Source organism: Aquarana catesbeiana, linkage group LG01 (genome assembly GCF_042186555.1).
Source record: "Aquarana catesbeiana isolate 2022-GZ linkage group LG01, ASM4218655v1, whole genome shotgun sequence".
NCBI classification, from domain to species: domain Eukaryota; kingdom Metazoa; phylum Chordata; class Amphibia; order Anura; family Ranidae; genus Aquarana; species Aquarana catesbeiana.
The window spans coordinates 315,603,683-315,675,771 of NC_133324.1; positions in this window are offsets into that span (position 1 = coordinate 315,603,683).

Genomic DNA, 72,089 nt, shown 5'->3' on the forward strand with positions numbered 1-72,089 from the left:
ATCGGGGCTGCTCTGTGCAAAACCATTGCACAGAGCAGGTAAGTATACCATGTTTGTTATTTTAATAATAATAAAAATATAAACGAGGGTTTAATGTTACTTTAAAGGGAATCTGTGTTTTAGGTTCACATACCTGCTGCTCTGTTTTGCCACATTTGCTGATGGAAATGGAGAGAGAAAGCCCTCTGTAAGCATATAACTTGGAGCTTACACAGGGCTGAGTGTGTACTCTATCCCCATCCTCATGTGCTCCTCATGTGCTACCTCTGGCTGCCTGAGCAGCAATACCACCATGTGGGGAGTAGGAGAATGAGTCATGTGATTCTACTGGTCAAACACAGTTGCGGGGGCACAAGAAGAAGGTAAATATGTGTAGCTGGGGAAATTGGCAGTTAAAGCGGTGTTCCACCCAAAAGTGGACCTTCCGCTTATTGTACTCCTTCCCCCCTCAGGTGCCACATTTAGCACCTTTCGGGTGGGGAGGGGATACAGGATACCTGTCTTTTACAGGTGTCCTGTTCCCACTCCTGGGAGCCTTAGCCGCGGGTATTGACGTCACCGCCCGGGCTCCCTCCTCCTCCCTCCTCCTTCCCTGGCCGCTGAGCCAGTAGGAGAAAGGAGCAGAGCCTCACGCATGCGCAGTAGGGTTAAGGGCGTGAAGCCGTAAGGCTTCACTGCCAGGTTCCCTTACTCGCAATGGAGGCAGCATGCACCTGACAGCTGCAGTGTAAAAATCAGCTGCGGTGCCGATATCGCTGGACTCCAGGACAGGTGTGTATCTGATTATTAAAAGTCAGCAGCTGCAATATGTGCAGCTGCTGGCTTTTAATTTTTTCAGCGGTGGGCGGACCTCCGCTTTAAGTGAACCTGTTGCGTTGCCTTGAATGTTCAAAGCACAGATCATTTGTATATTGAACAGTTGTTCCCCACACTAATTCAGTGCATTTCAAGACTGTGAGCAGATAGAATGTAATGAATTTGTTGACTCAATATGCACTTGTTCTGATTATAAAACCAATGTCTGTGTGAAAATGAACATGGCCTGCACAGTTTTTTTTTTGCTATTTAGGTATTGCTGAGCTTCTTCTGAAAATACTAGTAGCCTGGCTGCCTCTGGCTGCCATACAAGACACTGAACTTGAACATGTATGCAGATTAGATTTCACATAAGAGTTCAGATGTCCATGTCAGTGATTCAAAAAGTAGTAAAGCCAATAGATCATCATGACAGGCAGGGAACTAGCATTTTTATATGGATGTCACCAGTGGCAGACTGCAGCTACTGACAGGCAGTAGAAAAAATGCCACCATTTAAATCACTGTTTCTAAAGCCCTAAGTTAGAGTACATTATTATTATTATTATTATTATTATTATTATTATTATACAGGATTTATATAGTGCCAACAGTTTACACAGCACTTTACAATAAAAAAGGGGAGACAATACAGTTATAATACAATAAAATACAAGAGGATTAAGAGGGCCCTGCTCAGAAGAGCACAATCTAATAGGGTGGGGGAGATGGTACAAAAGGTTGTAACAAAAGGTTGTAACTGTTGGAAGTGGTAGGAGATTAGTTGAAGACATGATAGGCTATCCTGAAGAGATAGGTAGTGCGTTCCAGAGGGTGGGAGAGGCTCTGGAGAAATCCTGGAGACAAGTATGGGAGGAGGAGATGAGAGAGCTTGAGAGCAGGAGGTCTAGAGAAGAGCGGAGAGGACGATTTGGGTGATATTTGGAGACAAGATTGGTGATGTAGATCGGGACAGAGTTATGAATCGCTTTGTATGTTGTTGTTAGTATTTTGAATTTAATTCGCTGGGTGATTGGGAGCCAGTGTAGGGATTGGAGGAGAGGGTTGGAAGACACTGAGCGGTTTGTAAGGTGGATAAGTCTGGCAGCAGCATTCATGATAGACTGAAGAGGGGATAGCCTATGGAGAGGCAGGCCAATGAGAAGGGAGTTGCAATAGTCAAGGCGAGAGATAACAAGGGAGTGAATAAGGAACGTGGTGGTTTCATTTGTTAAAAAGGGGCGAATTTTAGAGATGTTACGGAGGTGAATTCTACAAACTTTTGACAACGATTGGATTTGGAGCTAAAAAGACAAGTCAGAGTCTAGGATTACACCTAGTACCCTGGCTTGAGGGGAGGGACTGATGGATGCATTGTTGATTTTGATGAAAAAGTCATGGAGGCAGGGGCGGATCCAGGGAGGGGGGGCAATGGGGCAATTGCCCCCTCCGAGAAATGCGGGTGACTGTGAGAGCAGGCTGTGAGAGAGAGCCCGCCGACGGGCGGCTCCGTTAGTGAGAGAGCCGCCGGGCGGCTCCGTGAGTGAAAGAGCCGCCGGGCAGCTCCGTGAGTGAAGGAGGAGCCGGGCGGCTCCGTGACTGAGAGAGCCGCTGAGCGGCTCCGTGAGTGAAGGAGGAGCCGGGCGGCTCCGTGAGTGAAGGAGGAGCCGGGCGGCTCAGTGACTGAGAGAGCCGCTGAGCGGCTCCGTGAGTGAAGGAGGAGCTGGGCGGCTCCGTGAGTGAAGGGGGAGCCGGGCAGCTCCGTGAGTGAGGGAGCCGCCGGGCGGCACCATAGGTGAGGGAGAGCCGCCGCTGACTGACATGTGCCGCTCAATGTGTTTGTGGGCGGGCTGCTGCTTGCTGGCCAATAAGGGAGCCGGCGGGCGGGGGAGCAGAGAGATGACATCATCTCCCACCGCCCGGCGCCCGCCCTGCATTCCTGCAGTTCAACTTCCCCTCCACCATGCAGGCAGCTGCGGCAGCAGAGAGATTACATCATCTCTCTGCTGCCTGTCTCTGGGACACAAGAGACCACCTTAGCAGGTGGCAAGTGACAGGCGACGTGGCAAGTGACAATCCGCAACATGTGGCAGGCGACGTGGCAAGTGACAATCTTCATCTGGTGACAGGCGACGTGGCAAGTGACAATCTGCATCTGGTGACAGGTGACGTGGCAAGTGACAATCTGCAACATGTGGCAGGCGACGTGGCAAGTGACATGGCAAGTGACAATCCGCAACGTGGCAGGCGACGTGGCAAGTGACAATCTGCATCTGGTGACAGGCGACGTGGCAAGTGACAATCTGCAACATGTGGTAGGCGACGTGGCAAGTGACATGGCAAGTGACAATCCGCAACGTGGCAGGCGACGTGGCAAGTGACATGGCAAGTGACAATCCGCAACGTGGCAGGCGACGTGGCAAGTGACATGGCAAGTGACAATCCGCAACGTGGCAGGCGACGTGGCAAGTGACAATCTGCATCTGGTGACAGGCGACGTGGCAAGTGACAATCCGCAACATGTGGCAGGCGACGTGGCAAGTGACAATCTGCATCTGGTGACAGGTGACATGGCAAGTGACACACTCGGGGCTCCCACTGATTCTGCATTATGGTGAGTTAAACTATTTAATTTTTTATAACAATGTAATTATAGTAATAACGCACTTCAATTATCCTGACACCATAACAACCATGGTGCCGTGATGATTGAAGCACCAACACCAGCCATTTCCCCGATGGATGTACCCCAAAAAATATATTTTCTGGCAGTGCCCCTCCCGAGACTAGACTCTGGATCCACCCCTGCATGGAGGGGGGGCATGGGTGGGGGGGAATATTAATTGCTCAGTTTTAGAGAGATTTAGTTTAAGGAAGTGATGCAACATCCATGCTGATATGTCAGTTAGTAAGTTAGTAATGCAAGAGGAGAAGGAGTGAGATGAGGAGTAGACAGATAGATTTGGGTGTCATCAGCGTATAAGTGGTATTGGAAGCCGTGGACGGTTATCAAGTAACCAAGGGAGGAGGTGTAGATAGAGAAGAGAAGGGGTCCAAGAACAGAGCCTTGGGGGACCCCCACAGAAAGGGGCAATGGAGAGGAGGAGGCAGAGTTGTAAGTGACACTGAAGGAGCGCTGTGATAAATAGGCAGAGAACCAGGATACAGCAGAATCTCGGAGGCCAAGGGAATGTAGTTTATTTAGAAAGGGTCAACAGTATCAAAGGCCGCAGAGAGGTCAAGTAGTAGAAGTATGGAGTACTGGCTGTTGGTTTTAGCAGTTAGTAAATCATTAGTGAGTTTTAGTAAGGCAGTTTCCATGGAGTGCTGAGAGGGAAAGCCAGACTGTAAGGGGTCAAGAAGGTTATTTTCACTGAGGTAGGAGTTAAGACGGTTGTAGACTAAGCATTCTATAAGTTTAGAGGTGAATGGGAGCAATGAGATGGGTCTTAAGTTGTTCATGTTGGTAGGGTCCAGTGAGGGCTTTTTAAGTATGGGAGTGATCTGTGCATGTTTTAGAGGGGAGGGGAAGATGCCACTAGAGAGGGAGAGATTGAAGATGTGAGTGGGGGAGCATAGGATAGAAGAAAAGGGTGACCGTAGTAGTTGTGAGGGAACAGGATCCAAGGGACAATTGGTTAGGTGGGCATCTGAGAAAAGTTTTGTAACCTCTTTAGTTGTAGCCAATTCAAAAGAGGAGAGTGTTAAATGAGCTGCTAGGCAAGGTATGTTGGGTGGGGAAGACGTACACACAGTGGAGGTGTCCTCACATATTGCATCAATCTTGTCTTTGAAGTGATTGGTAATCTCTTGGGCAGTGAGTGAGTTAGTGGGTAGAGTGGGTGGGGGAAAAAGCAGAGAGTTAAAGGTTGAGAAGAGCCAATGGGGACTGGATGACAAGGAATTAATAAGAGAGACAAAGTAGGCTTGTTTGGCAGCATGGAGGCAGGAATTTGGTTTTATGCCACAGTCGCCACAGTCGTTCAAGAGCCTGTCATGTCTCTTGAGATTTCTAGTGTTGTCAGTTTGCCAGGGTTGTAACGGTCGGGGCCTGATTCTGCGTGTGGTAAGAGGAGCAAGTGCATCTAGTGATGATGAGAGTGAAGTGTTGTAGACAGAGGTGGCCAGGTCAGGACAGGACAAGGGAGAGATTATGTCATATAGGTGGTCAGTAGCAGAATAGAGAAGAGAAGGGTTAAAGTGGCAAAGGTTTCTACAAGTAATTGTTTGCTGCTTGGAGGGATGGGTGGTTGGAGGCAAGGTGTCAAGTCTGTAGTGTGAGGCCGGGTTGCTGAGAGGGTGCCCCTTGCGGCTGAGTGCAGCACGTCCCTGGATTTGGGTACAGGGAATGCGATGCACAGAGGTGCACGGGTTGCCAGGAATACTGCAAGCTGGCTGGTTGGCTGTAAGTAGCTAGAGTGCGTTGTGGCAGCCGTGCGGAGAGAAGTCTTGAACGGTAACAGCAGGGTAAACCAGAAACAGGGTCCGCAGCCAGGCCAGGGGTCAGATACCAAAAGACAGTCCGAGAGAGGTACAGGAACAAGCCGGGTCATACACAGAGGGCAGAAGATCGGAGAGTAGTCAGCCAAGCCGGGGTCAGAGCGAGGAGATAAACAGGAACACAGGTCAAGCCGGGCAGAGGTCAAGCAGGGGTCTTCAGAGTATACAAGGCACAGGAACACTGGAGCTGTTTGATAATCCAGCAAACTGCAAGTGTCAGTGGCAGGTTTAAATAGGCCAGAGGGGTGTGCCTACAAGATCAGGGCGTGCTCACTAGACTCGCCTGCCACCATGACGGTTACTGGCGGAATTGCCCACAACACGGCCATTTCCCTGACATTGCCCCCCCCAAGGGGCAATCTCCGGATGCCCAACCGGGCCCATCTTTCGGGGTTACGAACTCGGAATCTCTGCAAAAGTCTAGGAGCATGTATATTGGCTGCAGGTTCCCAAGAACTTTCTTCTGCTGGGTAACCCTTCCACTTTATAAGAAATTGAATGATCCTACCTCTCCGGCGGCAGTCCAGGATGGCCTCAACTTCATACTCTGTTTCATCTCCCACAGAAACTGGAGGCGGAGGATCTTCTTTCCTTCCTGAAAAAGGACTAGAGATAACAGCTTTAAGTAAGGAGACATGAAACACAGGGTGCACTTTATAAGAACTCGGGAGTGACAGTTCAAAGGCTACTGGATTGATCTCCCGTCTAATCTTGAATGGGCCAATAAATCTTGGTCCCAATTTCCGGGAGGGACAAGGAAGTTTAAGATTTGCAGAGGAGAGCCAAACCTCATCTCCAACCTTAAAGCTAGGGCTCTCCCCCCTCTTTTTGTCATATTGTTCCTTGTAGTCCTCTTGGGCCTTTTGCATGGTTAACCGGAGAGTTTGAAAGTTAGTCTGAATGGATTTTATCCTGTCTTGAACTGCTGGAACTGAGGTCTCTGGAATGACATTAGGTAGAAATGAAGGATGGAACCCATAGTTGGCCCAAAACGGTGATTGATCGGTGGTTGAGTGTACTGAGTTATTGTATGCGAACTCCGCACAGGGGAGTATCAAGTACCAGTCATCCTGGGAAGTGGAGCAAAAACAGCGTAAATATTGTTCTAAGGTCTGATTAGTCCTTTCAGTCTGACCGTTGCTCTGGGGATGATAGGCAGAGGATAGGCAAACTTCAATAGACAAAACTTTGCAGAGCTCTTTCCAAAATCGGGAAGTAAATTGGACCCCTCTATCAGACACAATGCTGTCAGGAAGGCCGTGAAGTCTGACTATCTCTCTTATGAATGCCTTTGCTGTGTCTGCAGCGGAAGGAGTACCTATCATAGGCACGAAGTGTGACATCTTGGACAGACGGTCTACAACAACTAGAATCGTTGTGAATCTTTCAGAGGGTGGCAGCTCTACTATGAAGTCCATAGATATATTCCTCCATGGTTGTTCTGGTACCGGCAAAGGACGTAGCAGACCCCAAGACTTAATGTTGGACCCCTTGTTTCGCTGGCAGGTAGTGCAGGAGCTTACATACTTTTTGCAATCAGTTTTCAAGGTAGGCCACCAAAAGGATCGCTGAATAAGATCTATAGTTTTCCGTACACCGAAGTGGCCAGCAAGTTGATGATCATGTAAAGTTTGTAAGACCTGGATTCTGGCTTGTGGGACAAAGATCTTGTCCTGATACCAGAGATACCCCCCCTGGCTTCTTAAAGAGGAAGTCTCTGGTTCCTGGCATTGGCGGGAGGCCTGTTCAAGAGAAGACCTTAGATCAGGTTGAATCAAAAGAAAGTTCTGTGGAGACAAGATTGTACTGGATGTTGTTTCTTCTGGGGTATCAGGAAACATTCGGGATAAAGCATCGGCCTTGCCGTTCTTGGAGCCGGGGCGGTAGGTGATGTGAAAGTTGAATCGTGAAAAGAACAGAGCCCAGCGAGCTTGACGGGGTCTCAGGCATTTGGCAGTGCGGAGGTACTCGAGGTTTCTGTGATCGGTAAATATCATTATTGGGTGCGTGGCTCCCTCAAGAAGGTATCTCCACTCTTCTAAGGCTGTCTTAATGGCCAGAAGCTCACGATCACCTACGTCGTAATTCCTCTCGGGCTGGCTCATTTTCCGGGAGGAGAAGGCCACAGGGTGCAGCAGCGACTTGGGTCCGAGGCGCTGTGAAAGTACTGCTCCTGTAGCTACCTCTGAGGCATCGACCTCTAAAATATAGGGCAGGGCAGGATCGGGGTGTCGAAGAATTGGTGCAGAAGTAAACAAAGACTTCAGTTTCTCAAAGGCAGACTGGGCTTCGGAGGACCACAGGAAGCGAACATGTAGGCGGGTTACTTGGGTTATGGGCGAGATGATGGAAGAAAACTTCCTTCTAAACCTTCTATAGAAGTTTGCAAACCCTACAAACCTTTGTACACCCTTCTTGTCTGACGGAGTTGGCCAGTCTAGGATTGCCTGCACTTTCTGTGGATCCATAGCTACACCACCGGTAGAGATGATGAGCCCTAGGAATTGTATGGATTTCTTTTCAAAGTCACACTTTTCTGCTTTCGCGTAAAGTCCGTGTTTTCTTAGTGTGAGTAATACTGTCTTTACGTGAGTCCGATGGAGCTCCAAGGTGGTTGAGAAGATAAGGATGTCATCCAGATAGATGATGACGAAGTAGTCAAGATATTCCCGGAAGATGTTGTTTATGAAGTGCTGGAAAGTAGCCGGGGCATTACAGAGCCCAAACGGCATCACCAAATACTCAAAGTGCTGCCTCATTCCAGGTCGAGTTTGGTGAACACTTGGGCTGAACGAAGTCTCTGGAAGAGTTCGGGGACCAGTGGGAGTGGATATCGGTTCTTTATGGTGATTTTATTTAATTCCCTATAGTCCACACATGGTCTTAGAGTCTTATCTTTTTTTTCGACAAAGAAAATGCCGGCACCGGCAGGAGAAGAAGAAGGACGAATGAAGCCCTTTGCCAAATTTTCATCTATGTACTGTCGTAGTGTCCCCAATTCCACTTCAGAGAGGGGGAATATACGTCCAAATGGAACTTCGGCCCCTGGAAGCAGCTCGATAGGACAATCATATGGCTGATGTGGTGGTAGAACCTCTGCCTTTTTCTTATCAAAAACGTCCAGGAATTCATGGTACGCCTGGGGTACATCCTGGTTGGTGGAGGATACCGACTGGACTGTCAGACAACTGGTGGTATCTCTGGATTCAGGGATGAGGCAATGTTGTTGGCAATAGGGGGAAGTGAACAGGACTTCCTTCTTGATCCAATCGATCTGGGGGTTATGGGCTTGGAGCCAAGGGATACCCAAGATAATTGGAGACATAGGTGAACTCAAAACGTCAAAAAGTATGAATTCCCGATGGCCATCGGGAGAGGTAATAAGGAGAGGAGAAGTCTCTTGAGTAACAAGGCTGGAGTTAGGTAGGGTGCCATCTGCTAAACGGACTTCTAGACCCTGTTTCTTGTGGAGGAGGGGCAACCTAAGGTTCCTTGCCAGGTTCAAGTCCATGAAGCAACTGCATGCTCCAGAGTCGATTATAGCCTGGAGCCGGATCTCTTCTTCCCCCAACTGCAGTGAAGTGGGAAGAACGAGTTGTGAGGGAGAAGTCCCAGAAACCTGGAAATATGCTGGAGAGTAGGTAGGTGGCTTCTTGAACTTCCTGGGACAGTCGCATAGAAAATGTCCATTTCCTCCACAATAGAGGCAAAGATTGGCTAGGATACGACGACGTCTTTCATCAGGAGTTAGTGCGGAACGTAACAGGCCAATCTGCTTGGGAACTGATCCAAAGGTGGGTGTACTGGCGGGTCTGCAGGTTCGTGATCGTTCGGACTGTCTTTCCCGCAAACGTCGATCCAGTTGGATGGATAATTGGATGAGACCCTCGAGTGTAGTGGGAATCTCAATTCTGGCCAACTCGTCCTTGAGGGATTCGGAGAGTCCTAGACGGAACTGGTGTAGTAAAGCTGCCTCATTCCAGGCTGTGTCTGCGGACCACCGCCGGAAGTCCAGGGTATAGTCCTCTACTTGTCGCCTACCCTGCTGCAGAGAGTGCAGAGCGGCTTCAGCTGTGGCATTACGCTGGGGATCCTCGTAAAGCTGTGCCATAGCTGTCAGGAATGCATCCACCGTGCAAATGACTGGACTCTTTTGTTCCCATAAGTTATGGGCCCAGGCCTGAGGTTCATCGGACAGCAAAGAGATGAGGAACCCGACTTTAACAGTCTCTAAAGCAAAAGTCCGGGGTTGCAGGGCTAGGTACAATAGACAGGCAGTCTTGAATGATCTGAACTTTTTCCGGTCTCCGAAGAATCGCTCCGGAATGGGAACTCGGGGTTCTGGAGGCGGGAACATCATCAAGGGAGCCGCAGAGGTTTGTTTGTGAGCAGGTGACTCTGACAGGTGTTGTAACTTATCCGTTAGTTGCAGATAACCTTCCTGTAATTTCTGAACTGCTTGGGTCAGAGTGATGGCTTGTTGGCACAAAGTCTCTAATGGGGACGCACCTCCGCCGGCCTCAGTCATGGCTGGATTATACTGTCAAGTCTGTAGTGTGAGGCCGGGTTGCTGAGAGGGCGCCCCTTGCGGCTGAGTGCAGCACGTCCCTGGATTTGGGTACAGGAAATGCGATGCACAGAGGTGCACGGGTTGCCAGGAATACTGCAAGCTGGCTGGTTGGCTGTAAGTAGCTAGAGTGCGTTGTGGCAGCCGTGCGGAGAGAAGTCTTGAACGGTAACAGCAGGGTAAACCAGGAACAGGGTCCGCAGCCATGCCAGGGGTCAGATACCAAAAGACAGTCCGAGAGAGGTACAGGAACAAGCCGGGTCATACACAGAGGGCAGAAGATCGGAGAGTAGTCAGCCAAGCCGGGGTCAGAGCGAGGAGATAAACAGGAACACAGGTCAAGCTGGGCAGAGGTCAAGCAGGGGTCTTCAGAGTATACAAGGCACAGGAACACAGGAGCTGTTTGATAATCCAGCAAACTGCAAGTGTCAGTGGCAGGTTTAAATAGGCCAGAGGGGTGTGCCTACAAGATCAGGGCGTGCTCACTAGACTCGCCTGCCACCATGACGGTTACTAGCGGAATTGCCCACAACACGGCCATTTCCCTGACACAAGGATACAGTGAAACTAATGAGGTTGTGATCAGAGAGAGGAAAGGGGGTGTTGGTGAGGTTGCCAGGGTTGAAGAGATGGGAGAATACAAGGTCAAGGGTATTACCATTGGAGTGAGTGGAAGTATGTGTCCATTGGGTTAGGTCAAAAGGTGAGGTTAAGTCGAGAAGTTTAGCTGTAGCTGGGCTGTTAACATTGACAGGAATGTTGAGGTCACCAAGAATAATAGTGGGTATTTCAGAGGAGAGAAAGTAGGGTAGCCAGGCAGCAAAGTCATCAAGAAAGCGCGATACCAGTCCAGAAGGCCGATAAATTGCTGCAATCCTCAGAGAAATAGGAGAAAACAGACGAATACAGTGCATCTCGAAAGAAGAGAGGGATAGAGAGGGAGGGACAGGAAGGACTTGGAAGGTGCTTTGTGAGGATAAAAGGAAGCCAACTCCACCTCCTTTCTGTCTGTTGAGTCTGGGGGAGTGAGTCCAATGGAGACCACCATGGGAGAGGGCAGCAGGAGAAGCTGAGTCAAAATTTTGAAGCCAGGTTTCTGTTATGGCGAGTATGTTAAAGCCATGAGAGATGAAGAGGTCATGTACAGATGTTAGCTTGTTACAGATGGAGCGGGCATTCCAAAGGGCGCATGAGTTTGGTGGGCTGCTTTGAGGAAGCAGGGGGATAGAAATTAAACTGAGTGGATTGCGGTGGTTGCCAGAGGGGGAGGGGTATTGGATATGTGGCTTGCAGTTGGAAAATGGTGGACCAGGATTAGGAGAAATGTCACCTGAGACTAGGAGAAGGAGGAGGGCGAGGAAGGCAAGATGGGAGTGGGATGTGCATGAACGCACGTGTCTAGTGGCCCTGGTGTTTATGTCAGCATGTGGGTGCAGCAAATGCATGAGATGATGGGTGCCATAGTAGGGAGAGGGTAAGAGTGAGGGTGATATGTGCATGCTGCAGGGAAGAGAGGAGGGGTAGAGTAAAGATAATTTGAGTATAGAAGACACCAATGTGAGAAGGAAGAGAATAAGGAGCATGTTAGTGGATAGAGAGTGGGAAACTAACTTAATATAAAATAAATGTCAAAAGCTAGTTTGCTTGTTTACATAGTACTGAGCTCTGTATGTTGCTTTGTGTCTGAACACTACAGATAACTATTCAAAATGCCTGAGCCCAGAATACATTTTGCATTACATTGTAGCATTAGTCACCAGACTCAACCAAGCCGTGCACTTTATTTAATTAGTGGGTTACTGCACATCCAAGTACTCTTTTCTGACAGATCCCCTTTAAGTAATGGATGTGTATTTCTTTGGGATCTGCTATTTACAGTATATGAGCAATCACTATGTCTGAGCAGTTCCATTCTTTTTAATAAAACTAAAGCCCTGCAATTGCCAACCCATGGATTTGTTATGCCAACGTGTCCTTACACCATGAGATCCCAGTCTGCAGGCATTTAATTACTTTGCAAGTCTTCTGTATGACCCAGAGCTGATGTGGGGATGACATGTCACAAGACAGCAATCAGTGAATATGTTGTTTGACCCTTTTGGTGACTTGTGCCCCTTAGACTTTAGAACAGCAGGGGATGTTCTCTTTTATAAATGCTTCAAAAGAAACATAAAGTCAACTTGGTGTTCCACATACAGTAATCATAATATTTCTGATCTGTTATGAGCTAAATGTTTCCATGCCATTTTCAGAGAACACATGAGTCAAGTATACAAGATAACTGCCTAAGGCTGGGTTGATAAATATCACAAATTTTCCTACGTTTGAATATTTTTTTTTTTATAGATATTTCCTCTGCATCTAAATGTTGGGAATACATTCCTGTACGAATAATGAGCAGGGCAATATCGTAGTCACTGGAAGGGTCAACAAAATGTAAAGAAGAATTTCAGGTATAGATTTTTTTTACATAGTTACATTAATCCAGCTTGGACCTATATAACTATGCATGTATCATACCTGTGGGATCTTGGACTGCCTTGTTGCATTGTGAACATAGGAGTTCAACTGTATGGTTATGGGCACCATTCAGAGAATGCTTTGCATTTTTCCAATGATTGCAAAGCAATCACTGATTGGATAATGTGGTCAGCATGACATCACTCCACCTGTTCCAAACAGAGAATGCTGTACAATCATTGAGAAAATAAAAAGGAATTCCTGAATGGCACCTGCACCAAACAGTTGACCCGCGCATTCAGAATGCTGTGATGTCTCCCCACTGTGTGTGTGAGCTGTCCTCCACTCGATCCACCACAATGCCGGGCTCCGTTCCCTGCGAGTGTCGCAACGCACAGGGATGGAGACTGGTGCCATATTCAAAAAGTTAAAAACACATTACACATACAGTACACTGTAATCTTACAGATTACATTTACTGTATCACATTATTTCACCTCCTATTTGTCCCCAGTGCTTTGTCCAGTGCCCTGCCTGTAGTTTTATATTATATATATTGTTCTTTACCGCTGGAAACTTGAGAATGTCCATAGCAACCAAAAAGTGTGCCTTTACGTCAAAAGCGGTTTTAGACCAGCTAGAAAACAGCCAGTGCTGGGACAAGGCCATTTGGTGCCCAGGGCAGAGATGGCAAACTGCGCCCCCCCCCCCCCCCCCATTTTTAAGAAAGAATCAATGTCATTTCAAAACAAGGATATACTTAAAACAATACAAATTCAATTAGGTTTAATGCGATAGAAACAGAGTTCACTCACACCTTTTAATTATATGTACGGTCAGGTCCATAAATATTGGGACATTGACACAATTCTGGCTCTTTACACCGCCACAATGGATTCCACCACTGGTCCACAGTGGGAGGATTCCCCCTTCCACCTGGAATGTGTAGATAGGGGAATTGGAACATTCTTTTTTTTCATTCAACCTAATAGTTGAATGAAAAAAGTGATCAATGTATGGGCAGCCCAAGAGCGAAGACTAAGATAGTTTAACCTGTTGACATCCACGCTATAGCTGAATGACGGCCACAGCGCGGACCTGAATTTCCGGGAGTGCACGTGCCCTGTGCGCGCTGTGATCACCGAGGCACTGAGTCCCGGCCCCTTACAATGTGATCAGCTGTCAGCCAATGACAGCTGATCACATGATCAAAACAAAAGCTCTGTGATCGTTTTTTTTTCTCAACACGCTGACAGCGCGAGGAGAAAAAAAAGCTGATCACCGGCTCATCTGCAAGGGACATTGGTCCCGAAGAGGAAGAGGCAATTATGCCTCATCTGTGCCACCTGACATTGCCACCTACCTATGCCCATGAGTGCCACCTATCAATGCCCACAAGTGCCACCTAAAAATTACCTGTTTGAAAATTTTATAACAAAATATAATAACATTTTTTTTTTTTTTTAAATTCGGTCTTTTTACATTTTTTTTAACAATAAATAAAAACCACAGAGGTGATCAAATACCACCAAAAGAAAGCTCTATTTGTGGGGAAAAAATGATAAAAATGTCATTTGGGTACAGTGTTGTATGACCGCGTAATTGTCATTCAAAGTGCGTCAGCGCTGAAAGCTGAGAATTGGTCTGGATAGGAGGGGGGTTTAAGTGCCCGGTAAGCAAGTGGTTACATCTCGGCTGTTTCAGTGAGAACTGGCTGAGATTAGAACCATTAATGGGCAGGCTGAATGTAGCAAGTCGGTCGATCAAATTGGGTACAACCAGCCTGCCGGATTCTCTTATGATTATCACTAGCGGTTGCTATATCTGCTAGTTATAATCACTGTTTGTTGGGGCAATACGATTGCTCAGCAGAAGGGATTCCCCTGTCAGCACTGACTGTGCTGACAGGAGAATTATGTAAATTTCTTTCCTGCAATCAGTGGTTATTGGAAAGAAATGTGTACCATCTATTGTCTAACTGAAAGTGAAAGTGAAAGTTAGTGAATATCTTGAAAGAACATGGGGGGGGGGGGACAGATGGGGGATGGAGATAAGGACAGTTCAGTGATCACTGTGTACTGCAGTGTGCACATGACTCACCCAGGTCCAGGCTGGAAGCTCAGGCATCTTTGGCACACAGGATTCTGCAGCTTTTCATATCTCCCGCCCACACATCCCCTCTCTTCAGATACATCTGCACGTCGGGGATAGCATGGGCGAGGTGGGAAGTCACTGGAGGAGCAGAGGTGGGAGGAGCTGTATTCCTCACTGATCTCCCATCAGTGAGGGGGGAGGTGATGCGTTCGCTGGGCTGTGTAAGTGTCACAGACACTACAGAGCTGCAGCCAGCAGCCTATGGACGGGAGAAATCAGTCTGTTTCTTCACAGTTACCAAAGTAATGGGAGGCTTGTCCACCCCTCCCCCTGCTGGTTCAACCCCTCCTGAAGTCGCTCTCCTCCCTGCCAATGAGGGGGAGGGAGCAGATCAGTCGGAGCAGCTCTCATATTATGCTCAGTCAGCAAGCAGAGGGAGGGGGAGAAATCCGCCCCCTCTCACACCCCGCCCAGGGCACCCGTCCCTCTCGCCCACCCCTTGTACCGGCCCTGAAAACAGCGATAATAAATTAGAATCACTTGCAGAACTGAGCGATAGTGATTTGTGGGGAAATTTGTCATCAAACCCTAAAAGTAATGACAGCGACATCTCTGCAACTGAGCAAATTTCAGTGTTTTTGATTTGATTAAATGATTAAATAAATGTTATTACTATTATATTATTATTTGGTATAATTATTTATAGTTATTTATTCTATTATAATTTATGATTTCATGTTTCAATCTTTATCATACCCGGGATGTCTACTAGACTCTTGTTTGAACAGATTTAAGTGAGTTATTCCTAAGAATTCCAGGCCTACAATATAAAACGCAAAATTATCATGCAAAACAATGTACCACTTTTAGCATAAAAAATCTGACATAATCATACCACCAGGGAGGTTAAACTGCTTTTTTCAGCCCACGAATATTTGTAAAATATTGTAGCCTTCATACTAAAAATTTTAGAGACCACTGTTCTAGAGGGATCCCACAGGTATGGTATGTGCATAGTTACATTGGCCAAGCTGGAACAATGTAATTATGTAAATGATGCCATACCTGGAATTCTTCTTTAACATGTAAGCTGGATTCACACTAGAAATGAATGCGTTATACATGTTGCATTGATTTCATTAGCTTAAACTAAATGGAAAAGTGCAGATCAGTGCACCCAAAATACAGCATGCAGGCCCTTTCCACAACACACTGCAGAACAGTAATGTGAACAAGTCTTATTAGAAACAATGCATTATGTATTGCCCAATGCCCATGCTTTTGGCATAATTGAAAATGCAGTAAAATGCATAATAACTTGCCCCTGTTAAACTAAGTGCAAAAAAAAAAAAATTAATATTTTACTGATTACCAGTCTTTTGATTAAGTGGCTGCATTCATTTTCTTTTTTCAGGTTTTTTCTCTTGTATTTTCACCTGGCAATCCTATGAACAACAAACTTCCCATCTCTTTGATGTTGATTTACTAAAACTGGAGAGTGCAAAATCTGGTGCAGCTCTGCATAGAAACCAGCTTCCATGTTGTTTTTTTATCAAAGCTTATTTGAATAAGCTGAAGTTAGAAGCTGATTAGCTACCATGGACAGCTACACCAGATTTTACACTCTCCCATTTTAGTAAATCAACCCCATTGCTCTAAAACTTCAAACATGTCAGTCTTTGCTCATCTTCATTACATGGTAGATTATTAGTATGTAGGGACCCTGCTCTATTTTATGTGCTTGCTGATAGGTTACATCTTTGTCATCCAATGTAGGGTTCAACTGAATTTTTGGCCTGCAATTACCCATAGCAGCCAGCAGAAAAGTTTTTCATCTTGGTACTGTGTGGCAAGTGTTTCTGTGGACTATCTTTTTGAGAAAATGTAGGAGGTTACTTTTAGAGAGCTGTATTTGTGCTGGAGAGAGAGGATTGCTGGCATTTATTCCTTTGCACAATGATTTGATGGTTAAGTTTTGCAGAAGGTTGGCCTAAAGACTTTCTGATGAGACGTCTTGATGGCAAAATTGTGAGGCAGAAGGGTGAAGCTATTGGCCTCTAGCCACACATGAGCAGTCTGCAGAGTGAGACAATGCATTACCAATTTTGGGTTATTCAGCCATTTCTGAATCTGCCCAATTGCTGGACAAGATGGCCAATTCCTGGAGAGGCTTCATCAAAACACAGGGGAATGGCACCCAGAGGTGACTTGAAATTCTGCATGTTATGCAGATTCAAACACGTAGGTATTACCTGCAGGAAGCGTAAGAAGCTATCTGCAATGATCTGAGCCTAAAGCATTGTGATGACTGCAGACATTTTTTGCTGGAAATGCTGCCAAATAATCTTCAGAGTGGATTTGAACACCATTTACATTTGTATGGACTGTGGACTCCTGCAGCCACAGTAGAAGGGCCCTGACCAAAAAACTCAGACTAAGTGACATGTCAGCTCTACAGAAACCACATCTCTGCTGGAATATGAGGCCTCTGGGGACATTAGTCGTGGATAAGAGACAGAATTACCCAAGACAGAGCCGGAGAGGGTCACAAACAAAGGATCATACCATGAACATTGAGGAAGAGGAAACAGAGGACTGTGTTATTATGAAGGAGGTCCTAGTAAGCAGAGTGGGAAGGACAATCACTTAGGGATTTTTAGTTTTTATTTCTTACCTTTGCAGGGTGAATCTAACATTCCCTCATGAGAGAAAATAACCTTAGGATCATTCACCCAGAAGGGGGAAAGAACATTTGACCAATATTTAAAACAGTCTAAAACTATAGGCTAAGAACATTTGACCAGAAGAGGAAATAATATGAGGAAGACCTCTGTTAACTAGAAGGTATATTCCTGTGTTCCCCGCCAACACTTGAATGAACCAGCTACCGCAAGGGGAACTGCTATACAGAATAAATACAATGTAGCAGAGACAGACCTCCATTGTTTACCTTAGGTGATCTGTAAAGAGTTTCAGTCCGGTAAACTTGTCAAGCAATGGAGTTTGGTCACTGCAACACTGTATCAAATAAACATCTCAAACAAGAAAGTTTGGCCTCTGCAACATTGTATCAATTCTGAATAGCAGTTCACTCTGCAGTATCTGATCCATTATGCTTAAATACTATTTACTATGTTTATCAGCTCTAGTGCTCATAACACAGTATCTTCTCTTTTACTTTAGTCTAATAAATGAAAACCATTCTACATTGAGCAAAAATAGCCTAATAACATTTGTTTTGCCCGCTTCTGCACACAACAAATGTACATGCAGTTTCACAGGATGAATAACTGTGCCTTTTTTTCTTTTCAAATACATCCCTTAGTTTACGATGCAGAGGTCTCCCTCTTATTATTTCCACCTATGGTTGAATGTTCACGGCCTGTAGTGCTAGGTTATTTTCCCTATTGGTTGAATGTTCTTTAATTCTTCTGGTCAAATGTTCTTAAGGTTATTTTCTCTTAGGATCGAATGTTAGGGAATGCTACATTAACTCTGCGAAAAGCAACATTTGGAACTTTACACTATAATATTTATGACTTTTGCATGAATTGTGAGACATTCACACGACATTTTTTTTCAAATATACCCCTTAGTTATGAATATGTAGCTGACCCAACTAATCCCTGAGGTTTTTGTTCAGAGGTATGGTTTGGGAGCTGATAAATATTTGGGTCACCATTATAGAAGGGTTGATTTACTAAAGGCAAATCCACTTTGCACTACAAGTGCACTGACAGTGCACTTGGAAGTACAGTCGCTGTAGATTACTGTAGATCTGAGGGGAAGCTCTGCCGACTTTATCATCCAATCATGTACAAGCAAAAATGCTGTTTTTTATTTTCCTTGCATGTCCCCCTCAGATCTACAATGACTGCACTTCCAAGTGCACTTGTAGTGCAAAGTGGATTTACCTTTAGTAAATCAACCCCAGAGTGTTCTGTCCCTCCTGGGCTTTTGACTTGAGAGTATGTGTGTCTGGAAGGATCTCTGTTAGGGCCTTGCCTTAGCCATGGGGCATGTGCTGGAGACCCAAGGACTTTAGATGCTTTGCTGGTGGGCGCTATCCAGAGAAACCTAGGCAAAGGGAAGGCAAAGAGAAGGCTGCCGAGAGGGAGCATCTGTAAAGTGTTGCAGAGGAACTGGGTAGAAGCTACTGCTGGAGATTGTAAGAAGGATTCTTAGCCCACAGATCAAGGTATCTTTGTCTGCTAATAAAGGGTCAGTGGCCAGATTTATTAGAGAGAGATCCACTGCAACCTAAGCCACATACATGGGCCATACAGAGCCTTGCTGAATTTGGATCCATGTATGAGCAGGCTGGTTGTACAGAAGTTCATTTACTGATCGACTTCTGTACAACCACCTTATTGAGTTTTTCCCGATCAATCATAGCTGGATGCACTGATCACTGTATTCTGACAGCAGAATACAGTTGTCAGAATACAATAAGTCAGCGGGAAGGATTCCCCCATATACATAAAGTGTGTGGATAGGGGAATTGACTGCCTTAGAGTGTAACTGCTCTTAGGGCCCTTTCACACTGGGGTGGTTTGCAGGCGCTATTGCGCTAATAATAGCGCCTGCAAACCGACCCGAAAGCGCCGCTGCTTTGTCTCCAGTGTGAAAGCCCAGAGGGCTTTCACACTGGAGTGGTGTGCTGGCAGGATGGGAAAAAAGTCCTGCCAGCAGCATCTTTGGAGCGGAGAAGGAGCATACATACATCGCTGCTGCCCATTGAAATCAATGGGACAGCGTGGCTATACCGCCGGCAAAGCGCTTCTGCAGAGGCGCTTTGCGGTGGTTTTTAACCATTTCTCGGCCGCTAGTAGGGGTAAAACCGCCCTGCTAGTGGCCAAATACCGACGGTAAAGCACCGCTTACAACAGAGGGGCTTTACCGCCGACGTGTGAAAGAGGCCTTAGAGAGTCATAGATCTGTCTGGTTGCTTTCACAAGGCCAGCAATTATCAAGAGAAACAAAAAGGGGGGGGGTCTCCGGCGCTCCGCAGCATGTGATGTCTAAGGTAAATAGTACAATGGTAGCTATAATAGCACATTAACATAAGGCAGGTAAATTCTAGAATGAGGAGGCAGCCATCTTCAGAGGGTGTCCATTACCTCTGTTGATAATCAATGTTGAAAAAAGGAGAGGTGTGGAGGCGCCAACTGTGGTAGCTTGTTTATGCAAAAATGAAAGTTAGTGTAACAATTACACTTACTGGTTCGCAGGGTGGAGGTGTTTCTTTGAGATGGGAAGTGTCCTGGGATGTACTGTTATCTTGTTTCCGGCTCGGATTTCATTCCTTCAGGCGTCTGGGTGTGGAGTCTGTAAACAGACTGAACCGCTGCATCCAGTGCATGGAAAGCTCCACGCTGACCACTCTGGAGCACGGAAGCGGAAATGACATCACTGATGCACGGCAAACGTCCAGGCTGGTGTTGGGGATGATACAGGGATAGTACAGGCTACGCGCTCGGGGCTCACAGCTCCTTCTACTGGCCTTTTTGCTCCCTGGATGAGAGCAGCTTGAATATATAGTGGAGGCAATTAGGCAATTAGGTTAAAGTGTATGGCCTGGACGTTTGCCGTGCATCAGTGACGTAATTTCTGCTTCAGCGCTCCAGAGTGGTCAGCATGGAGCTTTCCATGCACTGGATGCAGCGGTTCAGCCTGTTCACAGACTCCTCCCTTCAACACCAGGGTTATAACAAATACACAGTCCAACCCAGTCACCCCCCTTTTTCCTGCTTCATCCTATAGCCCCACAGTGACCAACAACCAAGGATGATGATTTTTTAGGGTCAGCCCCCCCACTCGGCACCTTCAAAAGAAAGTACGCAAGACAGGAGGAAGGGGGGCAGAGGAAAACTCAAAAGGAAAAATACGGAAAGTATAAAGATTTTCAACTTATCCACCCATATATTATCTATGGAAGAGACCTCACTCTTGAGCAAAGGTCTCACCTTTGCACCTACCATCCGCCCAAACCCATTCATGCTATTCAAAGACCTTAATAAATTTATACGAGACTTGACAGTGAAAAGATTCTACAATATCCAATCCTCTCTGAAACCCCCACCCTCGCAAGAACCCATTGAAACCATTAACCATGATGTCCTCCCAATAGATACCGACACAGATTCCTCCATCATCTTGGACCCAGATGAACTCCATACAGAATATCTCTTTGCAGATATGGAATTGTATACTCAACACTACCAAACATCCCCTCCGATTCAACATAAAAAATTCAAACCCAAGTCCATCTTCAACCCAGTGCATAAAAAAGGCCCCTATCTACAGGCATTCTATCAAGTCATGTATACCGACCTTGTCCAAATGTGTAAATCGGTTCCCAAGAAAAGAGCTAACCTCTCTAAAGCAGAACAGAAGGCCCTGGATGAGTTAATCAACAACCACAATATCATCATAAAGGCAGCAGACAAGGGAGGCGGCATTGTAATACAGAACAGTTCAGACTACATGGCGGAAACACTCAGACTATTATCTGACACCAACACTTATTCCAAACTCACTTATGATCCTTTACCAGAATTCACCCAGAAAGCCACAAAATTAGCCCACAGAGCCCTAGAAGATGGTATTATTTCCAAAGCTGAACTGTTATTTCTCATCAAAGGTTTTCGTAAAACTCGATATTTTTACCATTTACCAAAAATCCAAAAAGACCAGTCCAACCCACCAGGCCGTCCCATAGTAGCTGCTATGGAGAGCATCACCAGCGGGTTTTCTATTTACATAGACCATTTCCTTCATCCCCTTGCGCAACACCTCCCATCTTATATTAGAGATAGTACCCACCTATTGGAGATGCTTTCCTTCTACACCTGGGAACCCACCTACCAGTGGGTATCCTTGGACGTTACATCTCTATACACTTCCAACCCCCACGCAGTAGGCCTCAGAGCAATAGAATATTTTCTCTCCGAGGACCCCCTCATCAATCCCAGACAGGCACAGTACATCCTGGAGGCTACACAATTCTGTCTAGAACACAACTACTTTGAGTTTGACCACACCTTCTATCTACAATCTCAAGGCACTGCCATGGGTGCCAATTTTGCCCCAAGCTACACCAACCTGACTACTGGGAACTACAATACGTCTCACATAACAACCCTTTTGCCGCCCATATCATATATTATGGGCGCTACATTGATGATATCATTCTGATCTGGGAGGGCACATCAGAGAGTATAGAGTCCTTTGTCAAGCATTGCAACTGCAACTCCTTAGGGTTATCCTTCACCTATGTCATAGACCCTGAAAAACTAATCTTCTTGGACTTAGAACTTTTTCATAGTGAATCTGAAATACATGCTACAAACTTTGTCAAACCCACCGCTGGGAATTCCTATATTCACTACCAGAGCTGTCACCATCCAACATGGATCAACAACATACCGAAGAGCCAATTCCATAGAATTCGGCGGAATTGCACCAAGGACGAAGATTACCACATACAGGGTAAACTCCTTTCCAACAAATTTCAGGACAAAGGATACCCACCACATCTGGTACAAAAGGCCTTCCTCCAACAGGCAAAGAAACCTCCAGCCAAACCCAAAACTTCAGATAATCCACAACCAACACGTTTCACTACCCAGTTTCATGATTGTCACAAGAAGATGGAGAACATCTTAGCCAAACATTGGTGCATCTTGCTTGGAGACCCCTTTCTAGGTTCTTCCCTCACCCAACTACCCAAGGTTTCATATCGTAGAGCAAATAATATTAAAAGGAAGATAGCACCCAGTAAAATCCGTAAAGTCCCACCCACTCCAGCCTCACACATCCCCCTAATTCCATTAGTGGGAATGTACCAATGCCAGAAAAAATTATGCCTAATGTGCAAATTTGTTGACCATGGACAAAAAAACTTCACTGTTAAAGACATAACATACACCATAAAAGACTTTTATAATTCCTCCAGTGAATACGTGGTGTACTGCCTGACCTGCCCATGTGGTCTCTTTTATGTGGGCAGGACCATAGGCCCCCTACGCCAACGTTTTGGCGAACACAGGCGTTTCATAGAAAAGGGCTGGGACAAACACAGTGTCCCTCTTCATTTTTTGAAGGAACACCAAAAATCTACCATGGGCCTCAGAGTCTGGGTCATCGAGGCCATGCCCAGAGGTCTTCCTGCTGCGGAACTTTTTAAACGCCTGTGTCAGCAGGAGGCCTACTGGATATATTCATTGGGTACTCTCTCGCCAGGGGGACTCAATGAAGAATTAGAAACACATTCTTTGTTGTAGTTTACTTTTCTCCCCCCCCTTCCCCTTTCCAATCATACATTCGTTCTTCACTTTCTTAGTATATATATATATATATATATATATATATATATATATATATATATATATATACACCTTGCCCATCACTATACAAAACATGTAGAAGTTTTTTACAACATAAAAATACCCCCATGGTCCTTTGCTGTCGTATCATCCAGTCACCTGAGGGACCGCTGTCCCCTCATGGACCCAGATAGCAACTCCACCGTTCTATATAACAACTTCACCCCCCTCTCCCCCCCCCCTTCCCTCATGTCCCCCCTGAGCTCATCCTCATAATGTGTATCCCAGTGCTTTTTAATCTAATTTTTTAATTTTTTTTACCCCATTTTCTATTTCTATTTTTATTTTAAATTTTTATGTTTCATTTTTATTTCTTATTTTTATTTTAATTTTATATTTACTTTTATTTTTATACTTATTTTTATTTTTATTTCTATTTTTCATTGTTTTTATTTTTCATTTTATTTTTTAGTTTATTTTTATTTCATTTTTAATTTTCCACATTTTTTTCATCTTTTAAATAAATGTTTTAACTCTAATTCCACTTACTATTATTATCCTTATATTTATTAAACTTACCCCCAATTCATCATATTTTTAATTCTTCATACTTTACTTTCAACTTTTTTGTGCTTTTTGGAAGATTGTGGGTCCGCTGGCTGTTGTGGTTCCACAGCCACAGACCTCCAGCCCATACACTTTAACCTAATTGCCTAATTGCCTCCACTATATATTTAAGCTGCTCTCTTCCAGGGAGCAAAAAGGCCAGTAGAAGGAGCTGTGAGCCCCGAGCGCGTAGCCTGTACTATCCCTGTATCATCCCCAACACCAGCCTGGACGTTTGCCGTGCATCAGTGACGTCCTTTCCGCTTCCGCGCTCCAGAGTGGTCAGCGTGGAGCTTTCCATGCACTGGATGCAGCGGTTCAGCCTGTTTACAGACTCCACCCCCAGACGCCTGAAGGAATGAAATCCGAGCCGGAAACAAGATAACAGCACATCCCAGGACACTTTCCATCTCAAAGAAACACCTCCACCCTGCGAACCAGTAAGTGTAATTGTTACACTAACTTTCATTTTTGCATAAACAAGCTACCACAGTTGGTGCCTCCACACCCCTTCTTTTTTCAACAATTATCAAGAGGCTGCTCTTTTAGGCCTACTGTTACTATCATTTTATCCTGCACTCCCTAAAAACCCTCTCTACTAGAATTGAGTTCCGCAACAAAAAGGTAAAAAGATAACATGACTTTTTTTTTTCCCGACCATACACCAAGAACCAGACAATACAAATAAAATGTTAGCTGGCACTACACTTCTAAGAGGTCATTCCACATTACCCCAGGAAGAGAAGTGCTACCTACACAAGAATATGTATAACCAAAACTTTTGAAAGTTTTGCATAAAGAATGGGTGTATTAGACCCTCTGTCAGATTTTTTGCTGTCTGTGTCCCCGCTATTCACCATCACTATTGGTCCTTGTGACCATTATTACTGAGACCATAGGTGTGCACAGCCTATTGCATTAGGGTGTGCACCCTTAAGCTGAAACACACATGCGTGTGCGGGTGTCTACATATATATGACCCCGGCACATTGATCTCCCTGCCGGCACAGCGAAAGAGAAGAGCATAAACATTTCTCTTATGGCAGAGCCGGTAAGAGGGAGATCTTTCCCCTGTTTCTGCTGCTACACACACAGCGATAACACTAATGTGCACGGGGTGATTAGGGTGTGCCTGGGCACACCTGGCACACCCTGTGCGCACGCCTATGACTGAGACAGAAATTGGTAGCAAATGCAAAACTTTACAGTTGTCACCAGAGCAAGAAGACACAGTGGAGTTCTATATCAAATACATATGTATCCAATTATATAATAAACAGAAATTGTTGTGGTCTGAAGCACCAAGAGAGAATTGCCTCCATCCCTAAATATACATGCAAGAAAAGAATACATTAGTCATGGGACTTTGTGTGAGGCAAATCACTTATACAATAGATATATTAGGTACACATGATTTCAAATGTATTAAACATAATTGTAATTGGACATTCCATAGTCCTGAAAGTACATGATGAAAATTTTCCAAATATAATATATAGAAACATAAAAATGAGCTGATACACAAGAAATACACTTGATAGCAGTATAAAGTCATAAGATCTTGGTAATTATATATTTTCAAATAGAGATACATGATTGCACAACTTGTAGCAGACAAAATTTCCTGACATCTTAAGACTTGATGCAAGAAAGGAATCTATGAGGGTAGGTAAGTACCAGAATGAAAAATGTCATATAAAAGGGTAGTAAGTTATTCCCCAAAAAGGAGAGGGAAAGGGGGGCAGGAATATTGAAGGCAGATGGCCTTATGACTTACGAGTCAGCTCATCTTGGTGAGCCGGAGGAGCCGAAAAAAAATGTCTGCCTTGGGGGCTGTGGCAAGGTGACCCCCAAAGGCCAGAGGGACCCCCAAAGGCCAGAGGGATACATATTATTTTGCATGTGATTTGATGATTTATATGAATACTGAGGTATTTTTCATTCTATTTTGATTTTTGCATTTTCACACAACTTGCACATGATTTGATGATTTATGTGAGTACTTAGCTTACCTTGCACTTTTACACATATTGGAGAGCTTCACTATTTTTTTACTTTATACCACTGGGGTACTTTCATGTGTGTTTAAAAAGTACATGCTGCATTTTTATGTAAATGTACCAGAATGCACATGAACGCACCACAAACACATGTACAACATAAATGCAAGTCAGTAAAAAGAAAAATATTACCTTAAAAATGCACTGCAAACACACAGGGGTTGATTTACTAAATTCAAATCCACTTTGTACTACAAGTGCACTAGGAAGTGCAATGGCTGTAGATCTGAGGGGTAGATTTGAAATGAGGGGAAGCTCTGCTGACTTTATCATCCAATCATGTGCAACCTAAAATGCTGTTTTTGTATTTTCCTTGCATGCCCCCCTCAGATCTACAGCGACTGCACTTCCAGTGCACTTGTAGTACAAAGTGGATTTGCCTTTAGTAAATAACCCCCTCTGTAAACACTTTACAAATGCATTACAAATCCATGTAAACATGCATGTAGAACTGCATACTGAAAGCAGGGATTGCATTGTAAACAAGCTCTAAGAAGGGAATTTGCCTTAATTTGTAGAGATTTACTCTCACTTCCTGTTGCAATTTCAGGATAGCAAGTAAAGGAAAATTATACTACCAGGACAGAGGAAGAAAGACAGACTGGCAGAATTTTTAACCTATTCATTAAAAAAAAACAAAAAAAAAACGTGGGCTGTAAAGTATATACACTTTAAATTGCACCTCATTGGTTAATTACAATTATTTATTATTTTATTGTTATTTACAATTTGCATTCCATAAAAATGGCAGTAATTAGTGTCAATCCTTCACTGAACATGTTTATTTTGGTAATAAACACTAGAAGCTTGTTTTTCAGAAAATAAAAATATCAATAAATTAATTTGAAAGTGCTGTAAAAATGTAAATTCCTAGTGAGTAAATCAGTTTGAATACCAGAAAAATCTGCAGGATAAGAATATTTTTGTTTATCATGGATTAATGCATGGAGATTTGTTAGATATGCAGAGAGACATACAACTAAGATATGCAGAGAGACATACAACTGGTAAATCATAATTGCATGGATTCTTAAATTGTGTTATTTCTGTAGTTTAGTTTATTCAGGGCAAATCAAATGCTGCTCAATAGGTTCTGCAAAATCAAGTATTGCTAATGCAAATGTCATTTGGGCTTTTTCAATAAACACCAAAGACAAATAAATCTAACCTGCACAAACTATTCCGAAATACATTGTAAGAGCAGTGATCCATGCTCTCACACTCACTTTATTTAGAGGGCCCCATATGAAATTTGTAGTCTGAGACAGCATGTCTCAAAGAAGATAGCTTCTGCTGTGCTCTCTCTGGGAAAACCCAGTGTGTTTTAAGTGTGTGTTCTTTATAATGGGTGTATTCTGTGTTAAATGTCTGTTTGTTAACCACTTGACCTCTGGAAGGTTTAGCCCCCTTCATTTTTTGCGATATGGCACTGTGTTCCTTTAACTGACAATTACGTGGTCGTGTGACACGGTACCCAAATAAAATATATGTACCTTTTTCCCCACAAATAGAGCTTTCTTTTGGTGGTATTTGATCACCTCTGTGTTTTCAATTTTTTTGCACTATACACAAAAAAAGACCGATATAGACCGATAAAAGAACAATATTTTTTACTTTTTGCTATAAAACATTCACAATTAAAAAAAATTGAAAATCAAATTTCTTCCTTTAATTTAGGCTAATATGTATCCTGCTACATATTTTTGGTAAAAAAAATTCCCAATAAGCGTATATTGGTTGGTTTGCACAAAAGTTACAGCGTCTACAAACTATGGGATATTTTAATGTATTTTTTACAACTGATGGCGGCAATCAGCGACTCATATTGGGACTGTGATATTGCGGCGGACAATTTGGACACTTGAACACTGTGGAGCGGTACCTGGTCATGTGATCTCCTCCTACTTCCGGTTCCTTGGTTGTCGCTTTCGTCGGGTGGAATGCACACCGACCACGGAGGTGATCTTTGGCACACATGTTTAGATCTACTACAGACGAGCGAGCAGCCCCAGTGCCGGGTAGGCACCAACTTATGGAAGCCATTTGGCTTCACTTTTTGCTTTTAACCTTTTTAATAAACTGTATCACGCTATGGAAGTATTCATTGTTTTTCCTATGTCCCATGGTTAATCATCCGGGGAAGAAGCCTTTTTGCCTATTGCTATCCAGCCTTCATATGTGAGCAGGCACAATCCTGCACAAGCGCTCTTGACTCTCTTTTTAATTAAAGAAGTCATTTGTATCTAGTAAGCAGATTTTTCACCTATCACTGTTGGGTGCACTGACTTCTTGGTGAAGGAATTTCCACTTTCCACATAGAAGATTTTACCTACATCTAGAAGATCACCTTCTCTGCAATTTAATTGTGGTTGTTCTCTCTGCATTTGGGACTCTAATATTACCACTGTTGTTTAAATGATGTGTGTTACCACCTATGTTATACACAGTATCATTTTCTTATAATAGTCTTTTTATTTTTTGGAGTTTTTTTATATTTTTGTTATCTAGCTAAATGTCTTACTACTGTTTTTATTTTCACTACTGCTATTAGTATAGTCACCAGCGCCCCCTATCTACTACCAATTTGGACACTAGCTGACACTTTTAACACTTTTTAGGGACCAGTAACATTATTACAGTGATCAGTGCTAAAAAAATATGCACTGTCACTGTACTAATGACACTGGCTGGAAAGGGGTTAACATCAGGAGTGATCAAAGGGTTAAATGTGTGCCTAGCCTGTGTTTCTCTAAACTGTGGAAGGTGCTTTTACTAGGGGAAGGCATGGATCCATGCCTTCCTTACTGACAGAACGAAGATCTGTCTTGTTTACATAGGCAGATCACCATCCTGCATGTGATACTAAACAATCAGCGGGTCCTGGTGGACATCGAGTCCGTGGCATCCGCCACTGGGCTCCCGCTGTGTGTGATCACAGCGGGAGCGGGCCGCCAGCAGCGTGCATGTGCGTGCCCTACCTGGAAGAGCTAGATCATGTATATATATATATGTGATCCGGTGCACAGGTGCCGCCCTGTAGCAGTAAAACAAAGATTGTATACTGTAGATACTGTGCATGAATATAAAGTAAAAATATCTAAAACATCAGTTTAAACGCTTATAAACATAAAAAAAAGCTCATAACATTTGATTCCAACCCCCTCTATGGCTCTGTTCACATCTAGGCATTGCTATTTTTACAGGCGTCTTTTTGGCGTTTTTTGCAGCGTTTGTGCAGCATTTTTGCAGCGTTTTTGTGCAGGCGTTGTGAGTTGACAAGTGACCAATGAAAAGCAGTAAAACGCCCGTAATCTGCCAAAAAAGAAGCTCATGTACTTTTTGGAGCGAGAGGCGCTTTGCTTAAGGCGACAGAATGCTCAGATGTAAACAGGGGCCATTGAAATTAATGGGACTTGTCTTGTTGGGTGTTTTTAGAGCTGAGGCTTAGAACAGAAAATCGCCCAAAAATGCCTAGATGTGAACGGAGCCTTATGCCTCATACACACGACCGGACTTTCCATCAGAGCAGACTCTGACGGTCTTTCCGCCGGAGTTCCGCCAGAGTTCCGCTGAAACAGACTTGTCTACACACGATCACACCAAAGTCCGTTCGTTTAGAACGTGATGACGTACGACGGGACTAGAAAAATGAAGTTCAATAGCCAGTATCCAATAGCTGCCCTTGCGTCATTTTTGGTCCATTGATATAGAATACAGACGAATGGTTTTCCTGATAGGAATTGAGTCCGTCGGACAGATTTGAAACATGTTCTATTTCTAGGTCCATCAGAATTTTAGAAATAAAAAGTCAGATGAAGCCCACACACGACTGAAATGTCCGACGGAATGATTCACAGTCCCATATAATTTACTTTATTTATTTTTGGTCGGTATTGCAACCAATGGAAATACTAAAAGCTACAGAAAGCAACGAATCTGAAATTCTAAAATACTCACAATGTAATTCATTTCATACATCTTTTATTCCACCCTGAACCACCCAATGCAGAGATGACATTTCTTTTTGGCATAAAAGTGGTTAATCCATTAAAAACCTTTTAAGTAAGCATATAAGAGATATGTTGAATTCACTATACAGTCAGCCTTCCTCATTAGCTTCCTTACACATTTTTAAAATGGCCAAGAACATGATCAGTCTATAGGAACATCTGTAGTGATGGTTTATCTTGTTTAGTAATGTTTCATTTTAATTCAATTACTTCCCATGTGTCTTGAATAGTAACAGGCAAAAAGATGGAGAAAAAGTCTTTCTGACGTAATATGAGCCTGTAATATCTTTAGTTGAAGTTCGATACAAATTAAGTTTCCATCTCTGATATTTCAGCAGCTCTTTCAAGCATAATCTTATATTGTTGTTGTAGGGTATTATAGCCACAGAGCCTACATGTATGGACTTTTGTTTAGATACAATTTAACTTGTCTTATTTGTAATTTTAATATGCCATGAAATTACTGCATTTCACTAAATTTGTTAACAGTTATCCACGTAAAAAACAAGTTCATCTTCATAAATTGAACCATGTAGTGGTCCCAATACGGGCGAACAAGGAATGTGTTGTTTTCTGACCACATCCAGTGGGCCCAGCGAATCACAAATGGCCCCTAAGGCATGCACAAGGCGGGAGGACGTCATATAATGTCCACTTGGGATAACAGAGCACCTGCCCGGCCGTATTATTACAATAGGCTGGGCAGGAAGTGGTTAAGAATGGAGTCCTGTACTACTGTGTTTGCAAAGCTTGTGATTGTTTAACCTGTTTATTTACATGGCTTTTCCATTTAATAAAGCCCACTAAAACCCAGTGGCGGTGCGTCCATTAAGGGCTCACGGGCGCCGCCCCCTCTCTCACGCCACCCCCCTCTGTGTAGACTGGCTGCTTTGGCCACCCCCTATTCATGCGTCCGGCCCCTTTTTGGATGCCGGGCGCCTGAATTCCAGCGGCAGGGTTTTTTTTTATGCACCTGATTAGAACCATGGGCTCTAATAGGCTTCAAAAAAGGTGGACTGCGAGCGCAAGGCATTGTGCCCGCACGCAGTCCACCCAGGTGTGTTAGCAAAGCAAATGAATACTTGATTTTGTAACACTGAACCACCTCTCAGCCAATCAGAAGGCACGAATCTAATACTTGTCACCTGATTGGCTGAAGGCACAGGCGCCCTGATTGGAGGCCTAATGTAATGAAAGCAGAGACACACGGGAGGACAGAGAACCATGGAGGACAAAGGAGCTCGCCGCCGTCACCCGCTGCCTGACCCGCCACTGGCATGGGGTAAGTGTGTGCTGGTCAGACAGCGAGCAGGTATGATGGGCACAGAGGCTGCATATGACAGGCACAGGCTGCATATGATGGGCACAGAGGCTGCATATGACGGACACAGGCTGCATATGATGGGCACAGAGACTGTATATGATTGACACAGGCTGCATATGATGGGCACAGAGGCTGCATATGATGGGCACAGGCTGCATATGATGAGCACCGGCTGCATATAATAGGCACAGAGGCTGCATATGATGGGCACAGAGGCTGCATATGATGGGCACAGAGGCTGTATATGATGGGCACAAAGACTGTATGATGGGCACAGGCTGCATATGATGGGCACAGGTGCTGCATATGATGGCACAGTGAGGCTACAATTGATTTTTTTCAGAATTTTTCAGTTTGTTTGCACCCCCCCAAAAATTTAGAGCACCAGCCCCCCACTGCTAAAACTGTTTAAGGTGTGTCAGTGTTCTCAGGTTCAGGTAAGAGTGGGTCAGAGCAAGTACAGGGCAGACTGGACTCAAAAAAACATCCAGCAGGTCCTCCAGAGGTGGCACTATAAATAAATGTTAAAGTGTTACTAAACCCAGGACCCTGCATTCACTATATCTGGTCTCCCACAGTACACAGAACATGGAAATGTACTTATTTTAGTAAATACAAACTGCTAAATACCTTTTCTCATTAGCAGTCTTATGACTTCTATCAGTAATATATAAAGTTCATATGCATTGCTGAAGACGTATGTCAAAAGAAAGTGTTTTTCTAACTTTGTCTGAGTACTTTTTCAGCAAATTCATTAAACATTCATACATGCTTCACTATGCGCTTCATTTTTGGGCGTATTTCCTTCATTGGATAATCGAGTGGAGCATTCTGTGATGGTTGGATCCTGTGCAGAAACCTGTCATTGAATCTTAGAGAAGGAGAGCAATTCATGCTGGAGCTTGGAGATATCCTTAGCATCTATGCTTACACGCTTGTTTGATCTACCTTCTGGTAAGAGTGATTTCTGAATGCACTGTAGTGTGGTGTGTTGCTACATACACTGAAGTTGGTGCGAGGGTGTTGTCTCTTCCACTCACCATCTCCCCTGGATTCCACCTTCTTTTGACATACGTCTTCAGCGATGCATATGAACTTTATATGTGTATGTTATATTGCCATCAACATTATTTATGATGCCTGTTGTTGAGTATTTATACACTTTTTATGTATCTACTGTTTATTCTGTTAGTGCGGATATTTTTTCACTTGTTTTATTGACTTGTATCAGTGTCTGGCTGAGCACTGGTTAAAGCTTGTAGGAAGAGTTTTCATTCTCCTCTGACTGTCCTATGAGGCTGCATGACCCCTTACCATCTGGACAGTGCTGATTGGCCCTGTGCTGATCACATGCACCCTTCCAAAGAAAAAAAGAAAAACTCTCTAGCAATACACATCAAACTGAAAATGTGCAGAGTGCCTCCTAGAGCTCTGTACTATCAGCAGATGGATTGGGGACTGTGGAAAAAGGGGAGGATCAGAGAAGACAGGATCAAACAGCATTTTTACACAATGCGGAGGATTAACCCTTTAGGTTCCATGGTGAGTATAACAAGCATGTTTTACTGCATATATACACTGATATTACTGTTGTGGGCTTAGTAACACTTTAAGAGTCAGTTTTCAGTGGTAGGTTAGTGGTCAGAGAGCTTAATTTAGGTGTTAAAGTAGTTGTAAACCCCAGACATGAGATATGAACAAAGCATAAACATCTATAGTGTGTACATGTCTCAATCCAGAGCACTAAGGGTTTGATTTACTATAACTGGAGCACTCAGAATATGGTGCAGCTGTGCATGGTAGCCAATCAGCTTTCAACTTCAGCTTGTTCAATTAAGCTTTGGCAATAAAACCTGGAAGCTGATTGCCTGTGATTGACATCTTCAGATCTGTTTCTAGATGATGTGCTCTGAAGAAAGGGGAGGGGGATCCCTTCCCTCCAATCAGCTCTCGGAGCTCTTCTTACTGAGATCTGCAGAGTGTAACTTCAGCTCCCCGTCCTTGCTTTCTGAAATCTCAGACAAGCTGTGTAATATTCTGCACTTTGAGAAGAGAGGATTCCTCACATCTCTGTGTATCATATAAGGCTAGTCACTTCACTGGGTAAATGCAAGGGTTCACAACCATTTTAAGGTAAATTAATCACTAACATTTATGTTGGCCTAGTTTTAGTGAAAATATAAGGACTTGGGGCTCTATTTTATTTTTACATTTTTAAATGTATCGTTCAATATTCTTTCTCCTATTAATTTAAAAATATTGTGTTACAAATAAACGTTAAATATAGGATGCACCCATGACACAGAAGTCACAGAGCAACGTGGGTTTTAGAAAGTGAGGGCACAACAGCAGAAGGTTGCCTTCAGGATCGCCTCTCTACAACCTTATCTGAACAGTGCAAAGGAAGAAAGGAGACAAAAAATGGAATGGAATGCTTGGACTTTTTAGGCACGACCACATAGGGTATTTGGTATATAAAACATTTTTTTGTTTATTAAACATAGAAAATACATTTAAAACACTATATCAGCAATAAAGAAAGTCAATATAACAAGGTTTAACAGTATATCCTGTACATAGCCATAGGAAATAGTGTAAATGGCTTGGAGGTGAAAAACCACTCATTCCATAGTCAGTTTGTTGGATTCCAGAGGTAGGCTATGTAGCAGATTAAGAAGGTAATAATATCCTGGGCTCTACATGTTACGCACTTTACGCTTCTTCAGGAGCATCAAAAAGACTTACTAGATAAGAAACAAAATATATACAATGAGATCAAACATAATAGAGGTGAAAATTGAAAAATTAGAATATCGTGCAAAAGTTAATTTATTTCACTAATGCAACTTAAAAGGTGAAAGGTGTAATATATGAGATAGACTCATTACATACAAAGCAAAATAGTTCAAGCCGTGATTTGTCATAATTGTGATGATTATGGCTTACTGCTCATGAAAACCCCAAATCCACAATCTCAGAAAATTAGAATATTACATGCAATCAATAAAACAAGGATTGTACATAGAACAATATCGGACCTCTGAAAAGTATAAGCATGCATATGTACTCAGTACTTGGTTTGGGCCCCTTTTGCAGCAATTACTGCCTCAATGCGGCGTGGCATGGAAGCTATCAGCCTGTGGCACTGCTGAGGTGTTATGGAAGATCAGTGTGCTTCAATAGCGGCCTTCAGCTCTTCTGCATTCTTCGGTCTCATGTCTCTCATCTTTCTCTTGGCAATGCCCCATAAATTCTCTATGGGGTACAGGTCAGGCGAGTTTCCTGGCCAATCAAGCATAGTAATCCCACGGTCACTGAACCAGGTTTTGGTGCGTTTGGCAGTGTGGGCAGGTGCCAAGTCATGCTGGAAAATGAAGTCAGCATCCCCATAGAGCTCGTCTGCAGAAGGAAGCATGAAGTGCTCCAAAATCTCCTGGTAGACAGCTGCGTTGACCCTGGACTTAATGAAGCACAGTGGACCAACACCAGCAGATGACATGGCTCCCCAAATCAACACAGGCTGTGGAAACTTCACACTGGACTTCAAGCATCTTGCAGTGTGTGCCTCTCCATTCTTCCTCCATACTCTGGGTCCTTGGTTTCCAAATGAGATGCGAAATTTGCTCTCATCGGAAAAGAGGACTTTGGACCACTGAGCAACAGACCACATCTGTTTTTCTTTAGCCTGGGTAAGTGGCTTCTGACGTTGTTTGTTGTTCAGGAGTGGCTTGACAAGAGGAATATGGCATTTGAAGCCCATGTCCAGGATCCGTCTGTGTGTGGTGGCTCTTGATGCACTGACTCCAGCCTCAGTCCACTCCTTGTGAAAGTCCCCAACACTTTTGAATGGCCTTTTCCTGACAATCCTCTCCAGGTTGTGGTCACCCCTGCTTGCTTTTTTTCTTTTTCTTGCACCTTTTTCTTCCACACTTTTCCCTTCCACATAACTTTCTATTAATGTGCTTTGATACAGCACTCTGGGATAGCCCAACTTCTTTTGCAATTACCTTTTGAGGCTTTCCCTCCTTATGGAGGGTGTCAATGATGATTTTCTGCACAACTGTCAGGTCAGCAGTCTTTCCCATGATTGTGATTCCTCCTCAACCAGACTGAGAGATCATTTAAAGGCTCAGGAACCCTTTGCAGGTGTTATGGCTTAATTCGCTGATTAGAGCGGGACACTTTGAGCCTAGAATATTGCACCTTTTCACAGTATTCTAATTTTCTGAGATTGTGGATTTGGGGTTTTCATGAGCTGTAGCCATAATCATCACAATTATGACAAATCACGGCTTGGACTATCTTGCTTTGCGTGTAATGAGTCTATCTCATATATTAGTTTCACCTTTTAAGTTGCATTAGTGAAATGAATGAACTTTTGCACGATATTCTAATTTTTCGAGTTTCACCTGTACATATAAAACCTAAAAATGTATTAAAAGGTTGATATAACACTGTGTCTGGAGGATGCTCTGGTGGAGGAAGTCTGACTGGTCAGCAAAAAGGACAATTGCACCAAAATTCGTGAACTATGGGGACATGTGTAACATAGCGCAAAAAATGTTTGAAGCCTCATGTTTGGGCATAGATTAATGTAAAAAAGGTGAAAAACCAGGAAGGTGCAGCAGTGCGATAAAGAGAGAGGGGCAACAGGAGAGGGAAAGTAGGGAAGGAAGGAGAAGGAAAAGAAAATGAAAAAGAAAAGGGGGAGGGGGGGGAGGAAGAGGGGGAGAGAATGAAAAAGGGGGAAAAGAAGGGGGAGGGGGGAGGGGAAATAAGAGGGGAAGGGGGAAAGGGAGGAAGAAAAGAGAAAAAAGAACAAAGAACCCATTGGCAAGAGAAAGATTGGGGGAAAAAGGAGGAGAAGAAGAAAAAATAGGGGATGGGAGCAGAGGTTGTGATGGGTAATAAAGCACAACAAAAAACCAGACCATATATAAAAGTGTGACATTCAAAAATTAAATTGTAATAAAATTTATGTGTGAAAATTATAAAAAGCTTGAGTGATCAACACAATGTGGGATAAAATAAATGGGTGTACTTACATCTATTTGACGATAGAAAGAAAGGACGCTCCTCTAAGTCATTTATTTGTGTATGTAAATTGGAGCTTAAGATATTGAGCTCTACAAACAACAAGTTTTTTTTTTTTTTTTTACATAGCAAAGCAGCATAGACATGTAAATGTGTGAAGAAAAGCATAAAGCTGTTGGCAGTTACTATCCAAATAAATTCCTTATGTTTTCTACAGATTATTAGGAGAAGAATCAATTAAATCTGGACTGTCCTGCAGGAGGATAAAGAAGCAGAATGATCATACTAGCTAATGATAAGTAAACCAAACCATGCAAGTCAGCATTCATGGCAACTGAGCCACTTCCCACAGGTTACGTCTTTTAGAAAATGAAGGACTTGTTCCATAATGGCTGACTAGGGTAGTGGTTTCTGCTCAGTAAGAGATTTAGGTACATTTTCAGTGTGGGAGAGTGAAAGACTGCTCCTTTGGTGCTCTAAATGCTGAGAATTTCTGTTTTTAAAACTAGAGTGCAGGAGCCAGGTGTGTTATACTGCATTAGCTTTGAAGATATAGACTAACCACCAGAATTTCTGAGTTTTTGTTTTCACAAGAGACTGACAGTCTGTGTCTGCTGTTTTTGTTACTTGGAAACACTCAGAAAAAAATACTATAATAGTATCTAAGACATACGTTGAGAAGAAAAAAAAAAGTTCTATTTTGTGTACTTGAGGTTTTGTTTTGCCCTTTGTATAGGGTTGCTATATGATGTCCTATTGCTAGAAAAAAAAGTTTTGTCTTTATAAACTGGAGCCTATAAACTGGAGCTCTGAAGTTCATTGGCGCCAGGCACCTGGGCTACATGCCTCTCATGTGCGGGGTGCTCGATGTCACATCTTTTTCTTTAATTCATGTGCTTTGCCAGCTGATGGCTTCAGTCCCTGCCTGCCACCTGTCAGACCTAGAACACAAAGTCCAAGAGGAATTCAGAAGCACTTCCCACAGATACAGGATGTGCTACAGGTCTGTCAGGCGGAAGACAGGCTGGACAGCAGGGACAGAAGCTGGCTACTGCTGGTCTGGTGGGTGGCATATAGACTTGCAGGCAGGAAAAGAAGCCAGCAGCTGCCAAAAGTACACAAATTAAAGGAAAAATTTGCAGGTGGTTACAGCATTGGGACCCACAAACAGATGTAAAGCAATGCCAAGATGAGTACTTTTTTAGAAGTACTTTGCTGGGGGCGGTTTTGTCCTGAGGAAGCATTGTATTGGGAGAAGGAGAGAATTTTTATCAAATGTTTTATTTTAACTAGAAAGGCAATTTTTTTTATATTTAACAATTTTATTAAAACATTTTACATAACAGGAAAAAAGAATAGACTCCGGACATCACATGAGACCAAAACAGCATACAAATGAAACACATAGCTGCAGCAGTTCTAAAGCAGGTCCAAAAAAGCTACAGTTGTCAATATCCATACAGACATATACAAATTAAATAGGAGAACAGTCATGCAAAGTTATCCTCCTTATGCCAATCCATTACAGTGCTCAGGAGTAATACTGGACCCTAAATAAGAGACCTATATCCACTTTAATAATCTCACAGAATATCCAGAAAACAATAAAGAAAGTTGAAGAAAAATAAAAAAGGTTCCTCACACCTGGGAACATAGAGAGCCAAAATCCAAGTCAATAGAGAGCTGTGGGATCCTCTTTCGAGTGCCAGGAGTCCCACACACCGCATTGTGTTGTTCCACCATATCCGATAATCCTGCCGTAAGTGACTCCATGATCTCCACATCTTTTATCCTAGTGTATATATAGCTCAATAGGGGTTGGTGGTGAGTGTCTATTCCAGTGAAGAGCTACCAAGCACCTTGCGGCTGTCGAAATGTGGGATACAATTTTTTTTGCTAGTTTGGTTAACCTGGGGGGGGGGGGGGGGGGGAGTAAAAAGACAGTTTCTATTGCAACAAAACAATGATAGAGATTTAGTGGTACAAGAGTATGCATAATATAAGTATATACAGCAAATACATAAAATCCAGGTATAAGAGGGGATCAGCGAATTCTCAAATGATACAAACCCAATATAAAACTCTCAGTTCCCTCAAGGGAAGTTAGAAATACCATAAAACTGGTCACTGGTATGTTGTTTATAAAAGTGAAGAAAGAGAAAGGAAAATACAAAAAGGAAAGACAAGACACAAAGGGAGATAAGAGAGGGCAGGGGAAGGAAGATAGGGAAGGAATAGGGAAGGGGGAATTGGGTCATAAATAACTGAATAAATAGAAGAAGGGAATCTTTGGGGTTGATTTACTAAACCTGGAGAGTGCACAATCTGGTGCAGCTCTGCATGGTAGCCAATCAGCTTCCAGGTTTTATTGTCAAAGCTTAATTGAAGAAGATGAAGTTAGAAGCTGATTGGCTCCCATGCAGAGCTGCACCAGATTTTGCACTCTCCAGGTTTAGTAAATCATCCCCTCTGTCTAAGAAGGACCCCCATGCTCTGTTTTACATATTTTTACCCCTTTGCTTTCCATGTTATGTACATCTGACCCCTGAGCTTTAGGCATTACTTACTCTTGACCCCTACACTCTGTGCATTACTTACTCTTGAGTCCTGTTGTTGCTTTGTGTGTTACATAACACTTGACCTCTTTGCTTTGTGCATTACTTATTCTTGATCCCTGTGTTCTGTGCTTTACATTCTCCTGATCCCTGTGCTCTGTTCATTATGCACTTCTGACCCCTGCATCTGTGTTACGTACTTCTGATTTATGCATTCTGTGTGCTACATACTCCTGACCCCTGTGCTTTGTGCCTTACATACTTGTGACCCCTGTATTTTGTACTTATGTCCGCTGTGCTTTTTGCAATTTTTACTCCTGTCCCCTGTGCTCTGTGTGTTACCTAATCCTGAGGCCTGTGCTCTATGCATAACATACTGCCGGCTCCTGCCCTTGTCTTTCTTTTCTTTTTTTTTAAAGGTATTGGGATTGTAGTGGGGGGGTTCTTTTTTAAAGGTTCTTTTTTAAAGGTCATTTTACTATGTTTTACAATAAAAAGAAGAATACAAAAAAGATCAATAAAGAAAACATTAGAATAAAAACATGAAAAGTCCTGACCTTTGATGTTGGTGTTCCCGGTGTTATAAATGGCTCACTGTGTTGTAAATAAACAATTTAACATTACATGGCAACCTTAGTTAAAAGGGATATCTTTTAAAACATGAGAAAGAAAAAAATATGCATGTACAAATTACCAGGGTGTGCTGAGGGAAGTGTACGGGGAAAGGAGATTGAGGGTCCCCAGATCTCATCAAACTGTTTCACATTCTGTCTAAGCTCATTTGTTGGTTTACATAGAAGTAGATTGATGTTGATCAAGGAAATCCATTCTGTTAGGGAGAGAGGTGAGGTTTGTTTTACTTAAGGAGAATGAGTTTCTTAGTGTACGTTGTAGAATAGCAGGAATCTTTTATGGGTGTATGGAGTAGAAGATTTTTCATCAGGCCGAGTGAACACATTATGGGTTTACAAATATTTGGTAGGGTAGTGCCAGCTGATGTTCCACGAAGGCAAAAACCTCAGACTAAATAGCGTGAATGTAGTCAAAGAATTACAGTTTGGCTTCAGTCTGCCATAGTTCCACAACTCCTAGGCATAGGGCAGCAGATTTAAGTATTAGCTTAAGGAGTTCAATCAGCAAAGTCATATATGTCTCCTCAAATTCAGACCAGTCACACTGATAGTCTTGTGGGAAAATGGTTCTCCATCTTTTCTTGGCCTTATGGTATTAAAGGAGGTTTGATCAAAAGTAATAGTTGGAAATTCATTTTGACATTGCCAGGTTGAGAAAGAAAGAACAGCAGGAGGAAGAGGAGAACTTCCTTATCTCTCAAGGCCCCCTTTATCTAGATAGCATTCCTGCATGCCCGCCAAACACACAGGAAGAAGAGGAGGATTGTGTCAGCATGGATGTAGAGGATAACACTCAGCAGCAGTCTTCAAGGGATGGTTTTCAGTCCCCAGAAATCCAAGGAGTTGTACGTGGCTGGGAGGAGGTAGCTACGGATCATGTGATCCTTAGCGATCCAGAGGTCTCAGAATCGAATGCCTCTGCAAACTTACGCTGCATGGCCTCCCTGATTCTGCAAAGCCTGTGAAAGGACCCTAGGGTTCGTGGTATCAAGGACAGGGATCATTACTGGCTGGCAACCCTTCTTGATCCATGTCACAAGGGTAAGGTTGCAGAACTCATTCTGTCTTTGGAGAGGGAGCAGAGGATTAAACAGCTTCAGGAGGCCTTGAAGAAAGGTTTGTGCAACGCATTTCCAGACCCTGGGAGGTTACCATTTCCTGGTGCTGAACCACGTGTTGCTGAGGCTTCGTTCACTCAAAGGAAGAGTATTGGAAAAGGTGGACGGCTGACTGATGCCTTTAAACAATTTTTCAGTCCTCAGTGCCAAGGTCTGATCGGTTCAAGCAACCATCGCCAGCTTCTGCATTACATGGTGCAGGAATATCTAGGGGCAAGAACAGACTTGGAGACCGTTCCAACAGAGCATCCACTGGGTTGCTGGGTCTTGAGGATGGCCCACTGGCCAGAACTTGCTCAATATGCAATTGAGCTACTGGCCTGTCCTGCACGCAGCGTGCTTTCTGAATGCACATTTAGTGGTGCTGGAGGGTTTGTAACTGATCAAAGAGTGTGCCTGTGCACAGACTCCGTTGATAGGCTCACATTCATAAAAATGAATCAGTCTTGGATCAGCAGCTATCAAGCATCTGATGCTGAAGTAACGGATTAAATTTGCTATGGATGTGGGATCTCTTGAAGACTGCCTATGCTGACTATCCTATTCCTCCTCAATCTTGATGATGCTAGCTTCCAACAATATTTTTGGCTTAGGGTACCACTACCACCACACAAGGCCCAATTTTGCTGCCCCTGTTTAACAGGGGCATGCAATTACAATTTTTTATATAATATTTCAACGCAGGGCCAATTCCTGCACCCAACAAGAGTAACTGTGAGGGCTTACAGTGTTGTGGCACCACCACCACCACCACCACCCAAGGCCCAATTTTTCTTCCGCTGTTTAACAGGGGCATGTAATTACAATTTGTGATATAATAATTCACAGCAGGGCCCGTTCCTGCTTTCAACAAGAGTATCTGTGAGGGGGTTACAGTGTTGTGGCACCACCCCCACCGCCCAAGGCCCAACTTTTCTGCCCCTGTTTAACAGGGGTATGTAATTACAATTCTTTAATAAATATTTCACAGCAAGGCCCGTTCCTGCGGCAAATGACATATAATGACAGGCTTGGGCAAAGCTCAGGGCTCCTGTTTGGATACAGGTGTGCTCTGCTCTGGAGACAGTACTCCATGCTGGAGTCAGGCGGTTCCTTATCTAGAGGGCTGAGAGAGTCAAGAGGGCTAAGTGAGTCTGGAGGACTGAGAGAGCTAAGACAACTAGGCAAGTCTAGGGGACTGAGGAAAAGTAGATGTCTCTGAGGATTGAGAGAGCCTAGGGTGTCAGGAGTAGGGATGAGCCGAACACCCCCCGGTTCGGTTCGCACCAGAACCTGCGAACGGACCGAAAGTTCGCACGAACGTTAGAACCCCATTGACGTCTATGGGACTCGAACGTTCGAAATCAAAAGTGCTCATTTTAAAGGCTAATTTGCATGGTATTGTCCTAAAAAGGGTTTGGGGACCCGGGTCCTACCCCAGGGGACATGTATCAATGCAAAAAAAACTTTTAAAAACGGCCGTTTTTTCGGGAGCAGTGATTTTAATGATGCTTAAAGTAAAAAAAAAAAAGTGAAATATTCCTTTAAATATCGTACCTGAGGGGTGTCTATAGTATGCCTGTAAAGTGACGCGTGTTTCCCGTGTTTAGAACAGTCCCTGCACCAAATGTCATTTTTAAAGGAAAAAATCTCATTTAAAACTGCTTGCGGGTTTAATGTAATGTCGGGTCCTGGCAATATGGATGAAAATCAGTGAGACAAACGGCATGGGTACCCCCCAGTCCATTACCAGGCCCTTTGGGTCTTGTATGGATATTAAGGGGAACCCCGCACCCAAATTAAAATAAGGAAAGGTGTGGGGCCACCAGGCCCTATATACTCTGAACAGCAGTATACAGGCTGTAGGTTTGTTGTTAAGTAGAATCTCTTTGTAATTTTGAACGGGTACATTTTTAACGTGTTTAGCTCCAGCCAAAAAATCTTTTTTAAGCTTTTTGGAAAACATAGGGAAGGGTTATCACCCCTGTGACATTTGTTTTGCTGTCTTTCCTCCTCTTCAGAAGATTTCACCTCACTTTTTGTCCCAATGGATTGGAAAGCATCAGTGGAAAGGAGAAATGTTTTTCCCATATTAACTCTTACAGGAGAGAATTTCCCTTCCTAGGGGTAGATTTATTCTCACTTCCTGTTGTCTCCTTCCGTTTGCAAGTAGGAGTCGTTTGTAAGTTAGTTGTTTGAAAGTAGGGTCCTGCCCTATATACTCAGCAGAAATTTGGGCCTTAGGTGTTGCTGTGGCCACAACACTGTAAGCCCTCACAGGGCTCTGCTGCGAAATATTAGATCAAGAATTGTAATTACATGCCCCTGTTGAACAGGAGCTGAAAAATTAGGCCTTAGGCACTGGTGCTGGTGCCACAACACTGCAACCCCTCACAGACACTCTAGTTGGAATGCAGGAACGAGCCCTGCTGCAAAGTATTGCATCAAAAATTGTAATTACACGCCCCTGTTAAACAAGGGCTGAAAAATTGGGCCTTAGGCACTGGTGCTGGTGCCACAACACTGCAACCCCTCACAGACACTCTAGTTGGAATGCAGGAACGAGCCCTGCTGCAAAGTATTACATCAAAAATCGTAATTACATGCCCCTGTTAAACAGGGGCTGAAAAATTGTGCCTTAGGCACTGGTGGTGGCGCCCAGAACCAAAAATGCTCTTACAAGCTATCAGCGTGATGATTGAGGAGGAAGAGGATAATTACTCAGGAATAGTCACTCAGCATCAGCATAGGCAGTCTTTGAAGGGATCTGAGATTTCAAAAAAAATTATTCGGTTACATCAGCATCAGGTGCTTGGTAGCTGGTGGTGATCCAAGACTCATTCATTTTTATGAAGGTCAGTCGATCGACCGAGTCAGTGGACAGACGCACCCTGTGATCGGTTACCACGCCTCCAGCAGCACTGAATGTGCGTTCCGAAAGAACGCTGGATGCAGGACAGGCCAATAGCTCAATTGCATACTGTGCAAGCTCTGGCCAGTGATCCATCCTCAAGACCCAGTAACCCAGAGGATTTTCGGTGGGAAAGGTGTCCAAGTCTGATCTTGCCCCTAGGTATTCCTGCACCATGTAAAACAGACGCTGGCGATGGTTGCTGGAACCGATCATACCTTGGGGCTGCGGACCAAAAAATTGTCTGAACGCATCGGTCAGACGGCCACCTTCTCCACCGCTCCTTCTTTGACTGACCGAAGCCTCAGCAACACGTTGTCCAGAAACAGGAGTTTGTAACCTCCCAGTCTCTGGGAACGCGTTGCACAGACCTTTCTGCAAGGCCTCCCGAAGATGTTTCATCCTCTGCTCCCTCTGCGATGGCAAGATAAGGTCCGCAACCTTACCCTTGTAACGTGGATCAAGGAGGGTTGCCAGCCAGTATTGGTCCTTCTCCTTGATACCACGAATACGAGGATCCTTACGCAGGCTTTGCAGGATCAGGGAGGCCATGCAGCGTAGGTTTGCTGAGGCATTCGGTCCGGAGTCCTCTGGGTCACTAAGGACGACATGGTCCGCAGCCACCTCCTCCCAGCCACGTACAAGTCCATGTGTTTCTTGGGACTGATCCCTTAAAGACTGCTGCTGATGCTGAGTGCCAGGCTCCACCTCCATACTGACACAATCTTCCTCCTCCTCCTCCTCCTCTTCCTCCTCGTCCTCTTCCTGTGTGATCGGCGGGCACGCAGGAACACTGTCTGGATAAAGGGGGCCTTGAGAGCTAAGGAAGTCCTCCTCTTCCTGCCTCTGTTCTGCCTCAAGTGCCCTGTCCATTATTCCACGCAGCGTGTGCTCCAACAGGTGGACAAGGGGGACAGTGTCACTGATGCATGCACTGTCACTGCTCACCATCCTCGTGGCCTCCTCAAATGGTGACAGGACAGTGCATGCATCCCTGATCATGGCCCACTGGCGTGGGGAAAAAAACCAAGCTCCCCTGACCCTGTCCTGGTGCCATAGTCGCACAGGTACTCATTGATGGCCCTCTGCTGCGTGTGCAGCCGCTGCAGCATGGCCAACGTTGAGTTCCACCTGGTGGGCATGTCACAGATTAGGCGGTTCTTGGGCAGGTTAAACTCCTTTTGGAGGTCCGTCAGCCGAGCACTGGCATTATATGACCGGCGGAAATGCACACAGACTTTCCTGGCCTGCCTCAGGACATCCTGTAAGCCCGGGTACCTGCCCAAGAACCGCTGCACCACCAAGTTAAGGACGTGAGCCAAACAGGGCACATGGGTCATTTGTCCCTGTCGGAGGGCAGAGAGGAGGTTGGTGCCATTGTCGCAAACCACCATTCCTGCCTTAAGTTGGCGTGGCGTCAACCACCTCTGAACCTGCCCCTGCAGAGCTGACAGAACCTCTGCCCCAGTGTGGCTCCTGTCCCCCAAGCACACCAGCTCAAACACAGCATGGCATCTTTTGGCCTGCGTACTTGCGTAGCCCCTTGAACGACTACGGAGCACCGCTGGTTCCGAGGAAGAGGCCATGGAGGAAGAAGAAGAGGAGGGGGTGGAGGAGAGAGGTGTGTCACAATCATTAGCATTTTGGAGGCGTGGTGGCGGAACAACCTCCAACACTACTGCACCTTGTCCTGCATCCTTCCCAGCTGCCAGCAGAGTCACCCAATGCGCCGTGAAACTTAGGTAACGTCCCTGTCCATGCCTGCTGGACCATGAGTCAGCGGTAATATGCACCTTACCGCTGACCGCCCTGTCCAGCGAGGCATGGACATTGCCTTCCACATGCTGGTAGAGAGCCGGAATCGCCTTCCGTGAGAAAAAGTGGCGTTTGGGTACCTGCCACTGAGGAACTGCACATTCCACAAACTCACGGAAGGGGGCAGAGTCTACCAACTGAAAAGGCAGCAGTTGAAGTGCTAGCAATTTTGCCAAGCTAGCATTCAACCGCTGGGCATGTGGATGGCTGGGAGCAAACTTCTTTCGGCGGTGCAGCAGCTGGGGCAGGGAAATTTGCCTGGTACAATCTGACGTCGGTGTACCAAAATCAGATTGCCCACAAGTACGTGGCTGTGACACACCTAATTCTACACCTTCATTCCTCTCAGTGCAGGTCTCAGAGAGGACTGAAGGTCTAGTGGGGTTGGAAATCTCAGCTGATGAGGAGCAAGCAGAGGTCCTCTTTGTTCTTTGGTGTGGGTCTTTTAGATACGCTTGCCAACGAACTGCATGGCAGGTCAACATATGTCTGGTCAAGCATGTGGTACCCAAGCGGGAGATGTTTTGGCCACGCGAGATACGCTTGAGACATATGTTGCAAATAGCAGCGGTGCGATCTGATGCACTCGTCTCAAAAAAGGCCCACACCAAAGAACTTTTTGAATAACGCGCAGAGACTGCAGCGCCCTGCACATGTGGAGCTTTGGGGTGTGATGCAGTCAATGTGCTGCCCTTAGGCTGGCCCCTGGAGGGCATTCTGCCTCGTTGGTGATGTGCCGCCTCCTCCTCCTCCTCCTCCTCTCTCCTATCAGGCACCCACGTTGAGTCAGTGACCTCATCATCCCCTCCCTCCTCATCACTGGAGCAAACCTGGCAGTATGCTGCAGCAGGGGGAGCATGACTGCCAGATTGCTGTCCTTCTTGGGCACCCCCTCTGTCCGTGCTCGTGTTACTGCCTTCATCGAGCTCAGTATCATCATCAGAGCCTTCCAAACGCTGGGCATCCTCCTGGAGCATGTACCCAACACTGTGGTCAAACAGTTCGAGGGACTCCTCAGGAGGACATGGTGGGGCTAGGGAAGGAGTCACTGATGACATTGAGCCGAGGGAAGAGGCCGCTGCTTTGCCAGACAAAGTACCCTGGGCATGGGTGAGAGAGGATGAGGAGGATGAGGACGGCTTGGTCATCCACTCGACCAAGTCTTCCGCATGTTGCGGCTCAACATGGCCAGCTGCCGAAAAAAAGGCCAGGCGTGTCCCATGGCCACGTGCTGATGAGGATGCACCGTCTCCACGACCAGCACTAGACACAGAGCCTGCTTGCCCTCTCTTATTGGCTTGTGACTGTCTGCCTCTCCTTCTTGGCCTTCCAGACATACTAATGGCCTGTAGCTGCACTAAGCTGGGATATATATATATATATATATATATATATGTACTGATACTGCAGCTAGCAAAATCAACTGCCTGCCTGTAGTATGAGAACACCACCAACCTTCTACAGGTAGCTTTAGCTGAACACTGTGAGGTGGACGCACCCCACTAACTTGTAGGTTTAGCAGAACACTGTGAGCAAGACGCACTGCACTAACTGTAAATAGTCTAGCTGCCTGACTGTGGTACTAATAGGATCAAAAGAACACCAGCAATTTTCTTTAAAATACTGTAACAAGACAAGCCTGCCTGTCAGTAAGAAGATAACAGGAACGGATCTAGCTGAACACTGTGAGCAGGACGCACCCCACTAGCTTGTAGGTTTAGCTGAACACTGTGAGGTGGACGCACCCCACTAACTTGTAGGTTTAGCTGAACACTGTGAGCAGGACGCACCCCACTAACTTGTAGGTTTAGCAGAACACTGTGAGCAGGACGCACTGCACTAACTGTAAATAGTCTAGCTGCCTGACTGTGGTACTAATAGGATCAAAAGAACACCAGCAATTTTCTTTAAAATACTGTAACAAGACAAGCCTGCCTGTCAGTAAGAAGATAACAGGAACGGATCTAGCTGAACACTGTGAGCAGGACGCACCCCACTAGCTTGTAGGTTTAGCTGAACACTGTGAGGTGGACGCACCCCACTAACTTGTAGGTTTTGCTGAACACTGTGAGCAGCACGCACCCCACTAACTTGTAGGTTTAGCAGAACACTGTGAGCAGGACGCACTGCACTAACTGTAAATAGTCTAGCTGCCTGACTGTGGTACTAATAGGATCAAAAGAACACCAGCAATTTTCTTCAGGTAGCTGTATTTACTGTAACAAGACAAGCCTGCCTGTCAGTAAGAAGATAACAGAAACGGATCTAGCTGAACACTGTGAGCAGGACGCACCACACTAGCTTGTAGGTTTAGCTGAACACTGTGAGGTGGACGCACCCCACTAACTTGTAGGTTTAGCTGAACACTGTGAGCAGGACGCACCCCACTAACTTGTAGGTTTAGCAGAACACTGTGAGCAGGACGCACTGCACTAACTGTAAATAGTCTAGCTGCCTGACTGTGGTACTAATAGGATCAAAAGAACACCAGCAATTTTCTTCAGGTAGCTGTATTTACTGTAACAAGACAAGCCTGCCTGTCAGTAAGAAGATAACAGAAATGGATCTAGCTGAACACTGTGAGCAGGACGCACCCCACTAGCTTGTAGGTTTAGCTGAACACTGTGAGGTGGACGCACCCCACTAACTTGTAGGTTTAGCAGAACACTGTGGGCAGGACGCACTGCACTAACTGTAAATAGTCTAGCTGCCTGACTGTGGTACTAATAGGATCAAAAGAACACCAGTAATTTTCTTTAAAATACTGTAACAAGACAAGCCTGCCTGTCAGTAAGAAGATAACAGGAACGGATCTAGCTGAACACTGTGAGCAGGACGCACTGCACTAAATGTAAATAGTCTAGCTGCCTGACTGTGGCACTAATAGGATCAAAAGAACACCAGTAATTTTCTTCAAAATACTGTAACAAGACAAGCCTGCCTGTCAGTAGGAAAATAACAGGAACGGATCTAGCTGAACACTGTGAGCAGGACGCACTGCACTAAATGTAAATAGTCTAGAAGATAACAGGAACGGATCTAGCTAAACTGAATACAGTGTATATATATATATATATATGCAACACCTGGGATGCATATATATACACAATACACTTTAAGTGCAGCTAACTGACTGACTGTCCTGCCTAATCTAGCTAACTCAAATGAAATGACACTGTCTCTCTCTCTCTCTAAGCACACCGGAACACACTGCACAGGGCCGCCGTGCAGGCGGCCTTATATAGTGTGGGGCGTGTACTAAATCCCCTGAGCCATAATTGGCCAAAGCCTCCTTGGCTTTGGCCAATTATGGCTCTCTGTTAAGGCGGCGCTGTGATTGGCCAAGCATGCGGGTCATAGTGCATGCTTGGCCAATCATCAGCAAGCAATGCACTGCGATGCCGCAGTGAATTATGGGCCGTGACGCGCCACACGAATTTGGCGCGAACGGCCCATATCGTTGCAATTCGACGAACGATCGAACAGCCGATGTTCGAGTCGAACATGGGTTCGACTCGAACACGAAGCTCATCCCTAGTCAGGAGATGCCCTAACAAAAGGCCAAGGTGTGGGCCCATGAAGCAGCGTGCTGCAACTGAAAAGGCTGGAAGAGCCAGAAGAGCTGAGAGAGCTGGGTGAGCTGGGAGAGGGACACAGAAACATAAAAACACTGTGTTAGATGGTCTGAATGACCATTAAAAGCCCAAAGGCCAAGGTCCAGGGCCTATGTAGTGGTGCTGCTGAAGAGAGGAACCCAATTGGCTTGATATTATTTTTACTATGCCTGTTTTGATGCTGAAAAAACGCTGTGTGGGCAACTGCTCTTCTATTGAATTTTTGATTTTGTTTAAAACAAGTGGTCTGTCAAGCCCCAAAACACAGTTCAGACTGGTATGGACTCTCTAGAACTAATTGTTAAATTCCCTATACTGTATATTACACTGTATTAAAGTAGTTGTAAAGTCACATGTATCAATTACTTTGTAAGTGTTTTCCGAAAATTACAATGCTAAATACCTTGTTTGCAGAATCCTGCTTTGCTATCACGTGACATCTCTCTGCTTTGCTTCCAGATCAAAGAGAGCACATTAAAAGGGCTGAGATTCCCCTATGATGAAGGCAAACTGGCAGAGGGAGGTCACATGTCTGCACAGCAGGGCTCTGCAAAGAAGGTATTTAACATTATGATTTCAGGAAAACACACACACTGTACTGAACAGGGATCTAAAACAGAGAGTATATCATTATTACATGTTTCTTTGCTTTTCAAGCACTGGAGCGGCTGCAGGGAATATAATTACATGGAGAGGAGAGCAGAGAAGAGAAGAGGGGAAGGGCAGGGAGGCGATTGGCTCTCACACAGACTACGAAAGAGACAGGGAGAGAGAGAGAGAGGAAGGGGGAGATGCAGAGATGCTGAAGAGATAGCTGAATGACGAAGGCATGTAAACTGACCACACTATCAGAGATCAGCAGCCATGATAAATGTGGTCAGTTTACAGAGGGGAAGACAGGAACAGGCAGGATCAGCCAGGTACCGTACAACATAGAAAGGGACAATTGACCAGGCAAAAGCACTGTGCTATATGTCATGCCTTAAAGGGACAGGAGCATGTTTTTTTTAAGGGTTGAAAACACTTTAAGCTGCTTTTTGGAAGTCCTGAACACAGCTCTTACACAGAATAAAGTAGTATGGGTTTCCCATACTCCTACATGGCCCTTTCAGAGTGCTCCAATCAACAATGCTCATGATTCCTATGCAGCACTTATGAGTAGAGCACTGCTGCGAGAGCAGCAATCCATCTCTCTAGCGTACTGCTAACACAGTGCTGCTTAGTACACTTAAATACACACAAAGTAGTAAAAAATGCCATATCCTTACTTGTCATGCAGCCTGACTATCTGCGGTCATTAAAGTTATATGAAACTGAGGTGAACTGTTAACCACTTTCTAGATCGCGATGTGGAGTGAGGCAGAGGTATGAGAGATTAAATATACCCTACATTTCCACTGGCATCTAGGAAGATCTGTAACTTCAAACACATATTCTCATTATATATCTCTATGAGGAATCAGACATCAGTAATCATTTATAACAACATATGCCTTCAGGCAGTCAGGAAGATTATTCCCACTTTCAATGTCTTATAGCACTTGCTGTTTAATAACATACATTTCTTTCATGAAAACATTGCAGGAAGACATTAAGGACAGACCTTTTAGTTGCTGAGCAGACAGGCAATACATTTAATGAAGAAAAGTCGCAATGGGAAAAAAAATGGTTGTGCACACTATTTCTGTATTCTTGCACGTGGTCACATGTCAAATATGCCCACAATGTTCCTAGTTTTGTTTCTTTGCATTACCAGCTTACAGGCAGCTCTTGAGCTAAAAGTAGAGTGGAGTGATCTGCCATTCATGTAATGCTTATATTGATTCTCTGTTGGGTCAAATACAGATCTGTGACTAGTTCAAATGGGTAAAGCTTTGATATCACTAGAGGCTTAAAAATCAGAAGATCAGCTCAAATTTACAAGGTAGAAATTTTCTCACGTTTAACCACCTCAAGACACTTTCATCCCTTTCCTGCCCAGGCCATTTTTCAGCTCAGTGTTGACAAACTTTGAATGACAGTTGCCCAGTCATACAACACTGTACCCCAATTAAATTTTGTATTATTTTTTGAGACAGGCAGAGCTTTCTTTTGGTGGTATTTAATCACCACTACTTTTTTTTTTTCTTTGCTATATAAGCAAAACAATTCAGAAAATTTGGGGAAAACATGTTTTTCTTAGTTTTTGTTCTTTCTTCTTAAATTTAGGCTGAATTGTATTGTGCTGCATTTATTTGGTAAAAATAATCCAAATCGGCTTGAAAGTTTACAAAATATAGCATACATTTTTGAAAGGTGATCAATCGTGATGTAATGAATGTCTATCTCTTTTCTTGAGGACCTATAATACCAAGACAGTACCAATATCCCCCAAATGACCCTTTTTTTTGGAAAGTAAAAAGTCTAAGGTATTTAGTAAGAGGCATGGTGAGTTTTTTTAGGTTAGAATTTTTTTGTCATAATTTTTTGGAAAATGAAGAAATTTAATTTTTTTTCCCACAAAGATGTAATTTTAATGCATTATTTCTCACACACATAGGCATATGTATAATTACATCCCAAAAGACATTCTGCTATGCCTCCCAAGTATGGAGATACCACATGTGTGAGACTTTTTCACAGTGCATATCAGGGCCAACAATCCAAGGAGCAATCTTAAGGAGCATAAATTATGCATGCATTTTACATCTAATTTTCTGACTACCTATCACATTTTCGGAGGCCCTGGAGCACCAGGACAGTGGAAACACCCACAAAATGACCCCATTTTGGAAATAAAACACTGCAAGGTATTTTCTGAAAGGCATAGTGAGTCCTTTGAAAATGAATTTTTTTGCCACAAGTGTTTGGAAAATGTAGGAAAAAATAATTTTTTTACACAGTTGTCAATTAATAAGATATTTCTAACACATATCATAGGCATACTTAGAATTATACCCCAAAACACATTCTGCTACTCCTCCCAAGTATGGCAACACTACATATGTGAGACTTTTTTTACAGCTTAGATATACAGGGGAGCCCAAAATCCAAGGAGCGCCTTCAGGCATTCTAGGGGCATAAATTACACATCTAATTTCATGACTACCTATCACATTTGTTGAGGCACTTGAGCACCAGCACAGTAGCAATATTCCTCTAATTAATACAGCTTCTTGGTAACATACATTATTGTATTTCTTTTTTTATTGTAAATATAGTGAAGAATAACAGTTAATTTGAACATAACCTGCAAAACAGTCCACTGTAAAAAACAATGTCCAAAGTCCAACATTTCTGTTCAATATGATACAGATAAATACACCCAAGTGTCTTCAAGATAAATTCATACTATGGTGCTCATCCTCCACCAGGATGAATAACATGCTCGCCTAAAAAACAAATTAAGACAGCTTATGGTATATGATACTCCAGGCTGGAGTGCACAGAGACCACATCCTATAGTCAGATGCTGGCTCAGCTCCCAGGCAAGAGAAGCCTGATGACAAGGGCGTAACGCGTAAAGGGAGGAGCCGAGCCCGTGACGTCACACCATTCTCTCAGTGTCTGGCTATAGGATTAAAACGCTTTTAAATATCTGATTTTTAGTAAGTGTATGTCTTTTTAGAAATAAACATGTTTTAGCAAATGTACACTATGGGGGTTATTTACAAAAGGCAAATCCACTTTGCACTGAAAGTGCTCTTGGAAGTGCAGGTGCTGTAGATCTGAGAGGAAGATCTAAAATAAGGGGAATCATTGCTGATTTTATGATCCAATCATGTGCAAGCTAACATGCTGTTTTTTATTTTCCTTGCATGTCCCCCTCAGATCTACAGCGACTGCACTTAAAAGTTCACTTTCAGTGCACTTTCAAGTGCACTTGTAGTGCAAAGTAGATTTGCCTTTGGTAAATAACCCCCTATGTCTGTACCTTTGTATCTTCCATAAACCTGGTGGAGTTGGAGGAAACAGCTATGCAAAGTGCAGGAAGAAGGATTGAGGAGCGGGTCTCTGTACACTTGAGCCTAGAGTATTATATACCATATGCTGTCTTAATTTGTGTTTAAAGTTAGCAGGTTATTCACTTGGTGGAGGATGAGCACCAAAGCATGAATTCATCTTGAAGACTCTTGGGTGTATTTATCTGTATCGTATTGAACAGAAATAGGACCTTGAAAATTGTTTTTTACAGTGGACTGTTTTGCACTTTATATTCATGTGAACTGTTTGATAGATTTGTATTGCGCTGCACTATATTGCACTTTTACACTTTTATGCTGATTGCACTTTTTGATAGATTTAAGTTGTGCTTCTCTATATTTACTAATATTGTCTGATGCAGAGGCAGGGTTGCCAACCCACCCCAGCATTTTTTTACTGACAAAACATGGCAAATTTACTGATACAGCACATTTTTTACTGACAACCTGAAAAATTACAGAACTCCTATGGAAAACGAAGACAATCAATATATAAACAGTATAAACACAATATGAAAACACTGACAATACCCATAAAACGTTTGTTGAGAAAAAAACATCCCCCTTTGGGTGATCTATGGATATTGCAAGGATTATAACAAACTTTGTTGCAGGTTCCTCTGTTTTGAGTGGGTCTAATGGGAGGGGTTTCATAATTATCAGTCAGCTCTGGCAGCTGCAGGGCACTAATGAGGAAAGCTGCTGGGCCTGCATCCCTTTATTTGTGTTCCTATTGGGAGTATCTCATCAAAAATGACATTTTTGTTGCAGGGGATGCCTGAAATCTGACTTGTATCTTAGGCAGACTTCTGGGAAAATTGGTGAGCCAATTACACAAGTAGAAAAATATGTTTCTGTGGTGTGTCCAGTACACATTCTTTGTACAGAACAACTCCATGTAGCCATATTACATTGCATTTTTAGAAAATTACAGCGGCTGCAGTTTAAAAAGGAAAGGTAATTTTTAATATCATTCAATTACAATATGACTTGTGTCGCAATTGTATATTATTTTTTCTTTGTTTGCTATTTTTTTTTCCCCACGAAAGTGGAGTTACCCTTTAAAAAGTCAACAAAGTATGACAAATTATCAGCCCTTAAAATTTACTAACAGTTGTAAAAATCACTGATTTTTACAAACTGTCTGTAAATTTAGTGACAGTTGGCAACCCTGAAGTGAATCACTGAAGAGTGTTATAGCGAGCAACTTTTGTATATAATTTTAATATTTTCAGTGTTTTATTTATATAATTGTTTATGAGTTTGACCGTGCTGATTAATTTATCACTATTATTTATTTCTTTATTGGCTGCATGGCAGGATACAGCAGTAACATGCTAATGCATTTTGTCCAAAGCCTTACTAGCCTAACATTAAAATGTTACTGCTGTATCCTGCCATGTAGCCAATAAAGAAGGAAAACAATGTATGTTACCAAGAAGATGGCTTCATTATATTAGAGGATTATTGCTACATTCCAAAAGCATTTGGACCAGAACACAGTTTCCCAGTCATCCAAGTAATTTGCGGAATTGTGGTAGAGCAGTTTTCTTTGTTGGACAGCACCAGGACAGTGGAAACATCCACAAAATTACCACATTTTAGAAAGTAAACACTGCAAGGTTTAATACTGTGTGTGTACTTGCGTGCTACTATACTGTGCTAATAAGTGCTGTAGGATACAAAATATCGCTAAACGGATTGCACACACCTATACACACTCTCAAAAAGTGTATCAATGTACAAAATTATATTCAGAAAGTGGTGCCATGTTCTTATGTAATATTATGTTAGTATCCCTTTAAATCTACCTACATAACAATTTTCGCACCGCTCTGGAATTCATTTGAACACTGAATTCTGGTCTGGATGTGACACACAGAAAACTATTGTTTTCTGTGTTCAATGCAACTACCTGTGTTTTTCCATGAGGAAAAAGGCAGGTAACTGCACATAGTGTGAATAGGCCCTTATGCAGAGGGTATTGGGGCAGTGAACATGAGTATGTCTACAGAAAGTTCCACAACAATGCAAAGAGCAACTAACAATCAGAAATAAACTGTTACAGATGGCAAACCAGTTTCAAAACAAAAGCCTTTATTACAAAAATCAAAGCAGAATGAAAACTCCTCCTACAAGCTTTAACCAGACACTGATAAAAGTCACAAGACTGTTATTTACTGCTGATGAGAAAAGCTATTTAGCAGTTTATATTTACTAAAACTATTGAATTTCCATCTTCTGTGCACTGTGGGAGACCAGATATAGTGAATGCAGGGTCCTGGGATTAGTAACACTTTAAAAAACATGTAATTATATAATCCTTCTTGAATCAAATTAAAACCCAAAAGGATTTAACGCCCCCTACCTCAAAACAAACCCAGTTAGTACATGCCACCTCAATAAGCAAAAGAAAAATCTGCTTGAGGTTGATTGATTCTGTAGGCTAAGATTTAAAATGATCTAAAACATTTTTTTCCATTTTATATAGAATAGGGAAGGATTAGAACCTCTGTCAAGTTTTTATTGCTGTGTGCCCACTGGGGCTTTTCATATTTGTTATTTGTCCCGGTGACTATTTTTTAGACCAATCTAAAATCTGACTTGTTACCAGAAAAGGAATAGAGAGGAAACCTTCCAATGGGAACAGTTTTTTTTTCTAGTGAAAACTAGCAGCACATGATAGGTGAATATAAGTGCCAAAACATTATTGCGTTGATTCGTTTTGGTGCACAGCATTGATCAACAGTGAAAGTGTACATTTTACCTGAAGTTTAATTTCACTATAAAACAGTGGCAGCAGGTACTACATTTTTTGGCCACTCACCCCCCAGATCAGCAGATCGTTCCGCACTACTTACCCCATACAGGTTGCGGGTGGCTTTGGCAGCTTCCCCACTGCTTCTCCTTCTGGGCAGCTTTCCGGGTGGCTTCCCAGCTGCTTCTCCTCCTCGGGGGCCTTCGGTGGCTTCCCAGCTGCTTCTCCTCCTTGGCGGCTTCCCGGGTGGCTTTGGCGGTTTCCCCACTGCTTCTTCTTCGCCAATCCGGTTGCTTCTCCTCCTGGCCAATTGGCCCGCTTCCTGATTGGCTGGGAGGAGAAGCAGAAAGACAATAGCGAATATTAATTTGCTAATGTCACACAAGTGGGTGGGCTCAGGGCCCAGCCCACCCATTTTGAAGCCAATTAGAGCCTCAGGCTCTAATCACGTGCTTCTAAAAAAAAAAAAAAACAAACCCCATAGAAATCCATGCGTCCGGCACCCTGCATGGAGATTAGGGACGGACACATGGAGATTAGGGGGGCGGTGCCCCCGCTCCCCGTATGAGCGGCCGCCACTGCTAGAAAGTTAGACATAAAAAGCAAAATATCTCTAGACTCTGCACTGTCGGGTATTGTATTCAAGCAGTTACAGGCAGTGCAGTTTCCTACAATACCCAAACAGTGACTGAATCTGATTGATGCAGGTCTTGTTTGGCCTCCAAGTGGAACTTTCTAACACACTCTATGCAAGGTCACCATTAGGAACCCCTTCCCCATACAGCTATTTCTGAAATGTATGTAAACAGGACGTGGCTGCAAAGAGACTAGAGGTGATCCGCAGCACTGACATACAACTGTTAGCACTACTTACCTTCCACATTCCAGCTCTGCTTCTGCCTCTCTGGTGCATGGCTGTGTGCATTTCGGTTGTTACTCAGAGTGTCATGGCCACATCCAATCAGAGTTTGCCCTGACGACTGGCTTATATCCTGACCTTTAGTGCCCACAATCATCCCTGACCTCTGGATTACCGCTGGTGTCCTCCAATTGGTGGTCTTTGGTGCTTAGAGCTGGGTGGAACCAGGGGTGGCGATTTGGGGTCAGCATGCATGTAAGTCCAAACCCCCAGCAGGAGGTCCATGATAAATACCAGCAGGCTCTCAGTCTCTGCACCCTGTGGGATCCTGCATCACCTCTTACTCCTGCGAGTCCTGGTTCAACTTCCAAGGCTTCTCCATTCCAGTGTGATCCTGATCCAGTTCTAGGATGTCCCTCTCCCAGTGTGCTCCAGTGTTGTTCCTACTCCACAGTTCCAGTTTCTTGGGTCTAACCTGTTCTGTGGTGCTCTGCCCTTAAACTGACTGTTGGGCTACACTTGTCAGCTAAAGATGGGTATACACAAATAGATTATTTTCATTCAACCTGTGACCTGAACAAAAATAATCGAACAGGTTCCTCCATCTACGCTATACAGCGCAGGTGGAGGAACCTGCTGTGGCCTGTCAGAGTACCCAAACAACATTTGCATCTGATTGAATGCAGTTGCTCTATGGCTAAATATTTTCCACCTGACTTCTTTGATCTTTAATCGAAAGATGTTGGGTGAGAGGCAGCCAACAGGGCCACCCACATATCGAGAAAGAATGCTTTTGGTTGACTATTTATGTATAAGTAAGTATTTAAACACATACATAAATAAGGACTGCTGACAGTGAAATATTCATTTTTTCCATGAAACTGTAATTGTAAAAGTTGTATTTTCATACTTTTCATATTATTATTAAAAAAACACATTTTACGTTTTGTTTGTGTTTTAGGTTAAATGTTCCTTTGGTGCAGGGGTCTCTAAACTTTTTTTTAACAAAGGGACAATTTACTGTCCTTCAGACTTTAGGAGGGCCGGACTGTGGCCACTGGAAAAGATCCTGACATCAGTGGGAAAAAACAATGCCACATCGTTGGTGTCAGTGGGAAGAATTGTGCTCCATCATTGCTGTCAGTGGCAGGAATCGTGCTCCATCATTGGTGTTAGTGGGAGGAATTGCTCCTCTTCGTTGTGTCATTGGGAGCAATTGCGCCTCTTCATTTATGTCAATGGGAGGAATTGTGTCCCAGCATTGGTGTCATTGGGAGGAATTGTGCCCGTTCATTAATGTCAGTGGGAGGATTTGTGCCCATTCATTGTTGTCAATGGGGGGAATTATGCCCCACTATTGGTATCAGTAGATGAAATAGTGCCTCAAGGACTGGAGAAAAGCAAACAACGGGCTGCAGTTTGGAGACCACTGCTTTAGTGGAAGGATTTTTTTTTGTGGATTTAAAAAGACACAAAAAGAAAAACTATTCATACTTTTCTGTTGTAGCATGTCCCTCAAATCGGTCATCTCTTGGAGAAAAAAGGTACCAGCAGAATTTTCTGCATCACAAAATTGGGTGTTTCAGATAGTGGTATCTACTGCCTCGTGCTGTAGTTCAATCTGATGGCCTCTATGTCAGTAGTTCAATTTGATGGCCCCTATGTGAGTAGTTCAATCTGATGGCCCCTATGTCAGTAGTTCAATCTGATGGCCCCTATGTCAGTAGTTCAATCTGATGGCCCCTATGTCAGTAGTTCAATCTGATGGCCTCTATGTCAATAGTTCAATCAGATGGCCTCTATGTCAGTAGTTCAATCAGATATCCTCTATGTTAGTAGTTCAATCAGATGGCCTCTATGTCAGTAGTTCAATCTGATGGCCCTTATGTCAGTACTGATTTTACCGATGGCTTTACATTGCAAGGGAGCAAAGATCTGAAGAAATGGTGGTGGGACCTGAAAGTATAAACAGTCTTTATTTTTCTAGGTATTTTTTTTAATAGACAAAAGATTCCCTTTAAAGAAATTGTTAAACGTGTTCATGTTGACCAAGGCTTCTCTGAGTACCATTTGCTCTGATTACAAACTTTATTAGCACTCACTTCTGCGTCTTTGCTTCCCCTTGGGACATAATAGAACAAAGTGCAGTGGACATGCTGGCTAAATTACACTTTAGAGAGCATTTCTTTTTTTTTCTTTAACTAACAAGTAACATTTCATCTTCAGAAGGAGGGGTTACTTCTAGTTTTAAGGGGGAATGGGAACGGAACTTTTTGACAGACTCATTATCATCATCCAATATTGCACAAGATGAACCGTTTCCATGGAGATCCCAAAGTGCTCAGGCTGAGGAGCTTTTCTCTACACAGTAACCAGTAATGAAGATTCATGCTGGGTGTAAGTGCTTGTGTCTCTCTTATGATGTATGTTCACCTTCTGCCATAAATCCACAGATGTCCCACACACTATCCAGAACCCACAGGGAGCCGCTGGCGCTCAAATACCTGACTGCATACATGACTACATGCTCGGTGCAATTAATAAAAACAATCTATTGGCAGTGGAAGAGTTCAGTACAGTGCTAGAATTTCCCTTGCTATGAAATGGACAGTACAATGATCCAGGATTTATAAAAAATCAATGGGCAATATTTATTTGAGCTGCCATTTTTTATTTGGGGAAGTAAAAATAAAAATAGCTTACAGACCGTACAATACAGTGACTGATTTACAGTTTTAATAGAAAAGCCCATTTTTTTTTTAAACAATAGTTATACAATATGCACCCTTCAGTTTTGGAAGTACAGTTATTTTACCTGCTTTGGTAAACTTTGGTCATGATTTTATACTTTTTTGCTGGGAAATAAAGCTCCCAGTACTTTATGAAGGTTTATACGTACAGTATATTATTAAGTATACCACTGTAGAATTTGGATATACATTCCATCAGAAACCGCACATATGTTTAAAATTAAAAATTAACAATTTGGACATTTTGGGACTTATACTGTATACCTTACACTGTAAATAAATACACTGTATAGAAAAATCCATATTTTTAAGAATAGGTTTTGAGAATAGAAAAAAAAATACATTGAACAAACAAGGATTAAAAAGTAAAAATTTAAAGTCTTAAATTGAACTTCCAGAAAAAGGAACGTGTACCTTTCATAGAGCATCAGAAATCTTTTGAAATTCATTTTATTTGTAATGTTTTACCATTTAACAATGCAGCAATGCAGCAAAATTGTCCTTGCATATCCTTCACATGCACAATAATCTTCTCCTTCCATACCAATTATTTTCGGATCACCTGTAGAGGGTATTAACAATTAAATGTACATACAATCAGTTTCAGTCATTCCAAGCTATAATGAGCTATGTTTGCTAGACTTTTTCATTTTTTTGGGCATGTTTGCAGGGGGTTGCTAGGTTTGTGTGGGGCTTACTTGGGCACTCGGAAAAGAGTATGTGTGATTGTGCCAACAGTGAGAGATTTGTACCTACAAATTAAAAAATAAATAAGGCTCACAGACACAAATAAACTTCAGATCATCATTTTTAAAAATAAAATGTTTCCATTATATATGCTTTTCTGCTCACATAATATAAAGCTAACAGTTTGATTGAGCCTGGCTTAAAGAAGAGCTTCATCAAAATAGTCATTGACTACTTTGTAACCAGCAATTATTGAAACAATTAACTCTTTGGTCAGGAGTATGTCATGTACACTATAGCATATAGAGTGCAGGGATAAGGAAATATATATGTGTAATTTACAATATAGCGCAGAGGTCAGGAATATGTTATGAACAGAGTGCAGGGGTTGGAGTATGTAATGTAGAGAGTAAAGGGTTCAGTAGCATGTCATATACAACAGTGTATACAGTGCAGGGGTTAGGAGTATGGCACATGAGAATGGTGATTCCCTGTTATAGGGGCCTATACGTGTTGCCATCAGCTATGTCACATGATCACAAAAAATTTAAATGCACTTTTTCAGGGAACATATGTAATGGTTGGTGCATTGGGCCTATGAAAAGCTGTATGCGACATCCATTTTGTTTATGTCCCAGCTCATCTCAGCCATTTTATCATGAGAAGGAAATAGCCACAGTGACCTTTTCCTATCTCCCCTCCCTCCTCCTTTCAGTTCGTACAATCCACATCATCTTAGCTGCTGCCAATTAACCCTTATCAGTCTGTTAATAGGACTAACAGGATTTAACCCCCAATCCACATCACTGGGCCCATAAAAGTGTCTGACTTAGTAACTAGAGAGATAACAGACATTGGGTCATGAATACCTTAGTTGGAATCCATAGAAACGCATATCTGTCTCTCAGTAGAACCCATTATCCCAGTATATTCTATAACTCATAAAATAATAACAGTACAGCCAGGATATAGAAATGTTTACTTCCCTCAGTTAATGTGTAGTTTTTTGAGCCTACTCTAGGTATACTGACAGCAGAACCAGCTCAAAATTCCTCTCCTAGGCTAACCAGGCATCTGAAACCTATCAAATTTATATTCATTTCAAAGCTAAATTCAGGCTTGACAATAATCTGCATGTTAGCAGACTGTATGACTGTACTGTATAAATGAAGAAAAACTACTAGTGTGTATCAGGCTTTAGGGTAGTTGGATCCTTCCTACATGTCTGACTACTCTCTAAAACGTTTAGGCAGCTCTAGTGTTGCAATGGGCCTATACATGCATACAGATCCTAATATACCTAGATTGCCTTGAAACTTAAATTTTTTTTACAACATTAACATTTCTGTGGCTTAGCTCAGTTTACAGTACTGTGCCTTCTAAACTACTTAGGCTGGCCATACATCAAACAATTTAATTAACTTCAACCATGGTTTGAAGGAAAGAAAATCACTTGATTCCTCCATCAACACATTCAATGTTGATGGGGGAATCCCTCTTTCTGCGCTATTGTATTCTGAAAGCAGGAGGTTTCCCCGTCATCAGAATACAATTATTACTGCTGCCGGCTATAGCCAGTGGCAGCAATTGCACGCAAGAAAAAAACAGGCTGTTTGTACTGAAGTCGATTGTTAGATTGACTTCAGTACAACCAGCCTGCCCATAGAGGGATCAAAATGTATCCAGTTCTTGCAGAACTGGCCAAATTTTGATCTATCAATGGCCAGCTTTAATTTCTGGTTACTAACACCTAGCTGTGTATTTATAAACAATCTTGAGACCAAGACCTTACAATAAGATAAGTATTTATAAGATGCATAGTAATTCACCCAGTGAAAGTGCACGTACATTTGTTTTGTGATTACACAGCGCCCGGCTAGGTCCTATGAATATGGCAACTTTTTGGTGAGGGAACCCTCCACAATCAATTAAGTGCAAAAGAAAAAGGGCAATACACAATGGCTGTGGACTCTACCTATCACCATACTCACTAAATTGTTAATTATGACTATTACATGCAACATACCACCTATACCTCTCTAAATATATAACTCAGCTCTCAATCGTTGAAATATAATCAAAATCTTTATTCCATATACTGTAGATTAAAAATTATTCCACAGACAACATATAAACATATACAGTATGGTTAAAAACAACCTGTTGCCCCAACTCCACCCATCCAACCTATAATATTAAGGTATAGATGCATACATAATGTCTTCAAAGGACATATAATAGCAACATTTCTTGAGGGGGCCACCAGAGAAAAAAAAAGGACGAAAAAGGTATAATGAAAAAGAAAACTTTCCAGAGGACAAATAAAGTTGGTTGTGAAAGCCCGCTGTAGCTGTATCCACCTGGCTCTGCTTCAAAGATGCAAATTATGAACACTTTGTCAAATCATGGTGCTGAAAATTCCATAGGTAAGTGGATATAATTCAAATTTTGGAACAGAATGTACATCCTTTCAATATAGTTGACAGGAAACCAATGGATTCACCAAACCGTGGTCTAGAGGAGGTGACACAGGGGAATGGGGGGACACAGTCCTCTGATGCTCAAGAACTGTTCACACTGCTCAACTCCAGTCAACTCCCTCACACCGATTAATTAATTGGTGCTTGGTGTGCAGACAGAAATCTCTAGTGTCGAGGAGGTAAAGGAACTTGTATTAACTTGTATTATATCTGATCCATATTTCCCTTCATAAACGCACAGGTACTTACTATTATTATTATAATACGAGATTAATATAGTGCCAACAGTTTACGCAGCGCTTTACAATGTATAAGGGGGCAACACAATTACAGTACAGTTCAATACAAAAGGTACAGGAGGGTCCTGCTCGTAGAGCTTACATTCTAAAGGGAGGGGGTGGTGGTACAAAAGGCAATAGCTGCAAAGAAAGATTTGATGGGGGTTCTCCCTCACAGGGTATCTGCTGTGCTCCCACATGTGTTATCAGGCTGCAAGTAACGTTCAAAGCATATGACATCCACTCATCAGCAAGATATACCCAGGATTACTCAGCACTGAAAGTTCATAGAAATCCATAAAGTCTCCATTCAAATTGATATATTTCCCATACAGCCAATGCAAAAGGGTTTAAACTTCAGTAGATAGAGTATAAGTCACATTAAAAACGTGCAGTATAAAGAATCCTCATAAAAGAAAGTTGAATACTTTATTACATTTTAAAATTTTGTGCAAGTGGCACAAACAATTACTTTTTTTCCCCTGGGCTGGTTCAATGTTTTTCATTCATTTAAAAATAAAAAATAAATACTGCATTTGGCCACTAGATGGCGCTAAATATCATAGGAAATTCCTATGATGTTTTTCTTATAAATACATATCCAAATGTTAGGTCTTGATCAGCATATTTTCCTGGACATCCTTCTAAGGTAGGTGCATGCAGCTGAGTGTGATAAAGCACTCTGTATCAAAAACATTTGCCCTTTTTTAATAAATAAAATACTTGCTTTACCCTTTTTTATTCTTTGATGTATTTTAGTGCTGTTGATTCTCCTGCAGCCTCTTTGCAGCCACTTCCTGTCCACATACACTTCAGTGATGACTGGATGATATTTCTAAGTGGTGTCAACAGTGGACCACGCTTGCCCAATGTGTGTTGATTGTTGAAATAGCTACTTGTTGTGTGACAGGGTGACAGCAGAGGACCACAACTTAGGGACAGGAACCAAGCATTGTCAACTCCTTAGCAGGAAGTGTGCAAACAAAAAAACTTGGTGACAGGATTAACAGGTATTATGAAATGAAAGTGGATGATTTAAATATATTCATAATAACGTTTAAAACTACTTCGTGTGAGATTTAGGTTTACGTTTAGATTGGGTTTATGTAGAAGTAGTTGCTTGCTCAACATCTGGCATTTATATCACACTGTTGTTACAGTTTACACGCTTGTGACATGTGCTTTTGATAAAACATATTTCAGATGCTTATGTGTAGAATACCTTTGTGTCTCAATGGAGGACTCTATGTTCCTCTCTCAATAGCACTGATAATAGGTCCTAACAGACAGACAATTTTTTATATTTTTCACCTACTTATCTGTGATATATTGAACTGTTTATTATTATAATTATTATTATTACTTTGTTATTGTATTATATACTGTACAATAAAATCATTAAAGTAGAACTAAACTCTATTTTTTATAAATAAATGGGCCCACAGGTGGTTTACACCATAATGTACTAGTCTGGAGCACATATTAGCACATTATGACAGAACTACCTGTGAAACAAAGCCCTCTAGCGCTGAGCTGTTCACAGGCGCTTCCATCATCGCCCAGTCTTCCTTCCAAGTTTGCTCTCTCTGGGCACTTGAATGACTGGGCCGCGACGACATCACTCCTGTGCACGTGTGCTCATCATCACTGCATGGTGCTTCCTGCAATCTCGGCACAGGCAGTGTGCCATGAGTGCACAGTGAACTGTGCACGTGCGAGTGATGTCATTGGACAGAGCAGACATCTATATCTCCTTAACGATGTAGCTTTAGAATTTTTGGGAGGTACTTAAAAGTAATGCATAGAATATGCAATATAAAGAAAAAAGAACTGCTCATTTGTCCAAAATTTAACAAAGTGAAATACTAAAGCTGCAAACACAGCTTTGATGGGAGTATTACTCCCATCAAACTTATATACAAAACAGTGTTGCACTGTAAATGAAGAAAAAAAATGCTATACAGAGAAATATAACACTATAAATATGTTAAATATGAATAAAGTTGTAAACACCATAAAATCCACAAAAAGTCCAATTTAAATCAGTGTATCCGTGTTAAGGTACTCCTTTAAATGAAATTCAACACCAAAACTTTGCCACCAGCAGCCACCGACACCCAAACTATGATAAGGTAACTGCTTACCAAAACTACATGACTTCCTTTCTCAAGAGAAGTCATGTAATGCATATAGAGACAATCCAAAGCCATCACTTTAGGTTCCCAATGATCTTATATCCCCAGGAGGTCAACCGCTGAATCGACCAGCCACAACTCCACATAGGGTTAATCATGTAAAGAGAACAAAAAAACGCCTCTCCATAGTGCAGTAAATAACTAAAACGTATTTATTAAAATAGCGTGTACACTCACAGTGGTTAACATTCAAGCCTCAGTCTGGATGTCTTTATTGCAGTCTCTTTTGCAATGACAAACACTTACCTGCCTGCTCACAATCTTCTATTGAATGTACACTAAGCTGCACATATGTAGCTCATTGTGCATTCCCAGCCCGACTCGCACTCCTGTGTGCATGAGCGGGATGACGTCATTCCACCACCGACCAATCAACAGGCCAAAAACCTGTCACTCGCAAATAGCCTGGAGAAGATGACAGCGGTCACTGCACTGGAATGAGGAGGTGAGTGTTTCTTTAAATTTAGTTCTTTTTTAAAATGTTTAATACCTTGTAAAAAAATCATCATAAATAATTTAAATTTGGAAATTGTAATTAACAACAAAGATGGAATATCTGTCGTCATAAAATACATTAACAGGTCTACAGGATATCAGAGTTAGCCAAGTTTGTATAGTTGTTGTTTTTTTCTTAGCATTGGCATTGTATTTCATTTTTAATCAAAATCATCATTAGCTATAAAAATATGTCACATAAAAAATTCCAACCTAATTGTGTAACAAGCTAATATTATGTTGGAGTAAAGCTTGTTGTTCTCTGGGGCAATGGAACCTTGGAAAAGAATAGATAGGAGGAGGAATCACTAAAGGGACCCTCTAGGAGTTGGACAAATTAGGTCTGGTACCACATCCTATAACAGAAATTGCACAAAAAAACCCCTTTAAACTTGATGAAGGACTTTAATGGTACCACTTAAATAAAATGTCAAAAATATATTTGTACAAAATGTAAAATCATGTAAACAAAGCATATAGATGCAAATTTTTTTACAAACACAGACATATACATTGAATTATGTTGTAATCCGCTATGTAGATTTCCTCATCAACCCTACTATAGCCAGATGATGGGTAGCTCGCTGTGGCTTCAAAGCAGATGCGTTTCACGGCCTGCTTCTTCAGGAAGAAAAGTACAGCCAAGCTCTAAAATGGGAAATATATAATTATCAATTGTAGTCATGTGTCTATTGTATAAAGTATATGTCACCTCGATTGAGTAGTGTACATGCCTCAAATTGTATAAGCAAAAACATAATCAAGATCAAACTTAATAATCATCCTACGACCGGCTGTTGCCATCTTCCTTTTTCACAGACCATCAAAGGGAATTTTTTTTCCAGTATTTGTGGTTTCAATAGATGGATATCTAAAATGGAATAATAGTACAATGATACTTTTTAGGAATAGTGTCCTTTGTAAGCTTCCTCCCCACTAGATATATAGATTTGGTCTGCTCAGGATGTTGGGAGGCCCATTACTAGGGATTCTCAATTTGGGGAGTAGAGGTGTAGTTTGGAATTTAAAGGGCCCTACACTAACATTAGAATATTCTGTCCTATCCCGCCCCAGTGTGTCATTTCTTTCTGCCTGTAGACCATAATACCCCACACATTCCTAAAAAGTATCATTATGCAATTATTATTTTTTAGATATTCATCTATTTAAATCACAAATACTGGCAAAACTTGGTCTTTGATGGTCTGTGAAAAAGCCAGGACTACATATGATAATTATATAAAGTATATAATATATATATATAAAATATATATGTATATATTATATAAAGTATATATTATTAACATATGATAATATATATAATATAATAATTATATATTTCCCATTTTAGAGCTTGGCTGTAGTTTTCTTCCTGGAGAAGTGGGCAAACCTGTGAAATGCATCTGCATCAAAGTCACAATGAGCTACCCATCACCTGGTTATAGTAGGGTTGATGAGGAAATCTACAGATCGGATTACAACATAATTCAATGTATATGTCTGTGTTTGTAAAAAAATGTGCATCTATATGCTTTACTTTAAAACAAATTCAAGTGTAGCACAACCAAAAATAATAATAATGAATCAAGTCATCATAATAAGTAACTTTAGGTGACAGTTCATAATATCCAGTGACTTCAGTGAACACCAACTCTATCTGGAATGCCTACTCACCTCCAAGAGTTGACCCCACTACAGAGTCATGCACGCCTGTTGTTATATCACTCAGGATACCATGGGAAAAACCTCCTCCTGGCCTTCCTGGGCTACACTGACCTCCTCCTCAACCCTCCGAATGTAAACCCCGCTACAGAGTCACACACCTGATGATGTCTTTCTTGGGACAGCCCGGGAACATAAGTCCTCCTCCTGGTATCTCTGGGCAGCGCAGACCTCCCCTTGTGATCTCAATCAGTCATGTGTGGCCATATAATGACAAAGGCAAACTGTAGTGCTCTCTACTATTGTCATTTATTAAATCGTAACATAGCGATTTAAAATACTCACATAAATATGTGACAAAGAAGCATATCATCAACTTTGATGTGAACTGAAAAAAACTTCCCAAATGGCGGCACCTCGCAATCTATATGCTTTGTTTACATGATTTTAAATTTTGTACAAATACATTTTTTGAAATTTTATTTAAGTGGTACCGTTAAAGTCCTTCATCTAGTTTCTAGGGTTTTTTTGTGCAATGGAAGTTTGCTTGGACAGTTCTGAGGGCCAGTTCACACCACATAAAAACACTCCTGATGCGTTTGATGCATTCCCATATGTTTTTTTTTTTCTTTTTTACAGTTTTTTTTTGTTCTTGTGCCTTTTTTATGCATTTTACCGCATTTCAGTACAGTCCAGTGCAGGAAAAATGCAGCATGTTCTACTTTTTATTCTGGAACTAAAATGCCCTAGAATTGACCACACTAGTGTAAGCTATACAATTGGAAACTATATAACCTACTATCCATGCGTTTTTGATGCAGAAAAAAAAAGGCACTGGACTGCATATGGTGTGAACTGGCCCTGAAGGTGTAAGCTGATTTGCTATTCATCTCTGCTGACAATGCAGAATAAAAAGCCTTACTGAAGGTTATCAGTTTGGCTGAGATGCACTGAACTTGATTTATACAACTCCCAAGGTTCTGATTGCTCCTTAAAATGATCTCCTTTAATGTTATTTTTTTTCCCCTAACGAATAAGTCATTTATTTCCTGAAAAAAAGCTCACATTGCACAAATAAGCTGGCAGAAAGAGTTAACCGTGAAGCATGGCTAGGATCCCCAGATTCCCATAAACATTTTATCACTCGTCATTTGAACAGGGGCAGGAGGTGGATGGGAAGTGTACATCTCAAACCTCCTCGATGAGGCCTGTTTACATATAGATCAGCTCATTACTCTGTCGTATTTTGACATTCCTGTGTAAACTCCTTCTGTCTGATAGACGGCTGCCTGCATTGTTTTTTGAGCATGTTTTTTTTTTTTTTTTTTTCCACCCGTATATTTAGATGGGTCTATTTTTGCATATTCCATGTGGGATTCTGTTGATTTACATTTTTAACAGCCAAGCCACAAATAGAAAACAGTACCAGATTTATCCAACTTCACTTCCAATTTTTCAACAATGTGTTCCATACATTAGTCACACAAATGTCTGGAATATATGTGCATTGTGAGGAGACGAGACGGATTCCTGTGAATAGAGAAAGGTTATATCTGCATACAGAGTTACACGGCAAACTGCTTGTCAGGAGACATTCAGAAAGTGAGGGCCTTCTTTAAGGCATATTTACAATAGGTATTATGATCCTAATCCCCGAGACCAACAATGGGAGTCAATTAGCCTACTGCAGTGAATGTCCTGCCACCTGCCACTCTGTCCCCATACACTGTGAGAGATGTTGGCACTTGGAGATCTCTGCTCTACCCCTTGCTGTGCTTATGCCCAAGGCTGGAGTGCAGAGAGTAGCTTAGGCCTGTGTTTGACAGCGTTAAGTGACATGCGGCCACAGCGGAGTCATTAAAAGCTTGAGAGAGATGAAAGTGCTGCGGGAGAGAAGGAGAACAGAGCACTTATTGTGAAATGTTTATTGCAGGTGTTCCTGTGATGTGAAATAACCCACTCGCTACCAAGGGGGACCCTTTGGCTGGAAAAAAACGATGCAGGGAACGTATGAAATGTGTTAGTACATGGCAATCAAGCATGAACATTTTGCATATGAACGGGCACATGGGACTCCAACTACCTGTCCTGTGGCTCTAGTTTTCATACTGGCAATCATTATATAGACCTGGTTGCTAACTAAATGCCCAGGGGATGCTGCTATTATTACTATGTTAGTCTTCAATTTGAGCTTGTCAAAAGCTGGAGACCATGGTTCCAGCACCACCTTATTGCTGAGCCTTTGGCAACCCCCTCTGCCCGATTTTGCCCCCCACACACACCTGAACAATAAAAGACTATATAGCATTAAATATTGAAGCATCTGCATTTTTTTAATCAGTTTTTTTTTCCTGAGGCCTTCTTCATCTTCCTCACCTGGTGGGCAGTTCTGAATGCCGTAAAGAACATCACTTATGTACTGAGCACTGTCCTTTGCAAAATTCTTTTGTGAACCCAGTGTGGCTTATATTACTCCATATTCCCATCGCACGTGTTCCTGGATAAAGCTCTAGAAGATTTGGGTGCTGCAGCAACCACCTGCTGGAAACTGGATCAGAAAGCCACAATGAGGATATTTGCCAGCACACCACGGATTGACAAGTAGCATCCAAATGTTTTTTTACTGAAGCACATCACAGAACAGGTAGTGCAATGTTTCGGAGTCACGCAGGACCCCTTCGTCAGGCACGTGAGGGTGTCACTTAGACATGTGCAATTCATTTCTGTCCAAATATAAATTTGGACAAATTTTTGGTTATTTTCACATTCGGATGCATCCAAATCTCTGAATAATATAGTAACAAATTTTGTTGAAATTAATTTAATTTCATATATTCCTTTTCCAACTAATTCCAAATTTTTGAAACGATTCAAATTCGGATCGGTTGAAAAATGATCGATTGATTTGTATTCTGTGTGAATTCTGGTTGTTAAGGAGCAGGCCGGGTAGCCGGTCTCTGTGTCTTTAACAACCGACATACTTTTGTTTACATTTCAGCTCCCAGTGGGGAAGCCCTCTGACAGCCGATGAGTCATCGATTGTTAAGAACGTGGCCCGCTCCTTAACAACCAGCTATTCTTCACATAGAATGTAAATTGATCGATCATTTTTCGACCAATCTGAATTCTAAATATTGGAATTCATTAGAAAATGCATCAATGAAATGAAGTTTAAAAATACTAAACTAAACGAATTCAAAAACGAATCAACAAAAAAGAAATGAGTAGCAAAGTAACAAATCTATCCTAAACGAAAACGCATTTTTCTGTTCTGCACATGTCTAGTGTGGCTTCTTGATGTGCCACCAGGAAGTATGTCTATGACTTTCTAGGCTTACAGTAAGCGGGTGAACTGGCACGGGGCATAACTAGTACTGGATCTCAGAGTAGTACAGCAAAGGTTGCCTATAAAATTGTGGCATGGTCAAGGCAATTTTTTTTTTAAAGTGGAACTTTACTCACCTTCACTCCAGAACTGCGGTGTCCCGGAGCTCCCTGCCTACCACTGGCAGTTATAGGCCAGTCTTATTCAGTATACAAATTTTTGGCCATTTTTATTGGCGGGGCCAAGATGATGTCACTCCTGCACATTCACGGGAGTTCATTGCTCTCAGCATTGCCAAAACTGTTCACTGAGCTGCACGTGCACAGCTCAGTGTACAGTGTGGACAGACAGGTAAAGAAACTTTAGAACAAAAGAGACATAGAGAGGGAGATTTACTAAAACTGGTGCACAGAGAATCTGGTGCAGCTGTACATAGTAACCAATCAGCTTCTAGGTTTTATTGTCAAAGCTTAATTGAACAAGCTGAAGCTTGAAGCTGATTGGTTACTATGCACCTCTGCACCAGATTCTGTTTGCACCAGTTTTAGAAAATCTCCCCCAGTATGTCTCTTTTGCATTAAAAGTCCTGCCTCATATGGGCATGGCCTGGAGCGAGATGGAGTAGGACACATGTGTCAGGAGAGCTCCGTCTGCAATTTATCCTTTATTAGCTATCCTAGCTATTATCCTGTTGTCCACCTGCTACTTTGCACCCCAGAGGACATCTAAAACTGCCCCGCGAAAGGCAACTGAGGCTAGCTCAATACTTGAGAAATTCCAGCACAAGGAGAAGGAGGTCGAGGGGGGAGAAGGTGGCACATTGGCATCCGACTTGGAGCCTCTGGCTGCTGAAACAGCAAGAGTGCTGGATGTGATCTCCATGTGTCAGGCAACCCTCACTACTAAGATCGAGGAGGTTAAGGTGGACATCTCCTTCCTACACCAGGAGGTCCGCAAGCAGAATGACGGAGACTGGAAGATCAGCTACAGCCACTATAACGTTCTTCCAAGCAGATGCAGCGTCAACTCCAGCGGAAACAATATCTAAAAAACCCGCAAGCAAAAGCCAGTGGGTAAGGAGGAGGAGGTGGGACTTTATATGAAGCCAATGGTTTGCAAGCCGACACAAACGGTGGGTCAATAAAATTCTTTATTTGCATGTTCATACAAACAATGGTATCAGACAATGTCAATATAACACTTGGTAAAATGTTAGCAGTGATAACCAGAGATCAACATAAGGACCAGTAGTATAGTTATCAAGGATATAAAAGATATACAGGTAACATGGATGATAACATGAGTATAAGCAATATTATTAAAGATAGACCAGGGATCACCAGGTGTCAGAATGCGTACATGGTTAAAACAAAGTAATGCCTGCCTGATAGCTGGCCTCAAGTTCCTGTTAAGGGGTAAAACTCGGTATAACATGGGTTGGGACAGTAAATGACAACCGGTAGCTCGACGCGTTTCGTGGTTCAAGACCACTCATCAGGAGCAGACATGTCATGTTTCTGGAAATAAAAATGATAATAATATCAAGGGCCAAGGTAAAAATGGGTACAGAGGGCTAAATAATCCTCCAAAAATTGAAAAGTACTCACGGCAATTGTGGGTAAATGGTGAATGGCCAGGTATGGCAACCATCCGGAACTAATGCCGGGTCGGGAGCTGAGGCGGGCCCCCCCGCCGCGGCGACCAAAACAGGCAATCCCCCCCAGGGCGATGCAGAGCCACTGGTCGGCTTCCCGCTCTGGCTCCTCCCACCCTCGGCCCTGCGGACGTGACGTTGGCGGGCCTCCCCGCGGCGGCGTCCATATATGGGCGTCTTGTTCACCTGGGGCGATGCGGCGCTCGAGGTACACTACCGCTACACTTCACCATGGTGGTGGTTGCTCTACACCACCCTGTCACACAGGTAAGCTCACTCCTTACCCTTGTTCGTGCACATGTTATCCTCCAGTTTTCCCATCCCTCTTTCCCTCACTTCATTACTCACTCCACTCACTCACTCACTTCTACATCACGCTCACTCTCCACTCTCCCTCCCCCCCCCCTTTTTTTTACCCCCCTTCCCCCCCCCCCCCAACCCTTACCTTTTTCCCCCCCTCTTTTTTCCCCCTCCCTCTTTTTCCCCCCGCTGCACATACACTCCTTGCATTCATCACTCATCTTCCACTCTCAACTCTAGAGTGCCTCGTGGCTCTGCATCGCCCTGGGGGGGATTGCCTGTT